General features: G+C 42.3%; 2 protein-coding genes across 2 annotated transcripts; one reads left to right on the forward strand and one right to left on the reverse strand.

Moving 5' to 3' along the window:
• The first annotated feature begins 17,140 nt into the window (after positions 1–17,140).
• ptrhd1 (peptidyl-tRNA hydrolase domain containing 1) lies at positions 17,141–18,200 on the forward strand. The gene is made up of 3 exons (XM_034188112.1): positions 17,141–17,403; positions 17,698–17,906; positions 18,000–18,200. The coding sequence occupies exons 1-2, from the start codon at positions 17,182–17,184 to the stop codon at positions 17,866–17,868; spliced, it is 393 nt and encodes a 130-aa protein (XP_034044003.1). The 5' UTR covers positions 17,141–17,181; the 3' UTR covers positions 17,869–17,906; positions 18,000–18,200.
• A 3,612-nt stretch (positions 18,201–21,812) lies between these two features.
• On the reverse strand, positions 21,813–45,066 carry ldb1b (LIM-domain binding 1b). Its single transcript, XM_034187339.1, has 11 exons — positions 44,916–45,066; positions 36,904–37,006; positions 26,705–26,749; positions 26,402–26,477; positions 26,230–26,332; positions 25,698–25,870; positions 24,959–25,081; positions 24,799–24,882; positions 23,579–23,702; positions 23,357–23,502; positions 21,813–22,862 (listed from the first exon to the last, which is right to left on the reverse strand). The coding sequence occupies exons 1-11, from the start codon at positions 44,959–44,961 to the stop codon at positions 22,632–22,634; spliced, it is 1,254 nt and encodes a 417-aa protein (XP_034043230.1). The 5' UTR covers positions 44,962–45,066; the 3' UTR covers positions 21,813–22,631.
• Between the last annotated feature and the right edge of the window lie 27,023 nt (positions 45,067–72,089).

Genomic DNA, 72,089 nt, shown 5'->3' on the forward strand with positions numbered 1-72,089 from the left:
CACAAAAGGACTGACACAAAAGGACTATCACAAAAGGACTGTCACAAAAGGACTGACACAAAACTGACACAAAAGGACTGACACAAAAGGACTGTCCTGTACAGAATTCACAGACTCAAACATTGTTCAGAAGCAAATGCAATAACTTGCAGTAACACTGGTTTTCCTGCTGCATTAGTCACACCTCTGTGGATGCTGATGCTCAAAGTCATGTGTTTCTGTGAATTACCACACAAAGGGTTTTCAAGTGCCAGTCAGAAAGCTTTGACTTCCTTTGCTTTGTTCCAGCTGCATATAGTCACGTTACGTCACGTTTATTTGAAATGGGACAATGCATATTAATTAACATAGTTACATGTAAATATGCAGGATTATAGCAGGATGCTAATTTCCATCCATAGTCCCAGTAACATAGAAACAGACTAAGAACACACAACATACCAAAACAAATCAATCATGACAGAAAACAATTAAAACTGAATACAAATATCTACAAATTCAAAGTAGCAACAATTGATTATTAATAAGCAGCCAACAGGTGGAGGAACCAAAAGAGTTTTATGGTGATGGGTGGTTGAGGTGCAAAAGTACTGCATTAAAGTGACAAATGCTACGTGCAAAGTGCTTCAGTGCCTGGTTGAATTGCGTATTACAGTACTGGGTTGTATTGCATGTTGCCCAATACACTCATTTGCACGTGCACAAGTGTAAATATTGCACAGGGTGTCCAACACAAGTTTATTGTGTAAAGACTACTAAACCGTTTAATAACATAAAGTACACAAGGGCACTGCTGTGTACATATAACTGGAAAAAAAAAAAACTCAAGTGGTGCCTCCACAGTTAGGCTACAGATGGTTGCATGTCTGATTTGCCAGTAACCAAGCTTTCAACTATAGTGCAGCAGCTAAGAGAATATTTAGAGCAAAATCGTGCAAATGGTGATACAATCACCAAAGTTGGCACAAATACTCCTTAGTCATTAACTCTTTTGGAAAAAAAAACGACTGGCCGTTTGAATTTTCAATAGACAGCCAGGTAGGGGTCAGTTGAAGAATTACACAGGGGTCAAAATTAAAAATGCTCAAATCATTTTGAAAACTACACCACATCATTTGTCTGATCGTAAAGATTCCAAAAAGGTATAGTTTGGACTGTCTGTGACTGAATGTTATGGAGTTATGGGGTAAAAACAGCATGAATGGTGTCAGGGGTCAAGAGTTAAAGTTGCTCCAATTTTGGAAAAAAGTGATGCAGATTATTAGTTGAGTTAGCAGGGTTTTTAAAAAGGAATAGTTTGGACCATGTATGATGCTTAGTTATCATGTTACAGGGTAACATATGTCACATGTCAGAGAATCCAATGGACGCTGACCTTGTTTAACCTTTACTTTAGAGACCAAACATTCAACACAAAACTATTCCATTTGTTAATCCTATTAGCTTAATCAATAATAAAAGAGTGGTAGATGGCCTTTGGCTCATACTGTTTTTAGTTCTGCCGGGTTCTGCCGGGTTAGCCCACCCAAAACCACACTGCTTGTAAAACAAACAGGTGAGTTGACCAGTTTACCTGACCACAAACAGGTAGTACCAGATTACATGTTTACGGTAGCAGGCGAAATTGACTGACCTGACTATATATAAAAATAGTGTCGCGGCTCGTCTTTAGTCTTCTCAGGATGTCGTCTTTTAGATAACACAAACTAATTGCAAGTGATATGCTAGAAAATGACACAACACTTTAGAATAATTCAGCCTTAAGCAAGATAAAATGCACAGAGTTTTTAAGTTTATTTAAGCCTTCGACACAAAGCTTAGACAAACTGAGTCCTCTAGAGAGACTGAATATGACAACCGCGCTCGTCTATTTATTGGAGACCCGCGGGCATCGCTCCTCCTTCGACTTTTTTATTTATTTCATTTCCAAGACATGGTTTTCTATTGGAAGCGTCCTCTAGTGAACCCTAAGCAGGTGTTAGGCCATTATTTCAATGTGACAAACGCTCCCATTAAAACATGAAGGATTTACAACTGATTTTTTTAAAAGACCTTCAGCCACAGGTGCAGCTGGCCTGAGGCCCCCTCCGCACGTGGCCTCAGCCACACGTGCAGCTGGCCTGAGGCCCCTGCACGCGGCCTGCGGGAAAGCACCTAAAAGGCCTTGGAAAGCCCCTGACAGACTAAATGACTAATAGAGCCCTTTTTTTGGGTTGAACACCTGCTAGTTCAACCAGAGGACATACAGTTCGGATCAGGACACTTGATAGTTCATCACAGTTCAAATATGGACCTAAAAATTCTTCTACAGTCCCTCCTCTGGGACTCGAAAGAGTCCCATTACATCAACTATACTCTTGGGTTGTTTACTGACAAGACATCCTCATTTGTGCATTGCAATATAAAAGAAAAACACAGCACTCGACTTACTGATAACTCTGGTGCGGATATGAATATCAGTGATACTTCAGACGGTAAATATATTGCAGTGCAGGTGAACCTACATACTAAGGCACAAGGTGAGCAATTAGCTGGATTATATCAACACAAGGTGACATTCAAACATTGAGTTTTGGTGTAATTCAAGGCACTTAAAATGGCCACATAAACCAAGTTACAGCAACCTCTTAATCATGGCAAAGTAAAGGCTTTACATTGACATCAGTGCAACCAATCATCTTCTGGCATCTATTGACTCACTCAACCAGAGGCTCCAACCCATTATTCTTGGTTCTACATATTATTTTGTTAAAGAGTCACACATTTATTATTTAAATGCATCAAATAACCCCTACGTTACCACTATTTAGTCAACCAATCAAGAAACTATTCTAAGGTTAGCGCAGCTATGTCTAGTTAAATGATAAACACAATAAATGGTTTCCCTTCATGTCCGTCCTTAAGTCATTTGCCTTAGTCAATCATATAATGGTTTTCATTATAGGCCATTTCTCAACATTCTCCACTTTGTTTTTCTTCTTTTTCAGCTTGTTTTCTAATGCCCGTTTTGGCCAGACACCAAATTTAGGCAATGCATGTCTCTTGAGGCATGCTATAATTTAAGAAAAAAAGGGGTCCCTATGGTGCATCTTTACTACTAAATCTACAAACACGCCGTGTAAGGGTCCCCTTTTTATAACTTTGCAATGTGATATCTATGTGTATGCATTTAGCTTTATCTGTGTTACGCAGATGATGGTAAGGACAGACATTTACCCAACCTTCGTTACTAACATATATCCTTCTTTGTTTTATTTACACTCAGATTTCTGAAACCAGTCCGCAATTCAAACTCAAGAACCAAGATCATAGTCCGTGTTCAGTGCCATTACGTCAGTCCGCGCTCCTCAGCATTTACTCAGCATCTGAAGTTTTGGGAGAAGTTGGGGAACATGGGGAGGTTGGCCTTTCAGGGGTAGTGGGGGGAGGATCAGGAATTCTGGCTTTCAGACAGTCGTGCAGTTCTCTGATGGATCTTTCCAGCTCCTTGTGCTGCTTGGCCAGGTTGTACAGGGCCCCCAGAGAATTCTTGCCCACATTCAGGGTGGTGGTGGCCAGCCCTAGCTGTTCCCTTTCCATATGCTCCATCATGCAGGCTAGCATGTCCATACTAGACTGAAGACCACACAGTTGAGTATGGAGGCCCTCCTGAGCACAAGAGATGTTGGCATTGTCACGGTGTATCCTGAACAGGTATGCAGCTGTCTGACTTAGTTGTGGCATGATTTCCTCAAATAGCTCATGGGGAATGTGATTTGTGAGGGGCAGGAGCTGCTCCAAGGTTTTTGGAACAGACTCTTGTGGAAGACGAAGCTCTCGAACCAAGATTGCCATGTCCTGTGGGGTGACCATGACCAGATTAAGGTTGTGCAGTCCAGGGGACAGGAAGTACAAGGGGGAAGGCATTTTGTGTGTGGGGGGAGTATTGTTGATGTCGCACAGGCAAGTGGGTGGGACACTCTGGGCATTTAGCAGCCTGTACAAAGCTCCCCTCTGTCCTGGTGGGTGAGTTCGGCTAAGGTCTACCCCTGCTGATCCTCCTCCAGAGGTACTGGGCTGATCAGAATATCTCTCCTGCCTTGGGGGTGGAAAGCTGGGGACAGGTCCTAGCAGTGAATTGGGTCTAGGATGCACTCGGGCGGTTGCTGCATATGGCCGACCTTGGCTGCCTCCCCTGGAGGGTATCGTTGCCACTGGCACATGTGACTGTCTCCATGGCATCTGCGGAAGGGGTGTGTTCCTGAGTCCAAAGGGTCCTTCAGGTGATGGTGGAGTCCTCGGGCCGACTCTTGCTGCAGGCAGATTCTGTGAAGCCGTCATCGCCAGGTGCTGGAACGATGAAGATCCTTCTGTTGCCAACTGGTTTAGCTGCTGGATGGAAGGCGGCTGTGGCGACCAATCATGTCTCGACCATCCCTCCTGTATATCCTCTTCTCCAAACAGTTCTGAGAGTCCAATCAGACTTGATAGAGGCAGATCAGGCATAGGTCCCTGATCAGGGGAGTCTGGTCTCTCAGCCATACTCCTGTGTCCTAGTAATATACATATACGTTCATTATTACAGCTCCATATCATTCTTTCAGATATTGTCTATCCTATCCCTCATTTTTGTGGGTGCATGTGTGTGAATGTAAATGTGCGTGCATGTCTTCTTCCTCGTCTACAATATCACCAAGCACGGTCCATCCCAGTCCTCCCTATCTGGGGTATACGCCACAATATTAGGGAGCTGGGGGCTGTCGGGGAGGATAATTGGTATTTCATCCATTTCCATATATTCTGGTTCTCTGTCTGTTTCGTTTGTGCTTTCTTCTAGGGCTCGGATGGCTAACAGTGGGAGCTGTCCTACTGTGGATGAAAGCAATTTATTGACCAAAAATTTTATCAAGGGAATACCACAACATATTACCAGCAAGACCGTCACCCCTGTTAGTGCCAAGATTACACCTATCTGGTATAACCAGTCTTTCCATGATATCCACCCTCTCCTTAGAGTCCCAAACAGTGAAAACAGTGGGCCAATATTCATTCCATTCCCTACAATGTATCCAGAATCGTCAGTTTCATTTCTCCCTCCTATGGAGTTACTTAACAGTTCCTGTTGCATCTCTTCAAGTGTGATTAAGAGCTCTGTCAAATTTCCGTCTTCCCCTGTACGCATGGGAATAGCTGTGCAACATTCGGTGGCTTTGATCATAATACAAACTCCTTGTTCATCAGCCATCATCATCTCGATAGCTAATCTATTTTGCATTGTCATTAGCGAGGTGGCGTGCAGTTGTTCGGTTAAGGCTCCTACAGCTGCCAATGTCCAATTCAAATATCTTTGTTGATTATACCACAAGTAATTAATCCACTGCACCTCCTGGAACCTAGAACGGATTTTTGGAGTAACCCCGAACAGAGCCAATGCCCATCCCCATTTATCCGCATCTTCATCTGCTTTAACTCTGCTACTGTCTATGGCTTCTAACTGTCGGGGTATCCCTTCTGGTATCCCGTTTCTTACTGTGATGTTGTAGTCTGTTTTAAACGTCATTATTCTTCTTTTCTTACGAAGTTTCTGTGGCATGGGTTGTATTGAATTCGGCATTTCAATTACTGTTATAGCTCCTGTGAGCATCACAGGAGCACAAAGGCCCTTCCAATTAGGGGACAGCGATGACAGGAGTTTCCTTCTTTGTCCGCATATCCAAAAGATGTCAGCTAAGGGTACCGTTCCCTTAGCTAAATTTGGAGTAGATACCCATGAAGCATGGGTGAGATTCAGTCCAATTACAGACCCCCCTGTGGCCGGTACTATTTGTTCACACTGTATGCCTGCTGCTGGCAGGGTGTGACAGACGGTAATGTTCCATGCTGTTTTGGCCGGTTTGGCCGGTATTCTTGCTGCTTTTGCATACACTGTATGTGGTGTTTTGGCTGGGTCGTCCCTACCTGCCAATCGCTTATGTATTGTGCTACTAAGCCTTTAGCTATACAGAATGGGTGTATCATCCCTTTCTCTATTTTAATCATAGGTGGAACGGTTCCTTCTGTACTTAGGGGCACTGGACAAAGTTTACTGTCGGCAGCATATTTTTCATCACCTACTGCCATTTTCATAACACATTGTGTATAGCATTCTGCTTGGTCTGAGTTATGTTGGGGACTCCTATAACAGTTGTTGATATCAGGTAGGGGTTTAGCCTGAGGTATCACACCTTTCCGGTGACAGGCTATGCAAGGCTTTTCACTAATCTGCCTAGCCGAAAATTTCAACCATTGGTAAAATAAATTGGTCTTCAACCCTTGTGTGCGGGCTAGGTCTGTACTGGGATCCCATCTCCCTAAGTGACTGCTTGTTTCTAGGCTTCTAATTGTCCTCTTTTTCCTTGGTTTGATTTTTACCCATTTTGTGGCTTCATGTACTGTAACAGTTACGTCTTGCTTGGTTTCCCTGCATCCTCTTTTATCACAAATTACCTCTATGTTGAGTGTTCCCTCCTCTTCACATTTGATGCTAATGGCTTCGCCTAATATGTAATCCCCCAGCTTTCCCTGTATTCCTATGTTCTTGTAGGCTTTTGATTTAATGTATACCAAATTATATGTTTTTCCTGTGTTTAGAATGCCTTGTTTAGCTGCTATTACGGCCATGGCCACGGCACAGTCCGTTGTATGTTTTGGATGTCTATTTCTCCCATACTGACCACCAGTAGTATTGTCAATCCCTTGAATAATTCCTTAATCATTGCTCTGATGACTGTTGAGATGTGCTACTAGATGTGCTACTAAGTGAGCCGTCACTAGATGAGCTGTCACTAGGGATGTGTAGTGTATCTGTGCTTTGTCTGGGTTGTACTTCCTGCGGTTCTTCTGTCGGTAAATCTACTGAGTTGCTGTCCGAGTCTGATGTCTCCTGTGGCCTGTCTATCTGTCGGTCTGTATTTCTGTCTGTCTGTTGGCCTGCGTCTCCAGTTGTCTCTGAGTCTGTATCTGAGTCTGTCGCTGCTCTATCTGGCAGGGATCCACTACTCTCTGAAGCTGTGCGTCGTCTTTGTTCAATCAGTCTCTGTGAGCGCCTTGGCCAGTGTTCGCCTGGCTGCAGGGAGGCGTGGCCTTCCCTCGGTGCTTCTTCTGGCTGCAGGGAGGCGTGGCCGTCCCTCGGTGCTGCTGTAGGGTCTCTGGCTTCTCCTGCTTCCCCCCTTGGCCCGGCGGCTCTGCCAAGACGAGCTTGCCGAGGCCGCAGGGGCGCTGGGCCACCAACCCTACAGCAGTGGTTTAAATGAAACCAAGTGTCCTTACCGTCTACTTTGACTGCTGTACGTGAGGCAAGAATAACTTTGAAAGGACCTTCTCGGCGGGGCCTGTCCCACTTCTTTTTGAACACCTTGACGTAAACCAGATCACCAGGCTGGATGCTCTGATTTTCAAGTGGAATCTCTGCTTCTCTGTCTTCTGTAGCACCTTTGACCTGCAAAAAGATAGTTTTGTGTATTTGGGTTAACTGTCTCAGATAATTATGCCATTCGTCTTGTAGCTGCTCCAGCGATGGTCCTTCGTAGGGTCCTCTCAGGTATGGAATAGGCATCGGCCGACCTGTAAGAGCTTCAAATGGTGTCAAATGGGTTAGTCGGTTAGTTTGTGAGCGCATTGACAATAAAGCAAGCGGCAACGCATCCAGCCAGGTTAGTTTGCCATTGCTGTCTGCTATGATTTTTGCTAGTTTGTTCTTTAAAATGCCATTAGCCCGTTCCACCGCCCCATTTGATTGGGGTGATAAACACACCCAAACTTCTGTTTGATACCCAATTGTTTGAATGTTTCTTGTGTAACCTTGGCTACAAAAGCCCTACCGTTGTCAGATGAGATAGTATCTGGAATGCCAAATCTTGGAAAGACATCTCGGCACAAGAATTTGGCTACCGTTTTATGGTCTTGATTTGCAGAGGCTACTGCCTCAATCCATCGGCTGAATCTGCATATCACTACCAAAACATATCTCATTCGTTTAACTCGATTTTCAGCTCCCATGTCTATGAAATCCATCATAAGATGTCTGAATGGCCCATCAGGGACCGGAATGTGGGCTAAAGGGGCTGTGAATGATTTCCGGACATTGTACTGTGCACATACCTCACACTCATTCAACAAACGGTCCACTGTTGCTGCCATATATGGTGACCACCAGACAGCTTTTAGTTTGTTCATAATTTGGACTCGCGAACAATGATCGGGTCCGTGGGCCCAAATGATTGCATGTCGTAATAAATTGGTGGGTAACACAAAATGTCCATGACTACTGCGCCACAGCTTGTCCGCTGGCCCCTGACTGCGTGTCTCAATAGCGCCTCGTTTAACCCACATTCGTTTTTCTTCTCCACTGGCCCTACTTTGAGCCACTATCAGTGCGTCAAGTGAAACCAGTGGGGCACAATCTTGGATGGTTAGCAGGGGAAACATATTTTCTCCTTGTGCTCCTTTGCGCGCTGCGTCATCTGCTAGGTTGTTACCTTGAGCTATGATGTTATTATTCTTTTGATGACCTGCACATTTAATGATGGCTACCTCAGACGGTAATTGGAGAGCTTGTAACAGTTGGGAAATCACTTCTCCATGAGTGACAGGGGTGCCATCTGCTCTCAGGAATCCCCTTTGTTTCCAAATGTTTGCATGTACATGACATACGCCATAAGCGTAGGCTGAGTCTGTGTAGATATTAACACGTTGATCTTTACCTATCTGGCAAGCCATAGTTAAGGCTTTGATTTCTGCCAGTTGGGCTGAACAAGGCTGATCAATTCCTTGGGACTCCAGTAATTCAAAGGTCTCGCCATCCGTGTTTAGTTTAACAATCCCCATACCTGCATGCAATCCCGCGGCATCCCGAAAGCATGAGCCGTCCACGAACAGGGTTAGATCTGCATCTATGGCGTGATTATACAAATGTTCTCTGGCTCTCAAAAATTTCTCTGTCTCTGCCACAGTTATGTGGAGTACCATCTAACGGTGTGGTCAATTTGGTGGCGGGATTCGCCGTGTGACAACGTTGTATTGTTATTTCTGGGGCGGACAACACAACTTCATATCCAGTGTGTCTAGCTTGTGTTAAGACAAAACGTTGACTGGTTAGCAGGGCATGTAACTGATGCGACGTGTACAACGTTACTGCATGTCCCATGATTATGGATGATGCTTTTTGAAATGCAAAGGCAGCTGCTGCTAGACCCTGATAGCATGGTGGCAATCCTGTTTCAATGTTGTCAAGCTTTGTACTATAATAGGCCAATGGTTGTTTTCCTTCATTTGTTTCCTGCATTAGTACAGCACAAGCATAACCAGCTTTTTCAGTAACATACAAATGGAAAGGTTTCCCATAATCTGGGTTACCTAACGCGGGAGCAGATTGCATGTCTGTTTTTAGGGCCTCAAAAGCTCCCGTTGCCTCATCTGTCCAGACGAGGAGAGCTGCATTGCTTGTTTGCCCCACTGCTCTAATTATGGCACGCAAAGGTGCAGTTTTTATAGCATAATCACAAATCCACGGCCGACTGTACCCTGCCATCCCAAGGAATGAAAGCATCTGTCCCACTGTTTGGGGTTTGGGAGCCTTGATTATAGCCTCCACTTGGCTTGGGGCTATACATCGCGTGGTCCCACACAACTGTCTTCCCAAGTATTCTACTTGTTGTTTGCAGAACTGCAATTTGTCCTTACTTACTTTATGACCTCCATCTGCCAATGCATGCAATACAATTAATGAATCTTTTTCACACTGTTCTTGAGTCTCTGATGCAATAAGGAGATCATCCATATATTGCACCAATGTACTGGGTATGTCAAGGTGTTGTAAATCTTCAGCCAGGACTTTGTTAAAGATGGCTGGGGACAGGTTCAGTCCCTGAGGTAGCCGTGTATACGTTAGCTGTTGTCCCAGAAATGTGAATGCAAACAAATGTTGTGAGTCTGGGTGCACAGGCACACTGAAATAGGCTGAACACAGATCTATTACTGTGTACCATTTTGCTCCAGCAGGGATGCTTGATAGTATAGTATGCGGATCAGGTACTATAGGTGCATCCATTTCTATTATTGCATTGATAGGACGCAGATCATGTACCAGCCGATACTCTTTGGTATTGTTTTTAGGGATAGGATAGATAGGAGTATTGCATGGGCTTGCAGTTTTTATTAGAACTCCAGCTGCCATTAGTCCCTTAATTACTGGTTTTATGCCTTCAATAGCCTGAGGTTTTAATGGATACTGCCTTTGGTGAGGCAGTTTTGCTCCCGGTTTTACTTTTATTTTTACTGGTAAGGCTGTTTTTACTAGTCCTACATCCGTTTTGCTTTTGGACCACACCACTGGTGGTATTTGCTCTAACAATCTCTCTTGTTGGGCCGATAACACCATCTGTCCCTCTGGTCTAGGATTGAGCTCCACTTTTTGAGCTATAGCCTCATCATTTACTTTTAAATTAATTCGTACAAACTGCTGGTCTTTTGACAGATGTACTTGTGGACTTTCCATGTTTTGCCATTCTTCAACTTCTGAGGCTGTCTTTACCATTGGACCTAGGTCATGGGATTCGTACTTTTCTGAGACTAAAAGGGTCACATGAGGCGTGGCATTCGGCACTTGATACCATTGTTGTTCAGCTGAAGTTAGCTTGACAGAAGCTGCGGCCCCTTGGGGGCCTAAATAAATTTCTGTGGTGGTTATGTGAAACAGCCGTTGATTCATCAATACATCCCAGCAGCATGCATAGTCAGTTTGTTCTTGTTTGGCATCGAACATCAGGGTGACATGTAAAGGTAAACTAGGTGTATATACTGCTTCATAGTGTTGTTCGGCCCAGGGCTTCCATTTTTCCCATTGCAGTTGAAGATTTGAATTTTCTGGTTGTAACTTCAGCCAGTATACCATGGGTTGCACAGGTCGGACCTTGTTTTCCATGTCCATAAGCACCATAATGTTGGCGAGTGCTTCGTCAGGAAAGTGTATTTGCAGTCCTTGATGGGTACACACTATCTGGGTTTGTAGCTTACATAAAATGTCTCTTCCCAGCAAATTCACAGGTGTATTTTGTGAGTATAACAGGGGTGCTTCAATTGTTTTTCCTACAATCGTTACAGGAAGTGGGCGTGTTAACGGTATTATTTGAGTCTTCCCAGAGAAGCCGATGGTCTTAATTACAGACCCAGAGAGGGGGAGATGAGCGCCCATTTTCCCTATGCAAGAGTATGTTGCCCCTGTATCCACCATGAAAGGGAAATCTCTGTTTTGTATATTAACAGTGACGGTTGGCTCTTCCTTAGGTATCATCGAAATAGCCAATGCCACCGTTTCCCCCTCTGTCTTCTCTAGGCCTCCCTATTGCCAATAGGCAGAGGGTCCAACCCAAGGTCGGGCCGGACAATTTCTCATTCGATGTCCAGGTTGTCCACAGCTCCAACACTCATTAGAGGGTTGATCCCCTATTGGGGGTGTTGGTCCCATAGGCGGTCCCGCTTGACTGTTCCTGGGAGCTGAGTTCTGGAATCTGTTTCCAAATGAAGGTTGGCGAGATCCTCTTCGCCACCCTCCTCTTTGACCTTGAAAGTTCCGTGACTCTCCTCTCCACCCATGACTGTAGGTGGGTCCATTTCTGGGTGTGCCAGTGCTATGGTAGTGATAGTGATGCTCCACTGGTGCTGAGACTTCTCCTGTAGGAGTGCTTCCTGCTGCTCCTCGGGGGCTCTGTGTGGCTGTTACCACAGGTGCCTGTATGGTGGCAGCAGTGTTTGCCGTAGGGCCTAGGCTTGCCGACTCAGAAGGAACAGGGGTCATCATTGGTGCCTGGGTCTTTGTTTTTTTCTTTCTTGACTTTGGTTAGCTCTCCCAACTGCATCTGCACCAATTTTTTCGTCAGGGATTTTGCTGCATCTTCTTCTTTTTGTTTTTCTTTCTTGTAGATTTCAAGATGGTGACAAATATGCTCAGAGTATAAAGCCCAATTCATTTTCGATAGTCCCACGACTCCATCTAGGGCTTTCTGAACCTCATCTGGTAGAGCCTTTTTTACAGTTATTTTAAACAGGATTTCAGTTGCTGGAGAATGGTTCCATGCATTTCCTGTTTCCTCCGCCCATCTCTTCTGGAATCGGTGCAGGAACTTCTTTGGGCACTCTTCAGGTGTCCACTCCTCATCATCCAATTTAGAGGGATCCAAGACCTCAGGGTACTTTCTTCTCAGTCCTTCCCACATGGAGTTTCTATAGCGATTAAAGGGGACTTCATCATGTTGATTAGTGCCCATCATTTGTGTTAGTCCAACCTTTCCTGCTAATTCTTCAGTGTCATGTTTTCCCATGACATGCATTAGCAAGGCTTTTATGTCACCTAAAGACAAGGTTACCCCTGCAGTGCCTTCTTCTAAGGCAGTTATCCATCTCCCAGCTCCTTGGGTGATGTCTGGCAGTCTGTTGGCCAGCCCCACCATGTCTGTCCAGCTCCATGGGGTATACACATGATGACCATTTCTAACCACCAATGGGCATATGAGGTCTTCGTCCTCCTCTTCTTCTGTGCGGACTCCATACTGTCTTCCAGATCGAGTGCGACTGACTGGTTCCAGGCAGTCCATCCAGTCGGTTATATTCTGTTCTAAAGCCGCTATGTCTTTGGCTACACATTGTTGTCTTTGCCTGAGTCGGGCCTCTTTTGCAGTCTCAATGATGATCTCACCAGAAATTTTTCGGGTGGGTGGCTCTATAATGTGATTCCCTTGATTGGGCGTCGATTGTTGTAATATTCTTCTTTCCTCGGCGTCCCTATGTCTTTGTATTCTTTCCTTCGCTAGCCGAAGTTGCTCAGCTAGTTCTTCATTATCTCTTCTGGCCAGATCCAGTGTGTCACAGAAGCTCTTGTGCCACTCTTCGGAGCCTCTATAGCCTGTGAAGGTCCAGTCGGCTGACTTATGGTGGGAGGGGACGGTTTTCAGTGGACCTCGATGTGCAGGCGGAGCCTTCAGGTCTCTCTCTTTATCCTCGTCTGCCTCCGTGTCACTGTTATTTGTGGCCCCCCCTGCTGGTCGTGGTGTGCGACCACTTACTTTCGGACTTGGAGACCTTGTATGATCCATTTGACAGACTGAGGACCTGTCTCCTTGTGGCTCTCGAGCTTTTAGTGTCAGTGTGAATTTGCCCTCCACATCCATGCCTTGGTCCTCTTCACGAGTTCCTAATACAAATTGTCCAGCTGTCTTCCCCATATCATGACGTTTATATGGGGATGGCTCTGCTTCCCAGCTCGGTGCACTGGCTTTAGTCTCTTTGGATCTTTCCTCTGTCATTTTTTCTCTTTTCTGCTGTAGCCTCTGTGCTTCCTGCTTGAACAAGGCCAAAACTTCTTTTTCTTCAGTGCGTTTTTTGTTGTTTTTTACGTTCTTCTGCTGATCTTTAATTTCTTTTTTCTGTATTTCTACCGCAACTGCTTCACACATCACCGGATCAAATGATCCCACCAAAGGCCATTGCCTGCCCCCATGTGACCTTTTGTGCCACTTTCTCATACATTGGTTGGCCTTAGTGCGTTTTCCTGGATATTTTCTTAGTACTAAGTCTAGCGGGGTACTTTCCCGACCTTGACCTTGAGAGTTACCCATGTAACCCTGACAAACGCTATGTGAGGTGTTTCTATGGTGTTCTGGTAGTCCCTCAGGGGCTGTCCTGATCCAGACCAATAACTTGCTGGCTGTAACACCTGTTTTGTATTTTAAACCCTTAAAAGGATTAAATTTCCAACTGCTATGCCCGTCTTCTTTTTCTTTAACTAAATATGAAAATTTACCTGTTTCCCACCGAACCTTCCTTGGGACCACAGTCAGAGTCAACCTAGGAAACAGTTCTTCACCTGGATCGGTTGGTAGTGTTACTAAATGATTAATGGTATGCTAAGTTCTTTATTAGGGTCAGCACAAAGCAGCTCCAGCCACGGGGTTAAACCCTGATGCCACAGACGTCTTATCAGCAGCTCCCAATTAATTAGAGGGAATTGTTCTTTCTTTTGCTTCAGATTGATTACCTTAGTAATCTGCCATAATTTCTGATTGATCTCTTGTTCGTCCTGCCAATGTTCTGCTCCTACCCTGTCCAAAATAGGTCCTTTCCAGCCAAAAATGTGTCCTGATTCCCTGGGTTTCGATGTCTCCGTCAGTCAAGTAATGTTCTGGGAGTATTATTTCATCATCACTTAAGTCTCCCATCAAAGACTGTCCCAAGCATTGATCAGTCTGTCAGCTTTTTCACTATAATCTAAGCTTTAACTCTTTTGATTTATAACCAACTTTATTTATTTAATCCTCTTACAACCCTAACACCTCCTAATGTCTTTGCTCCCGACTTTCTATTTCCCTTCTAATTTTTATTTTTTTATTTTTTTTTTTTTAACTTTCTGCTTCTCATCTTTTTCTGCTATGTTTGTTTATTAGTTTTCTCTCTTTGAAATAATATCTACCTTCTCTGTATTTACATAGCACTCTTCTCCTGTCTTTTTCTTCACTGCCTCTGTTTCACACTTTCCTCTCTGCCTGTCATGCACCTCCCAAGTCCTCCTGTTGGGTCTAAATACCTCCCCCTCGTACTCTTTCACATTAATCTTGTATGTCAGCCAGCCTGCAAGTTCTCACAGCTTTACACAGATTACTCTCCACTCTCCCACACACCAATCTTCAAAAGCTTTATACACAAAAATTATTAAAAACAACTTTCTATATATCTCTATCTAGACTTCTGCCACTTTTCACTCCGCGGCTTTAAACAACCTTTTTATTCACTTAACACCAATGTGTTCTGTTTAAGCATGTATCTCTTCTTCACGTTAGACAGCTTCTCCGGCGCTGTCAGCAACTTCATATATTACTTTTTCAAGCCCTCTTTGAGCGTACAATATTTCATTTACTTCTACGCCTTACCGCGCCTCGCGTGCGTATCCTGTGCTTAATATATTATTTTTCACCAGCTCCTTTCTGAGCATACAATATTTCATTTACTTCTACGCCTTACCGCGCCTCGCGTGCGTATCCTGTGCTTACTATATTATTTTCACAAGCTCCTTTCTGAGCATACAATATTTCATTTACTTCTACGCCTTACCGCGCCTCGCGTGCGTATCCTGTGCCTTTCTGCACTTTCTTCTGCCTTTTTTTTTTTTTTTCACTTACTGAGCTCCTCGTGAGCTTAATGTGCCTTTGCACTGAAAATATTCTCTTTTTCTTTTCTTATAAAAAAACTCATATTACTGTGTACTTAATTACTTATTCTTCTCCCACGCCCCACAACCGTGTATTTGGTGCCTTACTGCACTATTTTCTGCTTCATTAATTCTCATGTATTCTGCACTAACTCTCTATTTATTTTATTTTTTTTATAGTTTTTCTCTTTTCTTAAAAAATGACGTCCTTTATTGAGCTCTTTTACTTACTGTCAGCTGTGCCACTTTGCACTTTCCTCTTTAAATCTCTTTATCATGTACGGTATTTCTACTGCGCCCCCTCAGGCGCTTATCTTGTGCTTTCTCTGCACGTATTCTCTTGTTAAACTCTTTTTTCTCACTTATTTCACTTCAGTCTCTGTTAAACTCTTTAAATAACCTTGTATTACCTTGTATCTATTTGTCAGTATACTCCCCTAAATTAACCCCTACAGCGAATGCTATCAGCCGGCACGTTAGTAACGAATTTCAACACCAATTATTCTCCAAGCATCCAGGTTAGTTCTTCACGCACTCTTTCCGCACCAGAGTTCATGAACATTCCTGACCTTTCACTTACACAGACATTCTTTTTCCCGGGAACACACACACCTTCTGAGCATTTTATCTACAAGGCCTGATAATTTTCAATCTTATCTTTTTTTAGTCTCTTATCAATTTTCTTAGTCCAGGTTCTTTTGGGTAAGAGGCAATTAAAAATATCACCTGTCAACTTGGGCGGAAATCCCGACTCACTCCTCCAGATCGTGCAGAAGTTATAAAAGGTTTCTGCTTACCTTTTAGTCGTGATCACTGTTATTTACGGTCTGGAGGGATGAGCTGGACTGCCCCAGGCTGCCGGAATGCCCCTGGACCCTCCTGAAGCTGGCTCGCCAAGTTCTGTCTCGGCTCGTCTTTAGTCTTCTCAGGATGTCGTCTTTTAGATAACACAAACTAATTGCAAGTGATATGCTAGAAAATGACACAACACTTTAGAATAATTCAGCCTTAAGCAAGATAAAATGCACAGAGTTTTTAAGTTTATTTAAGCCTTCGACACAAAGCTTAGACAAACTGAGTCCTCTAGAGAGACTGAATATGACAACCGCGCTCGTCTATTTATTGGAGACCCGCGGGCATCGCTCCTCCTTCGACTTTTTATTTATTTCATTCCCAAGACATGGTTTTCTATTGGAAGCGTCCTCTAGTGAACCCTAAGCAGGTGTTAGGCCATTATTTCAATGTGACAAACGCTCCCATTAAAACATGAAGGATTTACAACTGATTTTTTTAAAAGACCTTCAGCCACAGGTGCAGCTGGCCTGAGGCCCCCTCCGCACGTGGCCTCAGCCACAGGTGCAGCTGGCCTGAGGCCCCTGCACGCGGCCTGCAGGAAAGCACCTAAAAGGCCTTGGAAAGCCCCTGACAGACTAAATGACTAATAGAGCCCTTTTTTTGGGTTGAACACCTGCTAGTTCAACCAGAGGACATACAGTTCGGATCAGGACACTTGATAGTTCATCACAGTTCAAATATGGACCTAAAAATTCTTCTACAATAGGTACGATTTGTATTATTGTGGATTTTAGTATTGTTATGGTTTTTAACTTAGGAAGTGTGCTTTTATGTGTTACCGTATCGGCTGTATTTTATTTATTTTTTTATTATATTAACTGTTATTGTTTTAACTTTGAATGTGTGTTTTATGTACTAATTGTGCAATTAGTACTCCGGTTTTTAATTATTATGGATTTTAACTTTGATGTGTGCTTTTGTGTACTATTTGTACAAACTTTTTATCACACGATGAATGTTCTGTTATGTTGTTTTGTGTTGTGATTTTTGTATATAACTAAATAAATTCAACGGGTTCGTTAGTAATGTTTTTGTCCTCCGTCCGGCAGGTGGCGTTAATACAAGTGGAAGCATTTGATTTGATTTTAAAGGGCAGGAGGAAGAAGAAGGAAATGGCGACCTCAGCAGGAGCCGGTACCGGTTCCTCCGGCGGCCGCTTGGTCCAGTACGTGGTGGTTCGGTCGGATCTGGTTCACAAACTGTCGTGGCCGTTAGGAGCCGTTATAACTCAGGCCTGCCACGCCGCTGTCGCCGCCATTCAGCTGAACTACGCGGATCCGGACACGCAGCGGTACCTCCGGGAGCTGGACTCTATGCACAAAGTGGTGCTGGCGGTAAGAGCCGAACCCAGCCGAAAGCTGTCGAAGCTGTGACTTTTTGATCGATTTTTATCAGGTTGATCAACTTTTTTGTTGTGTACAATTGGATGACAAAACAAGCAATCAGATAAAAATCTCTTATTAATTTAATGATGGGAGTCAAAATTTACAGAATTCTTTTTGAAATTTGTCAAAATCTGGACCAGAACTTTTGTTAGGGTTTAGGACACGTTCTTCCAAAGCAGAATGGGACCGATTCGAGCGCAGACCTCTGCCAAGGAGAAAATAACCACGCTCTGTTGTCCGCAGGCTCCAGACGAGGCCTCGCTGTCCCGTCTGTCCCAGAGTCTGACCCAAGCCCGTGTGGACCACAAGCTGTGGGTGGAGCAGCCCGAGAACACGGCCACCTGCTTGGCTCTGAAACCGTACCCCAAAGACGCCGTCCAGCCGCTGCTGCACAAATTCAAATTGTTCAAATGACTGAGGACAAGTTACTGGGACGATCACCGAGGAAACAGAGACATAAAACTGACAGTCTCAAATAAATAAATAAATAAATAAATAGTTTCAACCTTTGCAAGGAAACAAACAAAAACCTGAAATGATTCTGTTTGTCAGCGTGTGATCAGCTGATCACTGTATGTCATCTTCAGATGACATTAAAGTGTGACGGGGAACACGTCACCGCATTCAACGGGTCGGTAAGACCGACAGCGGAGACGCACCGCAACATGAATCCTGTTTCACAATCAATCAATCAATCAATTTTTTTATATAGCGCCAAATCACAACAAACAGTTGCCCCAAGGCGCTTTATATTGTAAGGCAAGGCCATACAATAATTATGTAAAACCCCAACGGTCAAAACGACCCCCTGTGAGCAAGCACTTGGCGACAGTGGGAAGGAAAAACTCCCTTTTAACAGGAAGAAACCTCCAGCAGAACCAGGCTCAGGGAGGGGCAGTCTTCTGCTGGGACTGGTTGGGGCTGAGGGAGAGAACCAGGAAAAAGACATGCTGTGGAGGGGAGCAGAGATCGATCACTAATGATTAAATGCAGAGTGGTGCATACAGAGCAAAAAGAGAAAGAAACAGTGCATCATGGGAACCCCCCAGCAGTCTACATCTATAGCAGCATAACTAAGGGATGGTTCAGGGTCACCTGATCCAGCCCTAACTATAAGCTTTAGCAAAAAGGAAAGTTTTAAGCCTAATCTTAAAAGTAGAGAGGGTGTCTGTCTCCCTGTTCTGAATTGGGAGCTGGTTCCACAGGAGAGGAGCCTGAAAGCTGAAGGCTCTGCCTCCCATTCTACTCTTACAAACCCTAGGAACTACAAGTAAGCCTGCAGTCTGAGAGCGAAGCGCTCTATTGGGGTGATATGGTACTACGAGGTCCCTAAGATAAGATGGGACCTGATTATTCAAAACCTTATAGTAAGAAGAAGAATTTTAAATTCTATTCTAGAATTAACAGGAAGCCAATGAAGAGAGGCCAATATGGGTGAGATATGCTCTCTCCTTCTAGTCCCCGTCAGTACTCTAGCTGCAGCATTTTGAATTAACTGAAGGCTTTTTAGGGAACTTTTAGGACAACCTGATAATAATGAATTACAATAGTCCAGCCTAGAGGAAATAAATGCATGAATTAGTTTTTCAGCATCACTCTGAGACAAGACCTTTCTGATTTTAGAGATATTGCGTAAATGCAAAAAAGCAGTCCTACATATTTGTTTAATATGCGCTTTGAATGACATATCCTGATCAAAAATGACTCCAAGATTTCTCACAGTATTACTAGAGGTCAGGGTAATGCCATCCAGAGTAAGGATCTGGTTAGACACCATGTTTCTAAGATTTGTGGGGCCAAGTACAATAACTTCAGTTTTATCTGAGTTTAAAAGCAGGAAATTAGAGGTCATCCATGTCTTTATGTCTGTAAGACAATCCTGCAGTTTAGCTAATTGGTGTGTGTCCTCTGGCTTCATGGATAGATAAAGCTGGGTATCATCTGCGTAACAATGAAAATTTAAGCAATACCGTCTAATAATACTGCCTAAGGGAATCATGTATAAAGTGAATAAAATTGGTCCTAGCACAGAACCTTGTGGAACTCCATAATTAACTTTAGTCTGTGAAGAAGATTCCCCATTTACATGAACAAATTGTAATCTATTAGACAAATATGATTCAAACCACCGCAGCGCAGTGCCTTTAATACCTATGGCATGCTCTAATCTCTGTAATAAAATTTTATGGTCAACAGTATCAAAAGCAGCACTGAGGTCTAACAGAACAAGCACAGAGATGAGTCCACTGTCCGAGGCCATAAGAAGATCATTTGTAACCTTCACTAATGCTGTTTCTGTACTATGATGAATTCTAAAACCTGACTGAAACTCTTCAAATAGACCATTCCTCTGCAGATGATCAGTTAGCTGTTTTACAACTACCCTTTCAAGAATTTTTGAGAGAAAAGGAAGGTTGGAGATTGGCCTATAATTAGCTAAGATAGCTGGGTCAAGTGATGGCTTTTTAAGTAATGGTTTAATTACTGCCACCTTAAAAGCTTGTGGTACATAGCCAACTAACAAAGATAGATTGATCATATTTAAGATCGAAGCATTAAATAATGGTAGGGCTTCCTTGAGCAGCCTGGTAGGAATGGGGTCTAATAAACATGTTGATGGTTTGGATGAAGTAACTAATGAGAATAACTCAGACAGAACAATCGGAGAGAAAGAGTCTAACCAAATACCGGCATCACTGAAAGCAGCCAAAGATAACGATACGTCTTTGGGATGGTTATGAGTAATTTTTTCTCTAATAGTTAAAATTTGTTAGCAAAGAAAGTCATGAAGTCATTACTAGTTAAAGTTAATGGAATACTCAGCTCAATAGAGCTCTGACTCTTTGTCAGCCTGGCTACAGTGCTGAAAAGAAACCTGGGGTTGTTCTTATTTTCTTCAATTAGTGATGAGTAGAAAGATGTCCTAGCTTTACGGAGGGCTTTTTTATAGAGCAACAGACTCTTTTTCCAGGCTAAATGAAGATCTTCTAATTAGTGAGACGCCATTTTCTCTCCAACTTACGGGTTATCTGCTTTAAGCTACGAGTTTGTGAGTTATACCACGGAGTCAGACACTTCTGATTTAAAGCTCTCTTTTTCAGAGGAGCTACAGCATCCAAAGTTGTCTTCAATGAGGATGTAAAACTATTGACGAGATACTCTATCTCCCTTACAGAGTTTAGGTAGCTACTCTGCACTGTGTTGGTATATGGCATTAGAGAACATAAAGAAGGAATCATATCCTTAAACCTAGCTCATGTGTCTTCAGATCCACTGATGCTGTCAGCAGTTTGCCTTTAATCTTTTATTTTGATGGAATCATAAGATCATTAAACTTTCTTTGCATATTTCAGTCTCCAGTGTTTTATGTATTGGCCAATAAGAGCCCTTCATCAACATGTCTGTTATTTTTAACAACATGAAATGTTTCATTTTACAGAATAAACACAAACACTTTGGTCATTACATTGTTTACCACGCTATCAAGCACGGCCGGGATCCCCATCACCACTTGCTCACATTAACTATGAACACAGCGGCATCTTCAATCACTTTACAGCCACAAGATAAGTGGTTACTGTGCCGCCCACTAGGCGGGGCCAAACTAAACTAGGTCCATCTTATGCAAATGCTGAGTGATGCAACATGGTTACTGCCAGAGTGAAGGCAGCATGACATTTAAATAAAACTTCAAACTTTGACATTTGGAAATTTCTCACTTTTTATGTTATCAGCTCCCCATCCATCCTCCTTGGTCCACTCTGGGCTCCTCTCCAATCGCAGCCGGTGAAGCCTGAAGCTCGGTGTCGTGACACATCTCTGTAACTACAGTATGTAAATTTTTTTGGAGGCCTGTCTGCTGTCAGATTTACTAAAGTGTGCTGCACTTTAAGTTTTAAAATTTTCTACCTGAACACTAATAAAAGAAACACTGTTTATCCATCATGAGGTACTTTTTTTAAAAACCTAGTAAAAGCTGCTGATCTCTGCAAGTTAAATGTTTCAAAGAACAGAACTTCAGCAAACACACAAACGGTTAAAGTGAAAATGTCTTTTTATTGGTACCATACATTAATTATCAAGGGCAGAAATTAAATCAAAAATAGAAAGTGATTTTTTTCCCCCTCTCTACAGGAGTCGCTGAAAGTACAAATATCACTGTCTGAACTCGAAAAGGACTCAGCGCCGCTACCGAACGCGTGTCTGAACTCAATGCGACGCTGGTTTTAGGAGACGATTCGACAAAAGAATAATCAGCACGTTAAAGTATCTCACGTCCCGTGAATTAATTAAAAGCCGCGGGTGTGACTGGAGAAGTCCAGGAGATCTGGACTTAAAGGATGAGGGAAGATCAGGTGGGACAACAGAGGGAGGAGTTTATTTTGTTTCTTTACATCAGGATGGCTTTAGGTTGATCTAAGAATACATTTTATTACAGACAGAACTTTGCTACTACCTTAAATATACAAGCACAAATCCACAAAGAGGAACAAAATAAGAACATCCACACTAAATTATTTCTCTTTTATAAACACAAACCATAAAAACAATAGATTTCTGGGGGCGGGGGTTATAGTCCTGTGGTGCTCCTTGGTCTGTAGCTTTTCAGTATTGATTCGGTAGAAAATAAAAAAGAAAACTATTAAAATGAAGGTGTTTAATACAAATTAAGAACATTCTAGGGAAATATATATACTGTATAAAAACTCTCCAAACGTGTCAGTGTGTTATAAATGCTCCATCATCCAATCAGAGACCAGAATCCTTCAATCGTGACCAATGGGAGACCTGTTCTTTGTGCCGCCTTTCAGCTTCACGAGTGTGTTGATGGTTTGAGAGGCGGAGTCTAAGTTCTGGTCCGCCCACATCTGCACACTCAAACACGGACCGAGCCGAGCGCTGAAGCAACAGACCAGAACTCAGACCCACGTCAGGGGTCAGGTGGACAAGCTGTCGCTATGCAACTCGCCACCGCCACCTCCGAGCCGCCGCCATCATCTTCCTCACCCTGTCCATACACGTGCACTGTGACACGGACACTTTAGCATGCACAGTCTTTAGGCTCTGCCTCCTGATCGCTGTCCAAAAAGAAAACTAGCGAGAGCAGACAGTACATTTTGTTTATGAGGATGTGAACACAGAGGGGCGGGCTGGCGTCGGTGGGCGGGGCTGCGGGTTTACTGCGACGCCTGGGAGGTGGGGTTGTCGCTCTTGCTCTCCTGGCTGGACGGCGCCTTGTTGTTCCACGGCGAGTTGGAGCCCAGAGCCGGAGAGTTGTTGAAGCTGTCCTCGTCATCGATGCCGTTGGCTGCGTCAAACTGTGTGTTCTCCAGCCGTGTGATCAGACGCTCATCCTCGTCGCCAAACTCTCCTCCCATCAGCGTGGGCTCGCCCACCACCATCACGTCCTGAAAGACACCAAAACACCCTTTAAGCACCGCGCGGACCAATCAGGCCAAAAATCACAGGTTAGAGCGAAGGACTGAAGAATGCTGACAAAGACTGCATGACAACTGTCATGGCAACAGATCAGTAAGTCCTATTAAATAAAACTGTATGGATGTGTTTGTTAAATGTGGTTTCTTCTTTTTGTTTTTTCAATATTTGAGGGTTTTTTTTTTGTTTTGTTTTTTTATACATGTTTCCATTCCGCGTTTTTAATTCCTGACTTCAAATTGTTCAGTTTTGAAAATCAAACCTGCTGGGTGACATGATGTCGCCTCAGGAGAGTTAACCTCTGACCTTCACTCACACACACACACGCACGCACGCACGCACGCACGCACACACTCTAATGCTGGTGGTGTGTTTCTGTTGTAATAGCCAGACATTGACAGCAGAGGGCAGTGTGTATTTGTTGTAGTAGCCAGACACTGACACTAGAGTGCGGTGGTGGACTCACTGGCACTTGGCTGGACAGCGGGAAGCCGCTGCCGGGACTCTTCTTCTTGTTGTTGTTGTTGTTTGTTCCTCCTCCGCCACTGATGGTGCTGCCTCCCGACATCTTTCGCTTCCTCCTCTTGTTTGGCGCCTGCCTCGACGGCTCCGCTACAGACGAGTCACAGTTAGGACTCAGAGGTGTGTGGACTGTGTGTGGGTGAGGGGAGGTCATGAGGTCACGTACCTGGCGGCGCCACCATTCGCTGCCACTTCTGGAAGAGGCAGGTCTTCAGGCAGTCACGGGGACTGAGGCTGTACGTCTTGTGTCTGGACATTAGCTCCTGCATTGGCTCCAGAATCACACACAGCTACAGGAGCAAACAAACGCCATCAGACAAAAGACGAGTCCACGTCCGACGCCAAAGACATTCTGATCAGAATACACTCGGAAAACAGCATCAGAGTAAAGGTGTCGTCACACAATGATGGACTGAGTAAACGGATCAGTAATGACAGAGTTTTTGGGGGAAGAGCAAGCAGCAGCCCCACAGCACGTGTGCGCGCAAGCGAATCGTCCGTGAAGCTTATTAACTACACAGATTTCTAATAAAAACAAATGGTGACTGGTTTATGAACACAATTATGACAGAGTTTGGGGGAAGAATGAGCAGCAGCACCACAGCAGTGGGCAGCAGAGTTTTTTTTTTTTTTTATTGTTTACATGTGCGAGCGTGAACGGGACAGGAGGTCCTCAAACTGGGTCCTGGAGAGGCGGAAGGACCGCTGAAAGCAGCCGTCATCCAGACGCAGCTCCTGCAGCAAATAACGATACTCCCCAAATTGGGAACATCTCGTGAGGATGTTGTGAACCCAGGGACGGTGCCGCTGGTGACGTTTGTCAGCTTTCCACAACAATTAAGAGCACAGCAACTCGCTCCGTGTGATCAAGGTTTGTCACGTTAACTTGACTGACAACTGGAGCCGGCGAGCTTAATGGAAGCTCCTCCTATTCGATGACGCACTGGGGCAAATTTTTGCAGCGAAAGCGGAGCGACACACTGGGCGATGGTGGCGCACGTCTGGTCGCGCCTGGTGTGAACACGGCATAAGAGAATTCACAGCTTTTCTTTCAACTGTCACAAAACACAGATTTAAGACTGTTTTTTTTTTTTTTGTGTCAACGGGAATGAAATTTAAGACCAGCATGACAATAAACAAAAGTGGGGCGGAGGGGTAATAAATGGCTGAGGGTTCGGGACAAAGTTCCCTAAATGTTTATTGTAACATAGACAGTTCCCTTTGAATTCTGACATTAGGACATTGGTCCCATGAGCTTGGCTCTTTAAACAGAGGAAACCTAAATGAGAAGACCGCAGTCCACAGAGAACTAAAGAAAAGCCCCCAGCACATCATGTCAGGCCTGGTTCCTCCACACAGTACTGCTGTGGTTCCTGTGGTACTTACTCGGAGGTAGTTGAGGGTGGAGTTGGACAGGCCACATCTTGTGATGTTTTTGGATAACTGCTCCAGCATCTGTGGGTCCTGGGCCTGAGCACCAACACAGCACAGGTCACAAACACACACCCAGACAAGAACACCACCCAGTGGATCAGGACCCACTCACATGCATGGCCAGGATGCTGCGGGGGATGAGTTCCCGGTGCTGCCTGATGCTGAAGTGCCACGTCTTTATCCTCATCATGTCGTCGAACATGAACTCCAGATACAAGCGGCCCTCCACACACACCTGCACGCACAGACTCCATTTGGTTTGTGTGTCAGCATGTAACACTTTTCTACACGCAGTTTAATAAATGAGACTCCTGCAGTACTTCAGAAACCAAAGCGAACTGACACACCTGTGCTTCTCTCCTCCTCCAGATGTGCCGTGCACATTTCATCAGAAGCATTCAGACATCAAAGTGGAAGATGAACACACAGGTCGTGCTACGTGTCTGACCTGGACATCTCTGGCAGATCTTAAGTGATTCTAAATGTTCAGTTTAGGAGAACGGGTGAACAGGTCTCCTGGAGAGTTCTGGTAAGTTCTACAGTGGCTCCGTGCTGGAACTCCAGACACGAGCTCCATCTGTGAGCGCGTCACGACCGCAAAGCGTCAAAGTGGAGGTTTAGCTCAGAGTCCCAGTGTGATTCAGAGGGCGCTGACCTTCATCTACTTTATCCGGGTCATGGAGGGTTGGAACATGGCTGGAATATTCCACAGCAGCATGATGCTGGGAGCAGCTGCTCACACCATTCACTTTGGTTTTAAAGCACTGCTGAAGGCCGATACATGTTTATTTTTGTCTTAAAAATAATCCTCTGGGAAACATCACCGCAGTAAACGCCGCTTCCCCCCTTACCTGTGTGAACATGGGCTTTCCGTTCTGCGTGACCATGGTGCACTGATCACAGTCCAGAGAAACAAAGTTATTGTGGAACGACTCCTTGGGATGTTTCAGGATGTAGTAGAGCTCAGTGGCACCGCCCTCAAATATACTGCGGAAGTACCTCGGAATCAACGTCCGGCCAATCGCTGCAGAGTAGAGACAGGAGGGGCGTGAACAATAGGGAAATGACATCATGTTGCATGGAAGGTTAGCGACCAACTCCCAGACTCTGATTTTATTTTGGCTCCTCCTTCATGTGGTGTAAATTTACAGTTTGCTGATTAATGTGAAAGTTATTTGTATTTATGTGTTTTCAGTTAAATCTGAAATGATTCCTCATGACAGACAAATAAGAAGCAGAATAATTTAAGAGGAAATGCTGAGCTGTTCAGGTGATGACACAGAAACCCTGATGGTGTTTCTGTTTCTGAGGAGTTTAAAGAGATCCCTGAATTCATGTGTGTGGCTCAGCTCCGTGTTTGAGGCGAGCGGTTTGATCTCTTACTGTAGCGTTTGGGTCCGTCTTCCAGACAGAACGTGATGGTCAACATGGCGTCATCCTCAAAGAACTCTGTAGTAAACGCATCCCACCACAGGTTGTCGCACTCCTGCAGAGGACAGAACCAGGTTCAGCCGGTGCCGGGGATCCACGTGCACGGAGATGTGCGCCTGCTTACCTCTGTCCAGTTCTGTAACCGTTTGTTCAGTTCAAATATTCTGTAGTCGGTTTGGTTTCCGTAAGGCGTGTGCCTCCTGCATCACAGGGAGGAACCACAAATCAGCTTCCACTCAAAACACACAGGACTGAAGCCATTAAGAACCAGTTCAAAGCGGACAGGCCGCCAACGAGAGACGAACGAAAAGATTCTGAATTCAAGTCCACAAATTCTCAAATGTGCTTAAATAAAAACATACATTACTAGAAACACAAGTTCACATGACCCCACCCCACCCGCCGAGGGTAAATAAGGCTGACTCACCCGATTCCTGGCTCCAGGTATGTGGGAGGATACATCGGGGTTGGACTGCAAAGACACAGGGACACATTATGAACTTCAGCTTACAGTCCTGATGTTCGAACCACAACATAAACAAACTCCACGAGACAAAGACAAGGAACTAGACAACCCCCCCCCCCCCCCCCAAAAAAATCAGTATCTGTGGTGCAGCACACGGTCCAATCAGTGCTGCCGTGCCTCATTTCAACATCACCCTCAGACAGACAGTCGACAGCATTCACAGCCACTCCGCTTCAACAACAAAAACAACAGAAACGTACACAGATGAGCGCCGGGCGACGCCCGCTTAACACAACAAACACTAAAGTCTGCAGTGACCCCTCCCTGTAAGGCGGAGTTATGTAAGGGACGACATCTGGGGTCAAATAAACGTAGATCCACATCAATACTGGAGCTGCTGGGAGAAGCCAAAAGAAGAACCTACTACAGTCATGGCGACACATCATACACGCTGCTGTTCAGAATGTCCTTCACACGACAAAGATCAGCAGCGGCTCATTAACCCTCTGGGGTCCGAGGGCATTTTTTGGACAATTCACTCACCTGGCATAAATGTTTTATTATTGCTGTTAACAGCTCTCCCTGCATCCCACAATCAAGTTTTATGTCTCTTTTTTCAGGACAACCTGTGCTTTAAGAATATGTTTTTGTTGTGTTTTGTAAGTGTAATAAAGGTTTACAATCAAAAATAGGCAAGGAAAAAATAAAGCAAAAAATTATTTTCCACACACATTTATTCAAAACACACAGCAAACTATAATAAACAACTGTTTTGACACTTTATAAAGGTAATTTGAGGTCTTGTGTGAAAGACTGTACAAAAAAAGGTTCAAACAATAAACACAAATGCAGATTTTGAAAAATATATACAAAATGGTCTATGCGTTTTGTTGTCAACTGATATGGTAAACAGTGCTTTACGCAAAGAAAGCAACAGAGTTATCCAGTAACATTCACATGCAAACTAGTGGACCAATCCTGATAGTTACACACTCTTTGAGCACGTGAGATTGTTATCAGAGGCTCTCCGTGTGCTCCTGCTTTCACTGATCGCTGTGCGTAATGGCGCACTGAGTATGTACTAATAGTATGTACTCAATGGAGCACCCAGGGGGCTATTCAAACGGGCCAACTAGTAACACATCACTCCTGAAAACGATCTTTGGCTTTTCACGTGAGGTAAATCTGCCCTATGATTGGATTTTGAAAAACCATGTGATGGTGAACCAATTCCGATTGGACACTCACATTGCACACATACAGCTTCTATGAGGAGTACAAAGATGGCCGATGGCCTTGCAGCAGGTCTGTAATAAAACCCTTCTGCAGCGGCTGTTCTTGAGGCCTGAACCAACGAAGCCGTGCTCCAACCCATTGCTTTTTTGGTTCTCTGCTTCGATGCTTTTCAGAAACTTTTCAAGTCCACTTCTTAACCCCTCTCAAATCCATTAAAATATGTCAATCATGAGTCACTTTTGTGTGGATTAAAGTCACTATCTGGAACTCTTGTCTTGTTGCAGGAAAGAAACAAGAATCATTGGAATTAATAACTTCAAAGTGAACCACTGTTTTAAATCAAATGACACCTCTTTCCAAATGCTGTAACAGACAAACTACAGCAGACTAAACCCCCCCCCCCCCCCTCACAAAATAAGACATCCTACATTCTTCATGAATTACACTGATCTTGATGTGCAGTGCAGCTCAGAGGTACGGAGAGACATTCATGCCATTAATGTCTGAAACAAAATGCTTTTGAGAAAAACTACAGATTTTATTTATGTCCAGAGATCAAGGATCCAGTGACCAATTTCACATTTATTTATTTTAAGACTCAATAAAATGTTGCTGACATAGAAAACCTGTAAAGCCTACTTTTAGAACACAGAAAATTCACAAGAGGTATTGATAAGGGAATCAAAGAATTGGATAGATAGATAAAATATTATCAATACCCATCCCTATCCCTATCATCAACAAAGCAGCGTTAACAGGGATGAGCAGTACATCAAACCTGTCACCACCCAATAAACACACAATGTGGTTAAGCCCCTCTCCTTGAACCGGCACTAAAACGTCACACTGGAAGAATTATCTTTACTGCTCCAAATCTGGACAAAAATACATTTGATTAAAATTGAAGTTTAAGAAATACAAAATAATAATGATAGTTTCAACTACAAAGTGCTCATGATTATTTCTGTGAACATTTTTTCTTTTTCAGACGGATGGACAAATTATATAAGGAACAGATCAGTACACATATGCCAGCCCCCTGAAGCTCACAGGTTTTAATCATTTCAGAGGGAATTTCAGGGCCACTACAGAGACCTAATATCATGAATTTCCATTCAATACTTTTTGTAAGTTGGGGATTGTGGAAGCCTGACTGTAATAATACAACCCCTGGCAAAAATTATGGAATCCCCGGCCTCAGAGGATGTTCATTCAGTTGTTTAATTTTGTAGAAAAAAAGCAGATCACAGACATGACACAAAACTGAAGTCATTTCAAATGGCAACTTTCTGGCTTTAAGAAACACTATAAGAAATCAAGAAAAAAAGATTGTGGCAGTCAGTAACGGTTACTTTTTTAGACCAAGCAGAGGAAAAAAATATGGAATCACTCAATTCTGAGGAAAAAAGTATGGAATCACCCTGTAAATTTTCATCCCCCAAATTAACACCTGCATCAAATCAGATCTGTTCATTGACATTGACCCTATGCCATGACATTGACCCTATGTGTCTTTTTGCAAGGAATGTTTTTGCAGTTTTTGCTCTATGGCAAGATGCATTATCATCTTGAAGAATTATTTCATCATCCCCAAACATCCTTTCAATTGTCCAAAATATACTCAACAAAAATATAAACGCAACACTTTTGGTTTTGCTCCCATTTTGTATGAGATGAACTCAAAGATCTAAAACTTTTTCCACATGTACAATATCACCATTTCTCTCAAATATTGTTCACAAACCAGTCTAAATCTGTGATAGTGAGCACTTCTCCTTTGCTGAGATAATCCATCCCACCTCACAGGTGTGCCATATCAAGATGCTGATTAGACACCATGATTAGTGCACAGGTGTGCCTTAGACTGCCCACAATAAAAGGCCACTCTGAAAGGTGCAGTTTTGTTTTATTGGGGGGGGGGATACCAGTCAGTATCTGGTGTGACCACCATTTGCCTCATGCAGTGCAACACATGTCCTTCGCATCATCCATGAAGAGAACACCTCTCCAGCGTGCCAAACACCAGCGAATGTGAGCATTTGCCCACTCAAGTCGGTTACGACGACGAACTGGAGTCAGGTCCAGACCCCGATGAGGACGACGAGCATGCAGATGAGCTTCCCTGAGACGGTTTCTGACAGTTTGTGCAGAAATTCTTTGGTTATGCAAACCGACTGTTTCAGCAGCTGTCCGAGTGGCTGGTCTCAGACGATCTTGGAGGTGAACATGCTGGATGTGGAGGTCCTGGGCTGGTGTGGTTACACGTGGTCTGCGGTTGTGAGGCTGGTTGGATGTACTGCCAAATTCTCTGAAACGACTTTGGAGACGGCTTATGGTAGAGAAATGAACATTCAATACACGAGCAACAGCTCTGGTTGACATTCCTGCTGTCAGTATGCCAACTGCACGCTCCCTCAAATCTTGCGACATCTGTGGCATTGTGCTGTGTGATAAAACTGCACCTTTCAGAGTGGCCTTTTATTGTGGACAGTCTAAGGTACACCTGTGCACTAATCATGGTGTCTAATCAGCATCTTGGTATGGCACACCTGTGAGGTGGGATGGATTATCTCAGCAAAGGAGAAGTGCTCACTATCACAGATTTAGACTGGTTTGTGAACAATATTTGAGGGAAATGGTGATATTGTGTATGTGGAAAACGTTTTAGATCTTTGAGTTCATCTCATACAAAATGGGAGCAAAACCAAAAGTGTTGCATTTATATTTTTGTTGAGTGTATCAACATAAACTTGTGCTTTTATTGATGATGTAATGACAGCCATCTCCCCAGTGCCTTTACCTGACATGCAGCCCCATATCATCAATGACTGTGGAAATTTACATGTTCTCTTCAGGCAGTCATCTTTATAAATCTCATTGGAATGGCACCAAACAAAAGTTCCAGCATCATCACCTTGCCCAATGCAGATTCGAGATTCATCACTGAATATGACTTTCATCCAGTCATCCACAGTCCATGATTGCTTTTCTTTAGCCCATTGTAACCTTGTTTTTTTCTGTTTAGGTGTTAATGATGCCTTTCGTTTAGCTTTTCTGTACGTAAATCCCATTTCCTTTAGGCGGTTTCTTACAGTTCGGTCACAGACGTTGACTCCAGGTTCCTCCCATTCGTTCCTCATCTGTTTTGTTGTACATTTTTCGATTTTTGAGACATATTGCTTTAAGTTTTCTGTCTTGACGCTTTGATGTCTTCCTTGGTCTACCAGTATGTTTGCCTTTAACAACCTTCCTATGTTGTTTGTATTTGGTCCAGAGTTTAGACACAGCTGACTGTGAACAACCAACATCTTTTGCAACATTGCGTGATGATTTACTCTCTTTTAAGAGTTTGATAATCCTCTCCTTTGTTTCAATTGACATCTCTCGTGTTGGAGCCATGATTCATGTCAGTCCACTTGGTGCAACAGCTCTCCACGGTGTGTTCACTCCTTTTTAGATGCAGACTAACGAGCAGATCTGATATGCTGCAGGTGTTAGTTTTGGGGATGAAAATTTACAGGGTGATTCCATAATTTTTTCCTCAGAATTGAGTGATTCCATATTTTTTTCCCTCTGCTTGGTCTAAAAAAGTAACCGTTACTGACTGCCACAATCTTTTTTTCTTGATTTCTTATAGTGTTTCTTAAAGCCAGAAAGTTGCCATTTGAAATGACTTTAGTTTTGTGTCATGTCTGTGATCTGCTTTTTTTCTACAAAATTAAACAACTGAATGAACATCCTCCGAGGCCGGTGATTCCATAATTTTTGCCAGGGGTTGTAGAATCAGTCCACGTAGAGCTTTTTTCAGTGATACCTGAATCTGTATACAAACAGGTTTTGCATCCCTGAATTTCATTTCAACAGGGGAGGTGATGGTCTAGTGGTTAAGGTATTGGGATTGAGTCCAGAAGATCATAGGTTCAAATCCCCGCCTGACGGGAAAATCACTCAGGGCCCTTGGGCAAGGTCTTTAATCCCCTATTGCTCCCGGTGTGTAGTGAGCGCCTTGTATGGCAGCACCCTGACATTGGGGTGAATGTGAGGCATAATTGTAAAGCGCTTTGAGCGTCTGATGCAGATGGAAAAGCGCTATATAAATGCAGTCCATTTACCATTTCAGTACATGTACAGAATAAATAACTGCACCACACTTAAAAATTTCAGTGACGGTAAACAAATTTTAATTGCATGAATAGAATTTTTGGACACAGACCTGAGCACTGGCTGTTCGGTCGCTGTGTGCTTTGGGGCTCGCTCATCGATACATTTTTTTAATCCACTAGACAGCAGATGCTGTCTAGTGGGTTTGGTGGGTCACATGACAGTCACTTTGACTTTGTATATTCTACTAATATAAGACTATACACGAGTGAGATTCATTTCTCTCTGGTATACTCCATATTCCAGTGTAGTGTTTCAGATTGGTCCGGAAATTATTGAAAAATCTTACTTTCGCCCTGGCTGGCGTGGCTGTTTCATTTTATTGATATTATTTGATATTTTCGTGAAGTGTTCCGTAAAAGCAGCGCCGTAGGTGGGTTAAGAGCCGTCTTAATATCTTTAATATGATGCAAGTGTGTAAAGCTCTTACTTTCACCCCTGATTATTTCCCATCTTTAACTTCACAATGACATTAATGAAGGATCAGACTAGTGTCTGGTGTCGTGGCAGACACACAGTGTGTTTAACAAACTGATGGTATTATTTTCTATCTGGACTGGGACCAACAATTTCATTCAGTCTATTCTATAAACAGTCTGATCCTCATCTGTATTTGTTTGGACAAACAGCGGCTTTACAAATGTGGCACTGAGTTTGAATAAATGTAACAGCACGGAAAAGGCATATTTATCCCGAAACTTAAAAAAACTGATCATGCCCACATTGATTTTTATTGATGTCTGGTTATTAAATTAAATTAACCAAGATGGCGGTGCTCTGGCAACAGCCAGCAAATGAGTGGATCAGCCTGGGCCTCCATCTACATAACCCCTGGCAATAATTATGGAATCACCGGCCTCGGAGGATGTTCATTCAGTTGTTTAATTTTGTAGAAAAAAAGCAGATCACAGACATGACACAAAACTAAAGTCATTTCAAATGGCAACTTTCTGGCTTTAAGAAACACTATAAGAAATCAGGAAAAAAAAAATTGTGGCAGTCAGTAACGGTTACTTTTTTAGACCAAGCAGAGGGAAAAAAATATGGACTCACTCAATTCCGATGAATAAATTATGGAATCACCCTCTAAATTTTCATCCCCAAAACTAACACCTGCATCAAATCAGATCTGCTCGTTAGTCTGCATCTAAAAAGGAGTGATCACACCTTGGAGAGCTGTTGCACCAAGTGGACTGACATGAATCATGGCTCCAACACGAGAGATGTCAATTGAAACAAAGGAGAGGATTATCAAACTCTTAAAAGAGAGTAAATCATCACGCAATGTTGCAAAAGATGTTGGTTGTTCACAGTCAGCTGTGTCTAAACTCTGGACCAAATACAAACGACATGGGAAGGTTGTTAAAGGCAAACATACTGGTAGACCAAGGAAGACATCAAAGAGTCAAGACAGAAAACTTAAAGCAATATGTCTCAAAATTCGAAAATGCACAACAAAACAAATGAGGAACGAATGGGAGGAAACTGGAGTCAACGTCTGTGACCGAACTGTAAGAAACCGCCTAAAGGAAATGGGATTTACATACAGAAAAGCTAAACGAAAGCCATCATTAACACCTAAACAGAAAAAAACAAGGTTACAATGGGCTAAGGAAAAGCAATCATGGACTGTGGATGACTGGATGAAAGTCATATTCAGTGATGAATCTCGAATCTGCATTGGGCAAGGTGATGATGCTGGAACTGTTGTTTGGTGCCATTCCAATGAGATTTATAAAGATGACTGCCTGAAGAGAACATGTAAATTTCCACAGTCATTGATGATATGGGGCTGCATGTCAGGTAAAGGCACTGGGGAGATGGCTGTTATTACATCATCAATAAATGCACAAGTTTATGTTGATATTTTGGACACTTTTCTTATCCCATCAATTGAAAGGATGTTTGGGGATGATGAAATCATTTTTCAAGATGATAATGCATCTTGCCATAGAGCAAAAACTGTGAAAGCATTCCTTGCAAAAAGACACATAGGGTCAATGTCATGGCCTGCAAATAGTCCGGATCTTAATCCAATTGAAAATCTTTGGTGGAAGTTGAAGAAAATGGTCCATGACAAGGCTCCAACCTGCAAAGCTGATCTGGCAACAGCAATCAGAAAAAGTTGGAGCCAGATTGATGAAGAGTACTGTTTGTCACTCATTAAGTCCATGCCTCAGAGACTGCAAGCTGTTATAAAATCCAGAGGTGGTGAAACAAAATACTAGTGATGTGTTGGAGCGTTCTTTTGTATTTCATGATTCCATAATTTTTTCCTCAGAATTGAGTGATTCCATATTTTTTTCCCTCTGCTTGGTCTAAAAAAGTAACCGTTACTGACTGGCACAATTTTTTTTTCCTGATTTCTTATAGTGTTTCTTAAAGCCAGAAAGTTGCCATTTGAAATGACTTTAGTTTTGTGTCATGTCTGTGATCTGCTTTTTTCTACAAAATTAAACAACTGAATGAACATCCTCCGAGGCCGGTGATTCCATAATTTTTGCCAGGGGTTGTAGAAATCAGTGAACTCGCTGGACCCTGGCAGATTAGTCAGTTTATATTAACTTTGGTGACATGTTTCTTCGTCTTGCAGTGTTCTTCCCAAGTTCTGATGAAGAAATCTGACCTTGGCGTGCAGACGGCTTTACCGGGGAGCTCAACCTTGCAGATGAATTCACCAAGTCTCGCCTTTGTCCTGTCCATGTCCACTTAATACCACTATCAAACTCTTTAACGCAGTCTTCATCCTCTCTCTCAAAACTCGCAGAAAATCAAAATGTCCACACCTACATACTTTCAGCGACTTTCGATATTACGGAGATTCTGACTGGCTGAAAGCAGCTGAGAGAAGCAGCGAACCTCAACTCTACACACATACAAAACAAGCCATTATTCCTTAACCGAATATAGCCATGCTGCAGTGAGGTGAAGGTCTTGGAAAATAAAGCAATTTTGAGTTATGGTTTTGATTTAAAATCATCAAATTATTCCAGATAGAATAACTCCATTAATGTCAATTCTATCATTTGCACAAAGTTAAAGTATAACACTGTATGCCTCTGTATGACTTGGGTGATATTGCCAGCATATCAGTATGGTGTTAAAAGAAATGAGCTTTTTTTCTTTTCTGTGACCAGTTCTCTTTTGCATGCAGAGGACAGAGCAGTTTCTTTTGGAACTAGCTCTCCTCTGTTTGCAGAGGATAGAACTGCACATCTACTACAGAACAGGTCGGTACTCAACTGATTTTAGACTTAATAAATGTTTGTAACTGTTAAGCTTTGCTCATCATGCCTGCAAAAATGTGAGCGGCCTAAAAATTATCGGACCAAAACTTATCGGAATATAATTAGTCCGATGATGGTTTTCAAAGTTAACTGAAAAGCTAATCCGATAATGAAAACATTAGCTTCGATAATTAGCGGTTAGCGGAACTGTGTCCACCCTGGCCTTTTTGTTTTGCAGACGCTGTAGCAGCTGCACCGACCATTTATGAAATGAATCTCATCAATTTACATAGCCATAAGTGTTTTGTTTGGGCCCGGAAACAGATTTATCACATGATGTGTTATGTCAGAGCATAACGGTACCATAGGAGAGACACTTGAGGGGGAGGAGCAAGACCGAAGCAGCAACTCACGATGCATTTCACATTTATGTGCCTTGAATAGGACCTCACCTTCCAGAACACACTTGTGTCGCATAACACGAGGAACACCGGAAACATAACCATGACAGTTTTTGCACACGAGCACCCGCCCGTCTGTTTACAGTTACATGTTCAGCATCCAAACACCGGGTTTATTGGTGACAGGGTTTTCTATATATCAGCAATATAATTATCAAATATTAATGTCTTTACTTTGATTTGCTGTCTTTGATTTTGTCTTTCATCTCATTCTCCATATACACATTTATATACATGTGTTTCAATGTGTTTCATTAATATTGCTTTCTTTGTTAATCACAGAACTGCTAAAGTAGTTATATTCACTACATTGATTGATTGATACATATCTATTCACTATATTCACTGAACTGTTTAAGTAATCATTAAACTGCTCACAAGATGATCTTTGACTCAATGAGAGGACAGACTGTTTTGCTGAGATCATGTTTTTGCTGAGCGCAGATGTGCGTCTTTAATTAACGGGTCAGCCTTAAGGGAAGAGCGGTGTGACCGGCACACTGGTTCAGGGCTGAACGTTGTTATCGGAGGACTAGGAGACTGGAGACTTAAAGCCATAACAGTTTTCATATCAACGTGAGACCAGACTCTGTGTCTTTTTCTTGTTTTGTCCTATATGCTTGTATGTAACTTTATTCAATAAATAGGAGCGGCAGATGGGCGGGGCCCTTAAGAGTGGACGAGACGGTTGTTGGAGGGGTCACGCTCGTTTGCTCTCTCCTGATGAGGAGAAAGAAATTCAGCGTCTCCTGCATGATTATGTTCTGTGTTAACCGAGTTGTTCTTTTCAGGTCCAACTCTGAACGACTGACAGTTGGACACAGGATTTTTATAATGATCTACAGGACTCCTTTATTTGCAGTTCAAAGATTTTTTTTTTTTTTTTTATTTGTGGCAATTTTTCATGTTCTGAGCACTTTTAATGCAATTTGAACAAATAGAAACATTTATAAGAACTGCACTCTGAATTCTGTGATTTTTTTTTCAGCATTTTTAAACAAAGTATTACAGGACTCATCTGAGAGACTAAACCCACAACTCCTTTTGTGACATCTTTACAGGGGATGAAACTTACCCCACGTCTCTGTCCAGCATGGTGCCGGGGTGGAAAGGGGGGAAAGTGCTGCCGTTGGGGGGCTCCTTCGGGGAGTACAGCTTGAAGGACTTGGAGGAACAGCCTGGAACAGCAACGAAAAAAAGTCAGCTTCATGCCAGAACTTTACAGCCTTTTTCTACAAACACTCCATATAGAATCTAGGTTCGAGTCTCCTCTGGACCTCCTGGGAAACATGGGAGAGTTAAATCTGTTAGAAGACATAACTGGAAAAGCAACAATAAAATCTCTGTCACCACTGATGCCTGTAACTGCGTCTGGGCTGTCAGGGGTGACTTGTTGGCTTCCCTCACTCACTCAGTATTTGAGGACAACCTGCTGCAGACACTTTAACTGTGTCGTAATGTATAATTTCACTGAACTACAAGTGATACATAACTTGGAACCATTTCTGTGTCCGTCCTCTGACTCCTCGAAAGTCAACTGGCTGCAGAAGTGATTTGCATTAAAGTAGGTTGTCATCAATTTTTAATTTTAATCAAGTTATACCATTCCCTCAACAGAAAACTTTCAAACAATCACAGCTCAATATCGACTCCACTCTGAGGATTCTTATCTCTCCATCCATTTTTCTACAGTAATTACCCAGCGAGCCTATAAAAGCCATCCAGGCATGGCAGCCTTGAGGTCACGACCTCTACTGTTGCCATGGTGAAGCCCCGCCTCATTAATGTCCTCTGTCTTCTCTTTGCATACTAAACATAATGATGACATGCTGTGTCAAAGAGCAACAGACAAATGTGCAAAAGCATACTACAAATGTCTAAACAGGCTGAAACATTCTGACAGGTTTATACACAATTAAACAGAGTTACAACGATAAATGATTATTTGATTCATTATTTAAAATGTCAGAAGCCAGTGAACAAATGACAACACATATCTGGCTTTAAAAACCAAGTGTGATGGTTCCAAATTTCGACTCGTCCTGAACTCATTTGGGTCCTGGACTGTTAACAATCAGAGTTAATGACTTGTAAATCTCAGTATTTTAGCAAGATATCTGGGCTAAACTAATGTGCCTTGATAGAGAGAGTGGCGACATGACAAGTCGAGGAAGGGAGTAAAAAAAAAAAAAAAAAAAAAGAAAAAAGAAAAAGAAAATCGGTCACGTGACTCCTGGTGCCATCTTGGGTTCAAAATAGCGTTGGCTGTTAATCTGTCTGCATGTAAATCCAGATATTTTATTTATTTATTCTCTGAAAATGCTGGGTTGTTGTGCATTTGGAGGCACAAAGACACAACAAGGGCTTCAAGATGTACAGATTCCCTTCAGATCTGAACAGAAGAAACATTTGGGAAAATAAAGTCAGCCGTGTGGGATGGAAGCGACTTCATCATCAAAGCTTTGAGAGGTAAATTTATTGTTCAGTCCCATGTACAGTAAAACTCACCTAAACCGTCATCGTATAAACCAGATAGTCACAGTCACCAGACCAAAAAAGTCCCAAAGTTTTTGTATTGTTTTCCATGTAATAAACACCGTATATAACAGATTTTGTACAGCAGATTTTTCGCTCACATCTGATAAAATGTCCCATCCGATTGCAATGTATTTCCATTAAAAACCCCGCATGTGAGACTGAAGTCATTTCAATGATTAAAAGCCCGGCCGTTTATTTTTTCACATTGTGCTCAGACTCAGACCTGCAGCCTGACGTGCTGCTTTCGATCCTTCGTCCCCATCATTTCATTTGATTTTATATAGTGCCAAATCACAACAAAGTTGCTTCAAGGCATTTCACATAGTAGGGTCTAACCATACCAAACCCCAGAGCAAGAACACAGGCGACAGTGGTAAGAAAAAACTCCCTCTGAGGAAGAAACCTCAAGCAGACCAGACTCAAAGGGGTGACCCACTGCTTGGGCCATAATACAGACATAAATTCCAAAACAATTCCCAATAAAATGAATTAAAAGAATAAAAAGCATAGTACCATACCATGCCAGTATAGTAGCCATATAAAAAGGAAAATGAGTGTGTTTTAAGTCTGGACTTGAAAGTCTCTACAGAATCTGTTTTACTTACGCAGAGAGATCATTCCACAGAACAGGGGCACGATAAGAGAAAGCTCTATAACCCACAGATGCACACAAGCAGTAACACAAAACAGATAAAAAACAGGGAAGTTAAAATAGTACAATAAAATATTTAAAAGACAGAAAGATGTGTTTTAACGTCCCACTTAGCAACAAAACATCAAAGTACTCATGATTGTAAGACTCCCTGCACACATCCGCTTATAATTAGTGGTTTCTGATTTTTTTTTTTATTCCTCTCCCAAAGTGAGGAAACAGGTGCATTTCCGGAAAATGTCTCACTCAGCAATGCTTTTCTCTGCATGGGACGTAGTTAATAGCAAAACAGAAACATCCCAGTCAAAGACAGACGGAGCAAAACGAATGAGGTTCTGTCCGATAACGAAGCTTCGGAGCTTGTCTCTGAAAGCAGCGGCTTGGATTTACAGAGGAGACGACACACTTCACCCCAAAACTCGTAACTTTGTCAGTCTGTCAGATTTTGGAACTTAAAGCGTCGTGAAGCTGCTGTTTGTGTCACAGCTGCTGGTTTACAGCTGCTGGGATCATGGATGTGCCTGGACACGCAGATATATGTCTCATACTGGAAAAACTCAGAAGACGCTAGTGTCAGGAGCTAACGGACTGTAATGTGCCACGATCCTGACAGAAGTTGAGTTGAAGGCAGAGCTGCGATCGGACATTATGCGCCCACGCGCACAATCACAACCCGAGAGCAAGTGGACCTGGACATTATTCTCTGGCCGAGTGGACCTGGAAAATGATCTCTGGCTGTGGATCCGAGTGAGGACGAGTGGACCGTTCCGTGGCTGAGGATCACATTTGCAATCATGTGCATGTGTGATGCATGCGTGTGACACTTCCATGGGGGCTTCTTTTTGTTGTGGAGTAATTTGGAAGTCTTTACACTGGGTAAGTGGAATGTTAATTTTTTTCATCTTTTGCTTTGTGTTCTTTTTAATGGAGCTTTCAATGCAGGTATATATTTTTTTTTTACTTGAGTGTGTGTGTGTGTGTGTGTGTGTGTGTGTGTGTGTGTGTGTGTGTGTGTGTGTGTAACCCCAAATTTAGACAGACTTCTGGCTGAATTTGAACAATATATGATCAGTATTAAGCTTGTGGACTCTCAAATGTCATAAAGCTGTCAACCTCTATAAGGAACTTTTAAAAAGAGAATTAATGTTGAATAATCCCTTTAAAATTGTTGTGATTTCAGTGTGACATGTCCTTTAAAAGTCAATGTTCACAGATTTATGCTCTGCTTCACTTCAAAAATGCAGCAAACCTATTTTTGACAAATGTTGCTTCATCATATTTTAATAGTTTTTACAATGCACACGCCGATTACAAATGGACCAGAAAAGCCAGCACATTTACAGCATAAAGTCAATAAAAGAGGAAAATGTATAGTTTACCTTGATTTGAAGGTGGTGATCATCGAAGAAAAACTTGTCAAGGGTCAAATTAGTCCAGAATAAAGTATAATCCAGAGACGTGCATGACAAAGTTATAGAGCTGCAGCTGCATAAGTCAGCATTTAAATTAATTAAATAAATCATCATGAACTGTAAATTTATGTAAATTTGATAAACTATTTTTATATTTATTTTGATAGCACCTGTACCTGGATGTGTTGCTGTATGTGGTTAAATGACTTAAAAAATGTTGAAAACATAAAAGGTTCATTCAGTAGTTCAGCACAGGTGGAAGCAAAATGGCACCATGTTCTGAGTTAACGCCACTCTCCAATCAAGGCACACTAGGCTAAACTACAGCCAGTCTGGTTGTTTTTAACAGTTCCATACCGAGCATGAACGATGAGGATTTCAAAGACATATCGTGGTCAATCAACGCATAGTTTCACTGCTCAAACTGATGTTATTAAACATGACTCTTTCTCACCATAATTCATCTGTGAGGCACTGATGAAGCCGACGGCCACCTCGCTATGCAGCGTCTTCATGTATTTTACAAGCATTAAAATAAATAAATAAATAAATGTCTTTTACTGGACAGGGACACATGCATTTAGCATTTCTTATGAAATATAAAAACAGATGTCATGCAGGTTTGTAGCCACAGCTAATTTGCAACCCCTGTCCCTGGTTAGGCTTTTACTATTTAAACAAGAAGAGTAAGAGCTAAGTTAAAACAGTAACAAAAACATTTAATAAATAAAAAATAAAAACATAAGACACAAGCAGTAACACAAAACAGATAAAAAACAGAGAAGTTAAAATAGTACAATAAAATATTTAAAAGTCAATGTTCACAGATGTATACTCTGCTTCATTTAAAAAATGCAGCAAATCTATTTTTGATAGATGCTGCTTCAATCTTAGTTTTTCAAGAAGATTTTGTACTTCCATTTTTCTTCTTCTATTACTTTTGCTTCATTTTCTGTAGATGATATTGGTGGTCGTCAACCTGTTAGCACATTACCGCCACTAAAACTTTGTTCAGACTGCCAGGAAAAAAAAAAAATTTGGTGCATATCCTATATGAATGTGATCCCATGTTGAAAGTCTGAACAGCTTTAAAACAAATAAAATCAACCACATACAGGAAACATGCTAGTTTAGTGCTCTGGAAGGATCTGAGAATGGATCTGGCAGACCGTATGGATCCAGTAGAAACATTTTAGGTTATTGACCTTATTATTATTATTATCTTATTATTCAGCTACAAGAGCCAACCATAACATTTTGGGAGCCAACACATGCTCGAGAGTAATGCTGTCTCCCTTGTGGTTGAGTGAGGAGATGGTGAGCTTTCTGGCACTGTCTGGGGATGATTCAGTGCAGGCTAACCTGGGAGGCACCTACAGAAGCCAGGTGCTATGTCATTTCTTTAGCAAGTGATGTGAGTAAGCTGGAAAATGAGGACACACAAATCCGATATGGTCACAGTCAACCAGTGAGCTTAGATTAGTAATAAATCTGATTTGAATTGGCAGTCTGAACAAAGCCTAACTGCACAGATATGTGTATGATTACCTTTTGGACAGAAGTAAAACACCATAATCGTCACCATTTCCCCCTTTTCTTTAAAGCAAATACTACCACAATCTGCACAACATGAAATTGATAAGACCCATAAAAATAATCTGTTTAGTTTGTTATTTTGTCTTAAATCATAAGCAACTTGGATTGCTATGAGCTGCCAAGTTATGAACAGGAGACATAACTGATGCTCAGGTACTCGTGGATGCCAATAATAAATAATGTACAGCAGAAAATCCAGAGGGAAGCGGTGACTACAGCTTGTAGGGAAAAAAGTTTCCCTCCACTTTTTCTCTTGTGCATCTTTTATTTTTAGCATGCACGAGCACCAGTTATGTGTACACCTGGTTATGACACATATACACTTAACTGACTATAGTATTTGCAGTGCGGCCTGTACAAGTGTATTATCTACAGTAGGAAAACACAAACAACAGATCAAGTCTCTGTATTTGCAGATAATCAATATAAAACCACTGATTGGGAGTACCATTCTTTCTTAAATAAGTTCAAAGTGGTTTGAACTCATTCACACACATCTTCAACTGCTTAGTCCCATCAAGGGTCACGGGGGCTGGAGCCTATCCCAGTTGTCACAGAGCGCGACACGGGGTACACCCGGGACAGGACGCCAGTCTGTCACAGGGCCACAAACAGGCAAACAAACACATTCACACCCACTCGCACACCTACGGACAATTTAAAGATCACAATCCACCTAACCCACATGTCTTTGGATGTGGGAGGAAACCCACGCAAACACAGGGAGAACATGCAAACTCCACATAGAAAGGCCACAGATGGGAATTGAACCCATCACCTTCTCACTGTGAGGCAAAAGTGCTAAACACTAAGCCACTGTGCCGCCCTTATTTGAAATAAAGTTAAATACTTCTGTTGATTTTCAGCAAAATCTGACATTTAATCAGCTCAATGAACAGTCAGTGAGTCATAAAGCAATAATGACTTTCATCAACTGTCCACATGACAAAGTAAACACCACAAAGCGCTTCCTTCACACAACAGCAAAACAAGCTGTTTACTGTGTGAGCCTGCACAAATGGGATGATAAATAAATAAATAATCGATTCTTGCGTATCCATTAGTTGTTGAGAGCTCCATTAGCCATTTTCCTCTCCTGTTAGCGGTTAATGACGAACAGTCACTATCACATCAGCCGGGCTTCACTTCCTCCACTGGGAGTAAGGCTCTTCTCTTCTCACTCACAAACTTAAAGCACGCAAATATGATGTCATAGAGGTTCACGCTCTGTGTGTGACTGATGATCACAATCATCATGAGCAACAAATCTTATGTCTACACCAAACACTGAGCAATGAAAACACACAGCAGTTGGTCAAGAATGAACCTAAAAGAACCCGGAATAAGAACAAAACCCTGACAGTGAAGCTACACTCTGGATTGTCAGACCGACTTATGATTCAAGTTTGATTTTGCACAAGTTGCTGTTAAATGTCGAAATTTTGTTGTGTTCATTGCGGTCAAACTCTCTAAGTTATCACCACCCCAAACCAATCAAATCATTACAAGCAGAGATGTTCTTTACAGGAAAGTTTGTTAATAACAAGGCTGTAATACATTTATTAAAAGTAAAGCACAAACACATTCAGGGCTATTTCAAAGAGCACACACAAATAATATTGAGTTACTTGAATTTCATTAATTCCTGCAACTGCAAAATTCAGAGAGAACCTGGTCCAATTTACCAGTGACTGATAAAAGCAGATTTTTATTCTGTGTTGGATTAAAGAACATGAGGGGTATTTGTGGCATAATCAATCGTGCCACATAATTAAAACTGCCCTGTGTCGTCTGTCAGTACTCTGTGTACATGACGACTGCAGACGTGGAGCAGATGGCACTGCTCCTAGATCAGTTTGGTGTCTGCAAACACACCTGTCTGAGGCTGGGAACAGGGTTTGACTGGACAGAATGGATCTGGACAAAATTTGCTGGTAACATAGTTCTTCGGCGAGAGGATTATGTTTTGAGGCAAATTAAATCCAAAACGTTTCTCTTTTTGAGAACATGTATGAAATTCCTTTTAGTAATTTTCCAGGTTCCGCCTTATTAAAAAACATAAAAGAAACCTGCCTATCCTGTACAAAAGACTGACATGTAATGTAAACCTGCTTTATGATGTCAAAACAAGACCTGTTCTGCAGAGCTACATTGTGAATGCATTTTCTACATGGTATAACTATCATCCTCACCAGAAGCAACGTCAGCAGTGCAAGGAGCAGATCTATATTGTTTTCAAAATATGAACCAATAAGAGTAATAAAGTTATTAAGAGTCTTATTTTGGTTTGTTTTCAGACAGTTGCTTGTTTGATTGGCGAAATCTGGCAACACCGGTTACACACTAGCTAACTTTTTAAAATACAAAACCGACAAGTAATAATAACTTGGTTCGACTTTTGTTAAAAATATCGTTTTGACGGTTTTATATTTCGTAACTGTGACAGTTGTAGCACATTTATCGCAGTGGTCTGGTTATAAAGCGTACGATGGTAGCGCGTTAGCTGTTAGCCTTGCTAACGCGGAGAAAATAAACAACAATCAGCAGTTCTAAGTCGTAAGACGGACTGAAACCCGCCTGTAAATAACAAGTTATCTGTAAATAAAAACTATTCAGAAAGCTGGCTGCCGGCCTGCAAGACAAGCTAACGTAAACTGGTCGGGAAACCAGTTAGCGGCTGTTAGCCGCCATGCTAACGCCATTAACATGAAGTCGGTCGACAAAAGACGCCAAACGAGAAGCTGATGCAGAAATGATCAGTCCGGGATCCGGACCGCGAGTCTGGAGGTAAAACAGCAGAGTACCTGCAGAGAGAGAGTTTACAGAGGCTCCGTCAAAAACAAGCTCCCCGGATCCGGATCAAGAAAAACCTCCACAGACCGACGACTCACAGTGCCGGAGTCCGGGAGCGGATCGGTCCTGTTTGGTCCTGCATTACGCCTCCTTAGGACTGTGAATCCTGCTCCGGGTTTACAGGGACCCAGATCAGCCCCTTTGTTCAGGGGAGGACATGAACAATAGCTTTAGCTCCCCCCTCCTCCTCCTGTGTGATGAACACTTTGCTCCTCTGATGGAGTCAAAGTGAAGTTCTGATTCTGACTCGCTTCAGCATCTACACATTTTAATTTGGACCACTGGCACCATCTGTAGTTGTGGATCTGTGACTCGCGTCCGGCACAGGACGGATCTCTTATAGAGTTTTTTTTTTAATTGTCATGTTCACAGTAAAAACAGGCAGTTTTACACACAATGAAATTCTTACTCTGTTCTTTCTTCCTAGAAAGCTTGCATGTAGAAAGTTCACATCAGGTGATTAAAAAAGAAAACATTATAAAATACACATTATTAGACTGAACAATGTATTATACACACAATTTAAAGGATGCACAGTTCAGAGGATATGCAGTTTATGCAGTATTGTGCCATATTGTGTAGTTGTAAGCAGCATTCCTGCTGCTTGCTGTGGGTGTCTGGTAAGGGTGCTCTGTTGTGCAGGTGTTATGGACATCCTGCGGCACTCTAAATTTCAATTTTAAAGAATAAATACAAGTGAAACTTTTAACTTGAAGTGAACAGAGTTATTATAATAAATACTTAGAGGATGATAGTAATATTGATGAGGGGAAGAATGACAGTGAAGAAAAAGTCACTCAGGTGGTGGAGGGGTCAGTGTGTCAGAGAGCAATTGAGAAGCCTGATGGCCTGTGGGTAGAAGCTCCTCCCCAGCCTAGTAGTCCTGGAGTTCAGACTCCTGTAGCATCTACCTGATGGTCGGAGTATGAAGGTGAGTGTTGGGGGTGTGTACTGTCTCTCTAGTTTGGAAAATGTCCCACAGTGAGGGGGGAGGCTGTCCCAGAGATGTGGTGTGAGGTCTTAATCACACGCTGGAGAGCCTTCCTGTCTTCAACTGTGCAGTTACCGTACCAGACTGTGACGGCAGTGGTGAGGATACTCAATCATACTCCTGTAGAAGTTGCACAGAATTTTGGCTGATATACCAAATTTGCTCAGTCTTCTCAGAAAGTACAGTGTCTGTTGGGACTTCTTAATGATCTGTAAGACCAGGTGAGATCATCACTGATGTGAGTATCAAGGAATTTGAAGGTTTTCACCGTCTCCACCTCTGTCTCATCAATGTATAGAGGTGTGCACAGCTCCCCACTCCTTAATTAACTGAATTAATCTGAGAGGCTACACAGTCATATACTCAACAAAAATCTAAATGCAACACTTTTGGTTTTGCTCCCATTTTGTATGAGATGAACTCAAAGATCTAAAACGTTTTCCACATACACAATATCACCATTTCCCTCAAATATTGTTCACAAACCAGTCTAAATCTGTGATAGTGAGCACTTCTCCTTTGCTGAGATAATCCATCCCACCTCACAGGTGTGCCATATCAAGATGCTGATTAGACACCATGATTAGTGCACAGGTGTGCCTTAGACTGCCCACAATAAAAGGCCACTCTGAAAGGTGCAGTTTTGTTTTATTGGGGGGGATACCAGTCAGTATCTGGTGTGACCACCATTTGCCTCATGCAGTGCAACACATCAATGAAACAACGATGAGAGGGGTGGAGCAGTGCTCACTCAAAGCCTGCCCACAGGCAAATGACGCAACCGACAGGCGTGGAAAAACTCACACATGCGCACGAAGGTTCAAGCTTGGCTGACGTAAAAACATATGAATCAAATCCATATAGTTTTTGAAAAAAATAAAAAGGTACGATACTTTTCTAACAGACCTCGTATGTCACATGTTATAGAATCCAATAGACGTCGACCTTGTTTGACCTTTACTTTAGAGACCAAACAGTCAACGCAGTCAAAACTATTCCATTTATTAATCCTATTAGCCCAACCAATAATTTGCATAACTTTTTACCAAAACTGAAGGAACTTTAGCTTTTGACCCCTGTAGAAACTGAAACTGACTTTTGTCACCATTTTTGTTGTTTTTAGCACCAGAACATTCAGTCACAGATAGTCCAAACTATACCTTTTTGGAATCGTTATGTTCCGACAAATAATGTGGTGGAGTTTTCAATTTGATTGGAGCAGCTTTTAATTTTGACCCCTGTGTAATGCTTCAATTGACCCCTACATGGCCGCCTATTGTAAATTCAGGTGGCTAGTTGGCTTTTTCAAAAGAGTTAATGTCTAAGGAGTATTTGTGCTGACTTGTTTCAGTTATCTGCTGCACTACATCACAGGTTCAGCCGGACAGTCAGACTCAGATATATTTGGACAGTGATGTTATTCTAGCTTTTGATCGAGTATGTTGGAGTTGACAGGTTTTGGCAGGTCACAGTGGCGTACGATGTGCTGTGAAGCCTTCAAGAAGTAAAGTACGACACCTCAAAAGCAGACGACTGGTGCACCCTCTGAACGTGATGTCACAGAACTCGAGCCATGTAAAATGACTCGTACAGCTGGCATGTCGAGAGAATACAATAGTTCATGTTGCTTTGGCCGCTACATGAGCCTGTTACATGTCGGTTTGGCCGTGGTAAGCCTGCTACACGTCGTGCACGTCGGTTTGGCCGCGGTAAGCCTGCTACACGAGCACTTCACACCTCGTGATCTTGTCTGTTGGCAGCATCTGTGTGTGTCTGGAGCCGGGGAGGGGCAGTCAGAAGTCGCTTGGCGCTTCTGATGTCAGTGACTTGTGTGGTTTGTTTATCTTGCATTCACTGGCCCCTGTAGCCATGGCAACACAAGCAGGCCACCGCCCCTGGACAGTGTCTCAGACTCAGCCACGGAAGAGTTAATTGCGTAAGTGTGAAGCTCACACTCTGAAAACACGGGGGTTAATCTTCGACCCTGCCTGTGGGGGGTGCAGGTGTGTCAGAATAACGTCTGGAGGCTTTACAGCGGGTCTTATCTCCAGGCAACATGTCACGCATGTACACGTGCGCATTCACACCTACAGCCATAAGTCCAACAGCCATGTCCAATCAGTGATTAAAGCAGGAGCCTCATTTCATAAACCTCTGTCAAAGTCAAAGAGGGCGGAGCCAAAGAGATGTTTGTTTCTGTCAGGTGTCTGAATCAGCTGTAACAAACAAACACAGACAAGTCTTACCGCCTTCACCTTCAGCTTGCTGTGACCTTGCCATGTTCTCCCCAAAAATATACTTTCACAGCTAAATGACTTCGTAATTTCACCTCTCATATCTCCAGTACCCAGGCCCGGGAGGGGGGTTGTACTGTGCGTGTGTGTGTGTGTGTGTGTGTGTGTGAGTGAGCGATCAACACGCCTCTTCTACTCAACAGGAAGCTGAACAGCACATCTGCTGGAGTCCTGATAAGAACAGTCCCAGAGGTTAAAAACTGATCTGAGAACAGTCTGATGTCAAGCTGAGAGCTGAAAGAGTCACATTTGACAGATCCCAGATCAAACGAGTCCACAGCCTTTCAAAGGCAGCAAAGTTTATTTTTAACTACAACAGTGGTGGAGAGGCGGATCTTGTGTGTGTGTTGGTGTCTGTCGGTCTGTTTGTGTGTAACCAGTTGTGCTCACAAGTTTACATATTCTGGCGGAATTTTTATGGCTCTTTTTCAGAGAATATGAATGATAATACAAACCTTATTTTTTCACTCATGGTTAGTGGTTGTGTGAAGCCATTTATTGTCAAACAACTGTTTACTGTTTTTAAATCATAATGACAACAGAAACTACCCAAATGACCCTGATCAAAAGCAGGCATCGACATTAACGCTTGTCCGATTGTCCGAGACAAGTGTAAAATGTGATCGGACAAGCAATATGCTCTAATCGTCGTCCGACCGGGCAAGTGGCATTTTTTTGGTTTAAAACATTCACATTCTTTATATTCATCGCTCGGAACCAAAATACCTGACCGCCGCCTTTTTGTTTTCTTATTTACTTGTCTCGCACCTCGCGAGAAAGCATCTTTGGTTTTTCCCGCCACTCTCAACGCAGCGGACAATCGGAAAACGTGATATCAATGTGTGCGCGAGTCCACTGTATGGAGTGTGTTCGTAGTACAGACTGACATTTTTTCCGGAATCCCACGGGTCATGGGATTCCCGTGGGATTCCCACGGGATGGGAGTCAACTTTGCTATTTATCACGTGATTGAGACTGCACGGGATTAAAAACTGACAGGAGCAGACGGAAGCGAGAACCAAGGTTTTAGGGAGCGAGCCGTCCAGCTGTCATTTCAGCGGTCAATTTTCGAAAAAGACGCCAGAAAAATAGCGGGCGGCTTTGATTAAAGCTGTCTAAAATTAAGACTGGGTCCAATCGCTGTGTGTGTGTGTGTGTGTGCACGCGAGTCGGCTGGCTGCAGGGGGGGGCTGAGCACAGAGTGAAAAACAACACAAACTAAACTGTGGCGCTGCCTTTATTTCTCTGATGGTACGTCCTGTTCACACCGTGTGCACGTGTCGGTGACAGTTATACTGAAATTATGAGATGAAATAAATTGGTCAAAATTCCTTAAAATGACAATATATGAATGAACAGAATAAAAAATCACACACACACACGTGTGATTTAAAAAAAAAACCTGATGTGGAGAAACTCTTCAGTGATGTTCAGAAGCAGAAATCACAAAGCAGCTGAGAACTCTGAACTTTAACAGGCTGTTATTTTACAAAGATATTTATTTTAGATGACTTAATGTAGTTGTTTAATGTTCAAGCACAAAACGTGACTGAGGAGGAGAAAAAAGAGGAAATGAACTCTAGTCAGCATAAAAATACAAGCTGCTGATTTTGTTATTTTTCCAAAGTTATTCGGCTGCAGTTCTGAGTTTCATTTATTTCAAAGTAAGTTACAGCTTATTATTTTAAAAAATCACGAGTCAAATCAGTCTGCATTGTTCAGTTTTTCCTGCACGTTTGTGCTTTTTTTTTCCCTTCGTTATAAGAATTTGGTTTTTGTTTGTTTAATTTCAGAAATGGAACAGAAACAATCACAAATAAAAAAAGTAGGAAATGTATGTAAAATGAAGATAAAATAAAAATGTTATATTCCCAGTTTCTCCACTCACACCCACAGAAGCCTAACATTCTTCAAAAGTTGTGTCTTGGTGTCTTCCCTCACTTGTCTTCTTCCTGCATGGACATTTAGTTTTTGAGAACTGCCTAGCTGACACAGATTTACCATAAAATACCACACTGTTTGTATTTCTGTATGATTGATGTAGATAAAGTCTAAGAAATATTCAGTGAGTTGGAAATGTTCATGTTTTCATCCTCTGACTTTTCCCAAGAAAACTGGCTGTAAATATTATTAACTAATTCTTCCATTAAAAATAAACTGCCCTGTCCCAATATTTTTTCTTGGAAAATGCTGCAGGCCTCAAATGTAGGAATGGATAAATATTAAAAAATAAATAAAAATAAAGCTGATCTCACAAAACATGAAATATGCTGGTTTCATACAGTCTGCAGTTACAAAAATAGAAGACAAAGTAAATGTCAGGATCATTGCGTGTCCATCACCACCACATTTTGAAAAAGTATAAGACCACAGGCCATGCATTATTTATGTTTTGTGTCTTTTAGTGAAGTTTTTTTTTTTTTTTGTAATTTGGATTAAGGCAATAAGTGTCTCCCTGTATTACCACAGATGAACTGTTTCTGTTGCCACATCTTCTGAAATAAAACTGCAGAACACTGAAGCCTAAAAACTAAAAGAAGGAAAGTACATGTGATAAATATTTAATCTGAATCTCAGTCCCAGAAAATGTTGAAATGTAATGATTTTTCTATTTCAAAACACAAGGCCAAGTCGACCACTGATTGGCTACAGCAGAATAGAGTGAAGGTTCTGGAGTGGCCATCTCAGTCTCCTGACCTCAGTATCATTGAGCCACTCTGGGAAACATGCAGTTCATGCAAGACTAGGGATGGGTATCGAGAACCATTTCCTTTCGGGTATCGTTAAGAAATGATTCGCTCCACCGACATCAATAAGCTTTGTGCTTAACGATTCTGGTATTGGTCCTTTAGAGTGGCCGTTGTTTTGGGGGGATGTTTTTCAGGAAAATGATCATTTCTCTACACTGATTACAGACCCTGCAGCGGGTCCGTAATCAGCTTTTCTGCAGCGCGGCTTTGCTTTGAACCTTGAACCAATCGAAGCAGTGGTTCGCAGACTGAAGCAATGCTTTGATCTATTGCTTCGTTTATTCTTTCTTTCGCTTAATTTTCCCCTGCTAAATCCCTAAAGAGCATACGTCTATGAGTATTATTTACCTTTTCTATGTTAAACTGACCTGTTATGGTCTTCTGAAACAGTTGATAGATGTATTTTATAACTTAAAAACGGGAGCGACGCGTTAGCATGTCTATGGCATTTTCAATGTTAAAAGTTAGCATTAAGCAGTTGCAGCTGTCAACACGTTTGGGTGCATTTGTTTTCAAATTGTAATAGTTCTTAAATTTATTTTTGTTTATATATTAATAATCTTATTATATACAATTTTAGAGAAAGAGACAAAAAGAACCTGAATAGAAACACAACAGAAAATATAAAAGCAACTAACAATGAACATACATAAATAAATACATACAGAAATAAATATAAGTGTTTCCTGTGAACACCTAGTGACTCTTACACCTCCATTTCATCCCTGTCTTATTTAAGTTTAATGACAGTTTGTTTTGGTCAAACCATATTTTCAATGTGTTAATTTAATAACTTCAAAGCGAAACACTGTTTTGTTTATTTTTATTTATGTCCAGAGATCAAGGATACAGTGACCAATTTCATATTTATTTACTTTAAGACTCAATGAAACACACAGAAAACCTGTAAAGCCTACTTTTAGTACAAAATTCACAAGCGGTATCGATAAGGGAATCGATAAGGAATCGGCTCGATAAGCAGAATCGATAATTGCATCGATAGATAAAATCTTATCAATACCCATCCCTATGCAAGACAGCCAGGGAATTTACAGGAACTGGAGGTTTTTTGCCAAGAAGAATGAGCAGCTTTACCATCAAAAGGAAATAAAGAGCCTCGTCCACAATGACCACAAAAGACTCCAAGTTGTCATTGATATTAAAGGGGACAACACGCAATATTAAGAACAGGGGGATGTAAACTTTTGGTCAGGGTCATTTGGGTCGTTTCTGTTGTTGTTATTTAAAAAGAGTAAAGACAGTAAATGGCTTCACCAAACCACTACCCAAGAGGAAAAATGTTTTGTGTTATCATTCAAAGCCTCAGAAAAATGGTAAAAAAAAAAAGGCAAAAAAAAAAAAGTCCAAAATTCTGCCAGAGTATGTAAACTTTTGAGCACAACTGTATTTGTCCTCCATGTGCGTGTATGAGTCTGTGTGTCTGTATGTGGATGGTCAGGGCCAGCCGACTGAGGGTCAGTTTCAGTCAGCAGCAGGCTGTCAGAGCACTCAGCTCCCTCCCTGCTCTTACCCCCACCACCCCATACACACACAAACTCTGGATCCTGCCCCCCCAAGTCACTGACTTCTTATTCCTGACACCCACCTCACAAACAATGAACATGTCTCCAAGGACTGTTTATGCCCTTCATGCACGTTAAATTAGTTTGAATAAGATCATCAATGTTGAATCACTGTTCAGTTTGTACAAGACAAACTGCCACCACCAGGTACCACCACCGGATACCACCACATACAGCAGTGTTCAGAATAATAGTAGTGCTGTGTGACTAAAAAGATTAATCCAGGTTTTGAGTATATTTCTTATTGTTACATGGGGAACAAGGTACCAGTAGATTCAGTAGATTCTCACAAATCCAACAAGACCAAGCATTCATGATATGCACACTCTTAAGGCTATGAAATTGGGCTATTAGTAAAAAAGTAGAAAAGGGGGTGTTCACAATAATAGTAGTGTGGCATTCAGTCAGTGAGTTCATCAATTTTGTGGAACAAACAGGTGTGACTCAGGTGTCCCCTATTTAAGGATGAAGCCAGCACCTGTTGAACATGCTTTTCTCTTTGAAAGCCTGAGGAAAATGGAACGTTCAAGACAGTGTTCAGAAGAACAGCATAGTTTGATTAAAAAGTTGATTGGAGAGGGGAAAACTTATACGCAGGTGCAAAAAATTATAGGCTGTTCATCTACAATGATCTCCAATGCTTTAAAATGGACAAAAAACGAGAGACACATGGAAGAAAACGGAAAACAACCATCAAAATGGATAGAAGAATAACCAGAATGGCAAAGGCTCACCCATTGATCAGCTCCAGGATGATCAAAGACAGTCTGGAGTTACCTGTAAGTGCTGTGACAGTTAGAAGACGCCTGTGTGAAGCTAATTTATTTGCAAGAATCCCCCGCAAAGTCCCTCTGTTAAATAAAAGACGTGCAGAAGAGGTTACAATTTGCCAAAGAACACATCAACTGGCCTAAAGAGAAATGGAGGAATATTTTGTGGACTGATGAGAGTAAAATTGTTCCAAACTCTGAATTCAAGCCACAGTTCACAGTGAAGACAGTGAAGCATGGTGGTACAAGCATCATGATATGGGCATGTTTCTCCTACTATGGTGTTGGGCCTATATATCGCATACCAGGTATCATGGATCAGTTTAGATATGTCAAAATACTTGAAGAGGTCATGTTGCCTTAGGCTGAAGAGGACATGCCCTTGAAATGGGTGTTTCAACAAGACAATGACCCCAAGCACACTAGTAAACCAGCAAAATCTTGGTTCCAAACCAACAAAATTAATGCCTCGCAGATGTGAAGAAATCATAAAAAACTGTGGTTATACAAATAAATACTAGTTTAGCGATTCACATGATTGCTAAAAAAGCAGTTTGAACATAATAGTTTTGAGTTTGTAGCGTCAACAGCAGATGCTACTATTATTGTGAACACCCCCTTTTCTACTTTTTTTTTATTAATAGCCCAATTTCATAGCCTTAAGAGTGTGCATATCATGAATGCTTGGTCTTGTTGGATTTGTGAGAATCTACTGAATCTACTGGTACCTTGTTTCCCATGTAACAATAAGAAATATACTCAAAACCTGGATTAATCTTTTTAGTCACACAGCACTACTATTATTCTGAACACTACTGTACCACCACCGGATACCACCAGATACCACACTGATCACATTCTGCTGCCTACCACATTTATATATTCATTCTTACCTGAGGCCATCAAATATGGCCATTGGGTATTGCAAAATGTTTGCATCCGTCCGTAGCATAAGTCCAGTCCTGTTAGTGTCAGAGACACTTCTAAAACTGAAAACACTGTTTTTGGAACCTAATAACACCTCAAATTATTTCACGGACATTAGCATGGTGATGTCACAGGCTGGTAGGTAGCTGCAAAACTGTTTCATTTGTGTGTAAATATAACATCTTTGTCATATGTCAAAGATAGCGAGAAATAAACACTTCTAAGACTGAAAACACTGTTTTTGGAACCTAATAACACCTCAAATTATTTCACGGACATTAGCATGGTGATGTCACAGGCTGGTAGGTAGCTGCAAAACTGTTTAATTTGTGTGTAAATATAACATCTTTGTCATATGTCAAAGATAGCGAGAAATAAACACTTCTAAGACTGAAAACACTGTTTTTGGAACCTAATAACACCTCAAATTATTTCACGGACATTAGCATGGTGATGTCACAGGCTGGTAGGTAGCTGCAAAACTGTTTCATTTGTGTGTAAATATAACATCTTTGTCATATGTCAAAGATAGCGAGAAATAAACACTTCTAAGACTGAAAACACTGTTTTTGGAACCTAATAACACCTCAAATTATTTCACGGACATTAGCATGGTGATGTCACAGGCTGGTAGGTAGCTGCAAAACTGTTTCATTTGTGTGTAAATATAACATCTTTGTCATATGTCAAAGATAGCGAGAAATAAACACTTCTAAGACTGAAAACACTGTTTTTGGAACCTAATAACACCTCAAATTATTTCACGGACATTAGCATGGTGATGTCACAGGCTGGTAGGTAGCTGCAAAACTGTTTCATTTGTGTGTAAATATAACATCTTTGTCATATGTCAAAGATAGCGAGAAATAAACACTTCTAAGACTGAAAACACTGTTTTTGGAACCTAATAACACCTCAAATTATTTCACGGACATTAGCATGGTGATGTCACAGGCTGGTAGGTAGCTGCAAAACTGTTTCATTTGTGTGTAAATATAACATCTTTGTCATATGTCAAAGATAGCGAGAAATAAACACTTCTAAAACTGAAAACACTGTTTTTGGAACCTAATAACACCTCAAATTATTTCACGGACATTAGCATGGTGATGTCACAGGCTGGTAGGTAGCTGCAAAACTGTTTCATTTGTGTGTAAATATAACATCTTTGTCATATGTCAAAGATAGCGAGAAATAAACACTTCTAAAACTGAAAACACTGTTTTTGGAACCTAATAACACCTCAAATTATTTCACGGACATTAGCATGGTGATGTCACAGGCTGGTAGGTAGCTGCAAAACTGTTTCATTTGTGTGTAAATATAACATCTTTGTCATATGTCAAAGATAGCGAGAAATAAACACTTCTAAGACTGAAAACACTGTTTTTGGAACCTAATAACACCTCAAATTATTTCACGGACATTAGCATGGTGATGTCACAGGCTGGTAGGTAGCTGCAAAACTGTTTCATTTGTGTGTAAATATAACATCTTTGTCATATGTCAAAGATAGCGAGAAATAAACACTTCTAAGACTGAAAACACTGTTTTTGGAACCTAATAACACCTCAAATTATTTCACGGACATTAGCATGGTGATGTCACAGGCTGGTAGGTAGCTGCAAAACTGTTTCATTTGTGTGTAAATATAACATCTTTGTCATATGTCAAAGATAGCGAGAAATAAACACTTCTAAAACTGAAAACACTGTTTTTGGAACCTAATAACACCTCAAATTATTTCACGGACATTAGCATGGTGATGTCACAGGCTGGTAGGTAGCTGCAAAACTGTTTCATTTGTGTGTAAATATAACATCTTTGTCATATGTCAAAGATAGCGAGAAATAAACACTTCTAAGACTGAAAACACTGTTTTTGGAACCTAATAACACCTCAAATTATTTCACGGACATTAGCATGGTGATGTCACAGGCTGGTAGGTAGCTGCAAAACTGTTTCATTTGTGTGTAAATATAACATCTTTGTCATATGTCAAAGATAGCGAGAAATAAACACTTCTAAGACTGAAAACACTGTTTTTGGAACCTAATAACACCTCAAATTATTTCACGGACATTAGCATGGTGATGTCACAGGCTGGTAGGTAGCTGCAAAACTGTTTCATTTGTGTGTAAATATAACATCTTTGTCATATGTCAAAGATAGCGAGAAATAAACACTTCTAAGACTGAAAACACTGTTTTTGGAACCTAATAACACCTCAAATTATTTCACGGACATTAGCATGGTGATGTCACAGGCTGGTAGGTAGCTGCAAAACTGTTTCATTTGTGTGTAAATATAACATCTTTGTCATATGTCAAAGATAGCGAGAAATAAACACTTCTAAGACTGAAAACACTGTTTTTGGAACCTAATAACACCTCAAATTATTTCACGGACATTAGCATGGTGATGTCACAGGCTGGTAGGTAGCTGCAAAACTGTTTCATTTGTGTGTAAATATAACATCTTTGTCATATGTCAAAGATAGCGAGAAATAAACACTTCTAAGACTGAAAACACTGTTTTTGGAACCTGATAACACCTCTGAGCTTATTTACAAGAGATTTTGTGGACATTAGCGTGCACGCTAACGTCTACCAAGTCAAAGCTAACTTCCTATGGAGTTAAATTTGTCCCATTAATCTCTGCAAATGCACAGAGACTGATCTCCAGATATTCCGTGATTTGCACATCTGCTCTTGCCAAAAGCTCATGTGTGTATACACACACACACACACACACACACACACACACACACACACACACACACACACACACACACACCTTCCTGCAGACGCTGTTAAAATTTAAATATTGTTTTTTATTAACAGAGGGGCTTCATTGAACATGTACAAATTGTATGTAAGACAACAGGATCTTAATAATTAATTAAACTGCAAATTATAAAGAACACAAGGCTCATACAGTCAAGGGTATTTTAGCATTGCGTTATATTTTATGTTCTTACCGCTCTGCAGAAAAGAAAGACTTTTTTTTACATCTGCCAAGGACGTAATAAAATCATCGGCGTTTAAAGCCCTGTCACACCTTGACTATTAGCCAGCGTATGCCGACAGCCCCATTTCCATCCAGTGGTTCGGGTCGGTACTGCACGGTGTTGTGCCGGTCAGAAAGAGTAATTTAACATTTTATTTTTTTATCTTGTGGACCATTTTCATTGTGTACAGAATGCTGATGAGAGGACTGGCTGTGGGAAATGCTGCCATGAATGAATGGAGTGCTCTCTCTTTAAGCGCTGGCTGCTTCTCACTGATCAGGTCATCACAGATCTGAATAATGAAACGCTGTGATGATTAAACTTTTAAAGCATCAAACAACCGCGATCAGGTGTAATAAGAATGAAGTGCTGTGTAATCTGTTGGCATGGTGATCACCGACAGCAACGGCGCTTTAAAAGTTTAAATCATCACAGTGCTTCTATGTGTGCAGAGCGCCACACCAGCATTCTCTGAGAAACACACCTGCAGCAGAAAAACCACCGAGGGACTTGTTCTAAAATGCTGCGTCTCCAGCCATGAATTAAAGTATTTTCAGAGGTCATTTTCAAAAATCAGGAGCTTTATGTGGATTCATGTCTGTCTGTGATGGTGAATTGAACAGGTCAGACTTACTCCATGTGAGAATGAAACAGTCTGTCTGCATGAGGACCGCAGCTTTCAGCCAATCAGTGGCCAGCATTAAAGGACGGATTTAGACTTATGAGTAAATTACAAGAAACGTCTGCCGACAATGACATAACTTACCTCCGAGGGGGTGCTAATAAGTTCCTGGATTTTCCCAGAAAGAAGAGAGCCAAAGTTATCAAATAATACATTTATTGAACATATTCCCCCCTGAGACTGATGCACTTGGTACAGTGTTGTTGCAACTTTTCTAGACCGTTCAAATGGAATTCCTTTGGTTGGGTCTCAATCCACCTCTCAGCAGCGTGTTTGACATCAGAAATGTCCTCAAAATGATGCCCCTTCAGATGTTTCTTCAAATTAGGGAACAGATACTAGTCCGAAGGGACAGGTCAGGCGAGTAGGGGGATGGTGGACCAATGGGAAACGCAGTGTGTTCAATTTGGCAGCCACAATGTTGGACGTGTGTGCAGGCGCATCGTCCTGCAGAAAAAGGATCCCTTTGATCAACTTTCTACAGTGTGTCATCTTAATTGCCTCCTTCAGCTGGTCCAGGAGGTTAGCATAAGACAGCCTGTGATACTAGAGCCCTGAGGTAGGTAGTCCACCAACAGAATGCTGTCTTTGTCCCAAAAAATGGACACCATAACTTTTTTGGCCGATTTCTGGGTGTGGAACTTCTTCGGCTGCGGGGACCCACTGTGCCGCCATTTCTTGACTGTTCCTTGGTTTCAGGATCACTGATGTGGAGCCAAGTTTCATCCTGTGTCACTAACCTGGCCAAAAAGTCCTATGCAGCTTTAAAATGGGCCAAAACAGCTTTCGATGCCTCAACTCGTTCCTTCTTCTGATCACTGTTCAAACGTTTGGGCACGACGTGCTATTAACTTATATATATAAAAAAAAAAACTTACCCTTAACTTATTGAACTTATGCCAGCATGTTTAATATGGTTGGCATACTCTGGCTAAATCGTTAAGGTGTGACAGGGCCTTTATCTGTCTGTTAGCAGGATTACGTCAAAACTACTGCACAGATTTTGACAAAATTTTCACCACAGATAGATATTAGGCCATGGAAGAAGCCATTACATTTTGGAAGTGATCTGGATCCAGATCCGGATCCTGGTTCATGTTTCATAGTATATAGTTTTCAGTATTCCGTGAAAACTCCCTTCTGTCTGATCATTTCTTAATAACATTTACATTTACTCTGATGGACTACCCAGCAGTGGGGAATAAGTTTCATTACACTAGAAGTCTTTCAGAAAGCGCTGTAACTAGGTTTAAGGATATGATTCCTTCTTTATGTTCTCTAATGCCATATACCAACACAGGGCAGAGTAGCTACCTAAACTCTGTAAGTGAGATAGAGTATCTCGTCAATAGTTTTACATCCTCATTGAAGACAACTTTGGATGCTGTAGCTCCTCTGAAAAAGAGAGCCTTAAATCAGAAGTGCCTGACTCCGTGGTATAACTCACAAACTCGCAGCTTAAAGCAGATAACCTGTAAGTTGGAGAGGAAATGGCATCTCACTAATTTAGAAGATCTTCACTTAGCCTGGAAAAAGAGTCTGTTGCTCTATAAAAAAGCCCTCCGTAAAGCTAGGACATCTTACTACTCATCACTAACTGAAGAAAATAAGAACAACCCCAGGTTTCTTTTCAGCATTGTAGCCAGGCTGACAAAGAGTCAGAGCCCTATTGAGCCGAGTATTCCTTTAACTTTAACTAGTAATGACTTCATGACTTTCTTTGCTAATAAAATTTTAACTATTACAGAAAAAATTACCCATAACCATCCCAAAGACGTATCGTTATGTCTGGCTGCTTTCAGTGATGCCGGTATTTGGTTAGACTCTTTCTCTCCGATTGTTCTGTCTGAGTTATTTTCATTAGTCACTTCCTCCAAACCATCAACATGTCTATTAGACCCCATTCCTACCAGGCTGCTCAAGGAAGCCCTACCATTAATTAATGCTTCGATCTTAAATATGATCAATCTATCTTTATTAGTTGGCTATGTACCACAGGCTTTTAAGGTGGCAGTAATTAAACCATTACTTAAAAAGCCATCACTTGACCCAGCTATCTTAGCTAATTATAGGCCAATCTCCAACCTTCCTTTTCTCTCAAAAATTCTTGAAAGGGTAGTTGTAAAACAGCTAACTGATCATCTGCAGAGGAATGGTCTATTTGAAGAGTTTCAGTCAGGGTTTAGAATTCATCATAGTACAGAAACAGCATTAGTGAAGGTTACAAATGATCTTCTTATGGCCTCAGACAGTGGACTCATCTCTGTACTTGTTCTGTTAGACCTCAGTGCTGCTTTTGATACTGTTGACCATAAAATTTTATTACAGAGATTAGAGCATGCCATAGGTATTAAAGGCACTGCGCTGCGGTGGTTTGAATCATATTTATCTAATAGATTACAATTTGTTCATGTAAATGGGGAATCTTCTTCACAGACTAAGGTTAATTATGGAGTTCCACAAGGTTCTGTGCTAGGACCAATTTTATTCACTTTATACATGCTTCCCTTAGGCAGTATTATTAGACAGCATTGCTTAAATTTTCATTGTTACGCAGATGATACCCAGCTTTATCTACCCATGAAGCCAGAGGACACACACCAATTAGCTAAACTGCAGGATTGTCTTACAGACATAAAGACATGGATGACCTCTAATTTCCTGCTTTTAAACTCAGATAAAACTGAAGTTATTGTACTTGGCCCCACAAATCTTAGAAACATGGTGTCTAACCAGATACCTACTCTGGATGGCATTACCCTGACCTCCAGTAATACTGTGAGAAATCTTGGAGTCATTTTTGATCAGGATATGTCATTCAATGCGCATATTAAACAAATATGTAGGACTGCTTTTTTGCATTTGCGCAATATCTCTAAAATTAGAAAGGTCTTGTCTCAGAGTGATGCTGAAAAACTAATTCATGCATTTATTTCCTCTAGGCTGGACTATTGTAATTCATTATTATCAGGTTGTCCTAAAAGTTCCCTGAAAAGCCTTCAGTTAATTCAAAATGCTGCAGCTAGAGTACTAACGGGGACTAGAAGGAGAGAGCATATCTCACCCATATTGGCCTCTCTTCATTGGCTTCCTGTTAATTCTAGAATAGAATTTAAAATTATTCTTCTTACTTATAAGGTTTTGAATAATCAGGTCCCATCTTATCTTAGGGACCTCACAGTACCATATCACCCCAACAGAGCACTTCGCTCTCAGACTGCAGGCTTACTTGTAGTTCCTAGGGTTTGTAAGAGTAGAATGGGAGGCAGAGCCTCTCCTCTGGAACCAGCTCCCAATTCAGATCAGGGAGACAGACACCCTCTCTACTTTTAAGATTAGGCTTAAAACTTTCCTTTTTGCTAAAGCTTATAGTTAGGGCTGGATCAGGTGACCCTGAACCATCCCTTAGTTATGCTGCTATAGACTTAGACTGCTGGGGGGTTCCCATGATGCACTGAGTGTTTCTTTCTCTTTTTGCTCTGTATGCACCACTCTGCATTTAATCATTAGTGATCGTTCTCTGCTCCCCTCCACAGCATGTCTTTTTCCTGGTTCTCTCCCTCAGCCCCAACCAGTCCCAGCAGAAGACTGCCCCTCCCTGAGCCTGGTTCTGCTGGAGGTTTCTTCTTGTTAAAAGGGAGTTTTTCCTTCCCACTGTTGCCAAGTGCTTGCTCACAGGGGTCATTTTGACCGTTGGGGTTTTTTCCGCAATTATTGTATGGCCTTGCCTTGCAATATAAAGCACCTTGGGGCAACTGTTTGTTGTGATTTGGCGTTATATAAATAAAACTGATTTGATTTGAATTGATTTGATATAGGCTTTGAAGGATTACGTCAAACTACTTTACAGATTCTCCCCAAATTTGCACCACAGATAGATATTAGGGCATGGAAAACTGCACTTAATTTTGGAGGCGATCCGGATCCGGATTGGCGGACGTCAGAAATCTCAGATTGCTCTTGTTTTTTACTGTGTTGTCTGGCAGACAGAGTAATGAAATTTCAATTCTCAATATGTCTGTCTATGAAATGCAGAATTGACAAAGTTGACTTGATGATGTGATGTGCACTGAGATATCCGGTATTTCTGGGATACAGAAATTCATTCATTCATTCATTCATTCTGGGTGCAGGTCATGGCAGCTGATGGACACGGACACAGAAATAAAACAAAAGAAATAAAAACCTTCTCCAACAGCAGAATAATGTGTTTTTGTGCTGATACAAACTGTATGTACACTGTAAATGCTACCATACAAATTAAGTATGATAAGTGAACCAAACTCAGTTTTCATCAACCTGTTATGAACACTCATTTTAAATAAGTAAGTAGTACTTTGAGATTGGAAGACATGCTTTACTTGATGTAATCCCATTTAAGCCAAATTTTGAAAAAAAAAAAAATTTTGTACCCTGTGTCCTTTGGGCATTCTTTCAGACATGCAAAGATCTGCCTCACTTACATTGCGCATTCCCGCCCGCACACGTCCATGGTGAGCCTGTGTTTGGACTACCAGTGCTCTCTCCAACCTGTTTTTCACTCATTGTCAGTGCTGTGGGATTATTTGTGCTTGCCACCCTGATTTGGTAAGTAAATATTTTACTATTTGGTAGACTGCATAGAACACTGTATTTTCAGTTTACAAATGCTTTTTTTTTTTTTTTTTACAAATAAACTGACATATCTACAAATACAAATTTATTAGTAATAACCAACACACACATTACAGTAACTTGTGTATTGGTTTTTACAAATAAACCAACCAACCAGTGATGAATGGAGGCTCAATTTCCCATAATGCCTTTTGGCATCTGTGTGTGTTAAGGCTCAACCATTCAGAATTAGTGCATTACTTTAAAAACTAAAACATATGTGCGATAATTTTCACTTTGTAAAAATGACGGAGTTGATGTTAATCCGATAAACTGCCCAGAAGTAGATGGGTTATAAATCAAAACCATAAGTCAAAACTGCTTTTCTTTTAATGTCTTCTGCAACACGTCAGTACTGTTCCATGCTGAAAGTAAATGACTCTTCCTTACAGCAGTGGGCAGAGCGTTCAAAGACAGAAGCTCTGACCCGTTGTTTGTGATCGCCTTTATTTTTACGCAAAAGCGTTGGTGGTTAAAATCCTTTTACGTCAAGAAAATTAAGTTGACCTGAATATGATGGATGAGCAAAACTAAAGAGAATTGAGCTGTCACGTGAGTACTGGATGCTCACAGTAAATAAGTTACTGTAATCTCATTTATTTGACTGCTGTAAACAAGTTACTATAATCTAGCCATTTAAGTTTGAGTACTGTGAAATCAAAATGAACAAGTTACTATAATCCAATCATTTAAATTAATTTGAGTACTGCACATTCACAATAATTATGTTAATCAAATCTGATTCATTTAAGCCAACATAAATTACTTTATTAAGGCCGCAAGTTTGCATATTTTTTTTTTAGTAAAGTCAACTCATTATACTTTACAGTGTACTATTGTGTGTAACAGGATAGTTAATAAAAAAAAAAGACAATTGAAGTGGCTTCAGAGGAGGGAGTGCTGAGCCTACAGTGGGGTGATGCTGCCCCCTGCAGGCAGACCAACAGCAACCCCAACTTCCTGCTTGATTAGCAGCAGATCTGTAATCAGATTACACTTTTAAACTCTAAGTAGATACAGTTTGTATTTTGTGTCCTGGTTACATAATGTGGTTACACACAATATTCCCGTCCCACCAGAATCATGCATCCAGGAAGGACTTCCTGTCTAATATTCTGTTGGATCAATGGTTCCTGTTTCCACTCGGGGACTCTGACGAGTGAGACGCTGCTGACTGGGACTCGGACCGACACACAAACTGTGCTGCAGTCTGCTGTCATTCTTCAAAGTCTGCACAGTGGGGGTGACAGACATCTGATCCGGATCTCCCGCTGTGGCTCTGTGGAACCACCAGCATCAATCCACAGCTTTAGTCCAGCAACAGGTCTGAACATAATCTGGATCACAAACCAGACCATGATGACACCCTCTGCTTTGACAGCAGCGCCCTCCTGTGGCAGCAAGGAGCCAGTGTGTCAGTTCATGGGTGGATTCGCCACTCAGGACAAAAACAATGCAAGAGTGTAAAAGAGCAACAAGTGGAGCTCAGTCTGTCCTTCAAGTCTTAATTAATCACTGTGGGACATATTACACTTATTCATTTTAGTCGTTAATTTGAGGGCAATTAAATCCACACTGTGTCTCTCTGTCTGTGTGTGTGTGTGTGTGTGTGCGCGTGTGCTGAGCTTCACTGGCTCTGACTGGAGAGCCGTCTGTGCTGCTGCACCAGTAACAGCTTCATGACGTGAACTCAGTTCCAGATGTTTTGTCCGCCAACCCGCCGGTGAAACGGCCAGCTAATAAAACATGTCTGGACACAAAGGAGACAAAGCGTCCAGTTACTTCTGGCAGGTCAGAACGAGACGCTGCACACGGGGCGCTGAAATCACCTGAGCTGATTGTAATTATCCTGCTAGCTGCCGTTCTGCTCCGTCAGCTCGGCTGGCGGCCAAATATTTATGGACCTGAGTGTGTGTCAGCTGACAGAGCGATTCACTCGCCATTCTCTGGGAGCCATTTTGTCTGTCTCTGATCTCAGAGTGAGGTCTGCCCCCCCCACCCCCCAGCCAATCACGTCACCACTCAGCCTCACAGAAAACAGCCTCACCCTCCTCACCCTCACCAGCACTCCTGTGCTGCTCATCTCCCCTTCCTGCCCTCCTCCCTTTTCATCTTTTCCTGCTCTTTCACCCCCTGCTTTACTTTCCTCCTCCCTCCTCAGTATCTCCTCCCCCTCTCCCCCTTCTTGTTGTGCACGTCGTTTTAAACAGCTCAGCCTTTGTCTGTTCTGTCTGTTGCCATTTCAGCCAGGCTGCAGTCTCTACTCATTTTCCTCCAATCAGGGACACCATGTGACTCTCTGCATGAGAGGGCACAGCACCACCACCTCACCCCCTCCCTTCATGGAGTCAGCCAGTCAGGCAACATACGCTAGCAATCAAGGGAGCAAAGAGAGGGGTGAGGAGAGGGGGAGGAAGATGCAATAGGAGCCAGGGAGGCGGGCTGGAGGCAAGGAAGCAAGGAGGAAGAAAGAGGAGTAATGTAAGGAAGGAGAATGTTAGGAAGCAAAATGTACGGTCTGAGTCTGATTCCCACCACAAAACATCTGGGGCTTCACAATGTAAACCAGCTCCACGATGCTGACATGTTGGAGCGCACAACTGCACACACCATGATCACAGCTCTGTGCCACGTGACGCTGACACAGAGCGCATAACTATGCATGCTGCAAGCCCAACTCTGCGCTCCAAGCCACTGACATGTAAGAGTCCCGCACGTGAGCACCGTGAGACTAGCTCTGCGCTCTGTGACGCTGAAATGTTGGAGTGCATAACTGTGCGTGTCACAAGCCCAACTCTTCACTCCATGATGCTCACATAATAATAATAATAATAATAATGGTGACTTGGACTGATTGTCTTATTCTTATTTATTGTCTTGTTCAGCTTGGGACAACAGCAAGGGCAGTCACATCTCCTCTCTCCTCTCTCTCTCCTCCAACCTTCAAAGTCCCTACTTCACTGGATTGTGAATTCTTCAAACTATATTGGATTAACCATGGAATTGATCAGCTGGTCTCTGGACGCTATTGACACAATTTTTTCAACAAGGAAATCTGGGTTGGGGGACCCTGCGTGCCCAGATGGAACCGACCCTGCGGGCTATGTTCTCGATGCCTGGGAGAAGTGGCATGTTGCATGTTTGGTACCATTCTCTGTGGAGGACATCAAAGATTTATTTATATTTGGTTTTTATAGTGGGAGAGCTGGTGCTTATGGGTTTATGTGCTGCCCTGACCTACCGGAGAATTGGCAAGACAGCTGCTACCATAACCACAACCCCTCACCTATCTGTCATGATTAATGAGTTGGGCAAGGCGGTACAGTCTCAGACTGCATTAACCCTTGAACTCAGACGTAAGTAGGAAAACATCTCAGAGCAAACGTACGCTTTTCAAAGGAAGATGTCGGAGACCAGGGAATACTCAAATTGGATATGGACAGTCGGAGGAGCTGCAAATGGTGTTTCTCTGCTTAACCCTGTTTTCCTGCAGAAGAATCTCTAAGGCCTTGGTGAACCATTTGGCTGCCCCTCTTATCTTTCTGCCCTCCCCTACAGTCTGATGTTGTCAAGGCAACTCCAGACATTATGCACACACTGACAGGAACTGATACAAACTCATCTGACTGATATGAACTCCTCTCATCTGCACTAATGACACGCCCCTCTACCCCCACCCCTACCACCACCACCCCTTGCCTCCACCCTGCCACTACCCCCAAGCTCGTAGCTGCACGGGATACTGCTGCAGCCACCCACATTCACATCGCCTCAATTCCGATGACAGACTGTCTTAAAGTTTAGCGCACATAAACAATCAAATGTATATGTGTGATTGTTTTAATTCTGATGTTTGCCATTATTACATTCAACCAGTAATAATTGTGGATTAATTGCTGTATTTTTGTCTGAGGTGATTGGGTGGGAAGATAATTTTGTTGCACTTGTAATGACAATAAAATCTATTTATCTTATAGAGTGCTTTTCAAGACACCCAAAGCACTTTATAAGTTGCATTATTTGTTCACTCATGTTGGAGAGCACAACTGTGCACGTCGCAACCCCAACTCCATGCTGCATGATGCTGACACGTTAGAGTACACAAGTGTGCACACCACGAGCATGACACTGACATGTTGGAGCGCACTCGAGGAGCGCTGGAATGTAAACATGCAGGAGTAAACCAAAGACAGACAGATTCAGGTCCAGGTTTGGCTTTGTGTTGTTGTTTGTTGTTTTGTTTGTTGTTGTGGTTGCAGGATGTGTGAACAGAAGTGAATAAAGAGTTTGAGCCGCAGGATCCTCTGATGAAAACATGAAGCGTGACTGCAGCCTTGTCAGCTGAGAGTGGAGGTCATGTGATCATCTGTGTTTTTGCAGAGCTCATAAAGCGGATGATTGACTGGAACAGTAGCACCTTTGATCTCACTAAGTGTTTCAAGAACTGGTCTTATGATGTCACAAGGCTGCAAACAGCCACACAAAGACTTGAAGCTCCTCCCCTGCTGGCTGCTGGAGGTAATGACGGCTGGTCTGCACTTAGCGTTCCTTCTAGTTTTTCCTGCGTAACCCTGCTGTCCTTAAAAAACATCAGTAGCACACACATGAAAAAAGATAACATTTATGACGTAAGAAAAATAAAAGCAAAACTATAAATAAATCTTGTGACTGAGAATAAACCCAAAGAAAAGCAGATGCAGCAAAGTGGAGGAAGAAAAAGAAGAGGAAGAATACAAGAGCAGAATTTCAGAGGCGTGCGCGCTTATGTCTTTTTGGAAATTTCCATGACCACGTTGATTAAGTATGCAATCTGACCGCAAGACAGCTCGGGCCCAACGCTGCAGCCCCAGAGGCTGCAGAGGCCTCGTTTAATGGGCAAGGTGGCAGCGCTCACGTTCAAAACCCAAACACGGCACAAACACACGCGCCGCACCAAAACCCAAACACGGCACAAACACACGCGGCGCATCAAAACTCAAACACGGCAAAAACAAACACACCACATCAAATCCCAAACACGGCACAAACACACACATGCCACATGAAAACTCAAACACACCACATGAAAACACAAAGACGCCACAAACACACACGTCGCATCAAAACAAGACAAAAACACACGCTGCATCAAACTCAAGACAAACACACACAGCGCATCAAAACCCAAACACGGCACAACAAACAACGCATCAAAACTCAAAGATGCCACAAACACGCACATGCCACATGAAAACTCAAACACGCCGCATGAAAACTCGAAGACGCCACAAACACACGCCGCATCAAAACACAAACAAGACAAAAACACACGCCGCATCAACACCCAAACACGCCACAAACACACACACGTCGCATCAAAACACAAACAAGACAAACACACAGGCCGCATCAAAACTCAAGACAAACACACAGGCCGCATCAAAACTCAAGACAAACACACACGCCGCATGAAAGCTCAAACACGCCACAAACACGCACACGCCACATGAAAACTCAAACACGCCGCATGAAAACTCAAACACACCGCATGAAAACTCAAAGACACCACAAACCCACACACGCCGTATCTAAACACAAACAAGACAAAAAAAAACACGCCACATCAAAACCCAAACACGGCACAAATACACACGCCGCATCAAAACCCAAACACGCCGCATCAAAACTCAAACATGCCACAAATACACACACCGCATCAAAACTCAAACACGCCACAAATACACAAGCCGTTTTAAAACTTAAACACGCCACAAATACAGATGCCGCATGAAAACCCAAACATGGCACAAACACACACACGCCGCATCAAAACTCAAACACGGCACAAACACACACGCTGCATCAAAATCCAAACACACCACAAAAACACACGCCGCATCAAAATCCAAACACACCACAAACCCACACCACAAACCCACACACGCCGTATCTAAACACAAACAAGACACAAAAAAAAAAAAAAAAAAAAAAAAAAAAAAAAAACAAACACGCTGCATCAAAACCCAAACACAGCACAAACACACACGCTGCATCAAAACCCAAACATGGCACAAAGAAACATGCCGCATCAAAATCCAAACAAGACAAAAACACACGCCGCATCAAAACCCAAACACACCACAAACACACACACGCCGCATCAAAACCCAAACACGGCACAAACACACGCCGCATCAAAACCCAAACACGGCACAAACACACGCATGCCGCATGAAAACTCAAACAAGACAAAAACACACGCCGTATGAAAACCCAAACATGCCACATCAAAACCCAAACACACCACAAACACACACGCCGCATGAAAACCCAAACAGGGCACAAACACACACAAATGCCGCATGAAAACTCAAACAGGGCACAAACACACACATGCCGCATGAAAACCCAAACAGGGCACAAACACACACATGCCGCATGAAAACCCAAACAGGGCACAAACACACACATGCCGCATGAAAACTCAAACACGCCACAAACATGCCACACACATGCAACATCATTTGGTCTTCCAGGGTTCTGCGACAAAGTTTATACTCGGGAGATGAAACAACAGATATGAAAAGCCGGACAATATCACTGTTGGAGCCGTGGAAGGTGGAGCATCACTGTACAGTTAGCGGCGCCACCTGGCACACGTTTGTGTGCGCTGTTACATGTTAAACCATTTTCTGCTCGATATCGAGCTTTCGACAAGCTCTGACCCAAAGTATTTGCTAACTAAATCTTATCGTAGATAAAGTTACGATAAGAGTAACGAGTTACCGTATTTTCTGCACCATAAGGTGCACCTAAAAGCCTTAAATTTTCACAAAAATAGGCCGTGCGCCCTATAATCCGGTGCGCCTTATGTGCGCACTGAATTCCAAAATCTGTAAAAATGACTGACGTTGTCTTTGACTGTCGGAATATCGGACCATTTCCCGCTGACACAGGGACGTAATATGTAAAGTACGTACGCTGGCAGCATAGAGTACGTACCTTGGCAGCGATAAACCAATCGGAGAACATTACGTAATACGTAAAGTATGTACGCTGGTAGCGTAGAGTACGGACGCTGGCAGCAATAAACCAATCAGAGAAGAGTCCGTGAGTCCGTGGTACGTACACTTACCTCCGCCACTCCTCAGGTAGTTATACTACAGGTATCCTGCAAAACAACATTTGTTTGTCTAAGGACCCCCGAACATGGCGCCAGCGAAGAGACATGCTTACGAGGCACAATTCAAACTCCAGGCTATCAGTTACGCGGCTGTTCATGGGAATAGAGCAGCTGCGAGAGAATTCAAGATCAATGAATCGATGGTACATAAGTGGAGGAAACAAGAAAATGAACTGCGCCAAGTTAAAAAGACCAAACGGAGTTTCCGCGGAAAAGATGGCCACAGTTGGAAGACCAACTCGAGCAATGGGTCATCGAACAAAGAACAGCCGGGAGAAGCGTCTCTACAGTCACCATTCGGCTGAAGGCAAAAACGATAGCACAAGACATGAGCATCGAAAACTTTGACCGAGGTCCGTCTTGGTGCTTTCGTTTTATGAAAAGGCGCCAGCTCTCTATCCGCGCAAGGACTACCGTGGTGCAGCAACTCCCAGTGGATTACAAAGAAAAGCTGGCCATCTTCCGCACCTACTGCAGACACAAGATTCCCGAAAAAAAAAAAAGATCCAGCCCAACCACATCACCAACACGGGCGAGGTCTGGCTCACCTTTGACATCCCCATGAACCATACTGTGGAGAAAAAGGGGACCAGCACGATATCCATACGCACCACAGGCCATGAGAAGTCGGCTTTCACTGTTGTTCTTGGTTGTCATGGTAACGGAGAGAAACTACCACCTATGGTAATTTTCAAGAGGAAGACGCTGCTAAAAGAAACATTTCCAGCCGGAGTTGTCGTTAAGGCCAATCAAAAGGGCTGGATGGACGAGGAGAAAATGAGTGAGTGGCTGAGAGAAGTGTATGTAAAGAGACCAGATGGTTTTTTTCCACGCATCACCGTCCCTGCTGATCTGCAACTCCATGCGCGCCCATCTCACCGCTACTGTAAAAAACCACATCAAGAAAACTAATTTGGAGCTTGCCATCATTCCGGGAGGACTAACCAAAGAACTCCAACCGCTGGACATTGGTGTAAACAGGGCATTCAAAGTGAAGTTGCGAGTGGCTTGGGAGCGATGGATGACAGACGGCGAACACACCTTCACTAAGACAGGGAGGCAGCGCCCGGCGAGTTACGCCACCATATGTGAATGAATTGTGGATGCCTGGGCTCAGGTTTCTGCTTTAACTGTTGTCCGAGCTTTCGTGAAAGCCAGCATCATTGCTGAACAGCCACCTGGCAACGAGACTGACTCTGACGATGATGAGAGGGAAGATGCTTGGGAACCTGGCGTATTTGATGGCAAAATTGCCCAGCTGTTCAATTCAGACACAGAAGATGAGGACTTCGATGGATTTGTGACAGAACCATAATAAAATAATGTGAGTACCATATTGTTAAATACCGGTAGTTCAAAGTTGTTAAAAAGTTCAAATAAACTCACTGTTTTGCTTCCGTGACAATAGTAGATACTAGAATAAAGTTTAAATAAACACACTGTTTTGCTTCCGTGACCTTTTTTTTGTAGACTGTATGTTTTAGCGTGCGCCTTTTGTAAGGGTTAAGTACCCGCTAATTGAGGGTGCGCCTTATAATCCGGTGCACCTTATGGTGCAGAAAATACGGTAAGTAAAGTTCACAACTTTCCGTGTTAAAACATAGTGCCTGTTTAAAATAGCATGCTAGCTATCTGAGCCGTTTAATTTTTAAAACCTGCTAGGCTGAACGACAAACAATTTGAAAATCTGACATAATTTGCGTTTCTGTCATTTTAATTTGCAGTTTGGCCTAACAGCTATGTTAGTCAGCTAGCTAGCATAGGCTAAATGCTAGTTAGCATGTAGCAAACATTGGTTTAACAGCAATCAGCTAGTAGCGATGCAGATTTTAATTTGTAACATTTTCTACTTCTTTATGACAACTGGCTTAGTGTGAAGCCCCACCCATTTCAACCGACCACACGGCTAAACTTTAGCTTTCCCACATTAATGCCATTCATGTGTGGTGTCAGACTTAAATGTTCACCAGCACAAACAATGCAATTACATCAGAATCATTTATGAAACTCCTCGATCAAACTCAATGATCAGCACTTATTGATCTAATCACAGAGTGCTGGTACGTTTGCGGACTGTAGGGATTTTAGCCGTTTCACACACTGAAGGACTCCAATGTGACGGATGTTACTCCCTTAGCTCCCGGATGTCTCGCCACTGCTGCTCAACGTTAAACTGATCAAAAATGGTGGCAAGCGGCGGGCCGGCTCCAGCAGTGCTCCGTCAGTTTGCATTAACGATGGTGTTGTGTGTGCCGCCAGAAGAGGAGGTACTGCTGGCCCACCACCAGAGGGCGCCCTGCCTGAAGTGCAGGCTTCAGGCACGACGGCGCAGTCGCCTCACAGGAGCAGCCAGGGTGACAGCTGTCACGCATCACCTGCAACAGCTGT

This window comes from Thalassophryne amazonica, chromosome 15 (genome assembly GCF_902500255.1).
Source record: "Thalassophryne amazonica chromosome 15, fThaAma1.1, whole genome shotgun sequence".
Classification (NCBI taxonomy): Eukaryota; Metazoa; Chordata; class Actinopteri; order Batrachoidiformes; family Batrachoididae; genus Thalassophryne; species Thalassophryne amazonica.

Excerpts from the sequence above, each read along its gene's own strand:
- ptrhd1 (XM_034188112.1), top strand. The coding sequence starts at position 17,182 with ATGGCGACCTCAGCAGGAGCCGGTACCGGTTCCTCCGGCGGCCGCTTG. Across the intron at positions 17,404-17,697 it reads TGCACAAAGTGGTGCTGGCG|GCTCCAGACGAGGCCTCGCT; the intron begins GTAAGAGCCGAA and ends TGTTGTCCGCAG.
- ldb1b (XM_034187339.1), bottom strand. The coding sequence starts at position 44,961 with ATGCAGGACCAAACAGGACCGATCCGCTCCCGGACTCCGGCACTGT. Across the intron at positions 25,871-26,229 it reads AGACGGACCCAAACGCTACA|CGATTGGCCGGACGTTGATT; the intron begins GTAAGAGATCAA and ends TCTACTCTGCAG. Across the intron at positions 23,503-23,578 it reads GCGAATGGTGGCGCCGCCAG|CGGAGCCGTCGAGGCAGGCG; the intron begins GTACGTGACCTC and ends ACTCGTCTGTAG.